Genomic DNA, 62,340 nt, shown 5'->3' with positions numbered 1-62,340 from the left:
AGATTAATAAGGATGGTTTCAGGTCATACTTTTGATCATCACAGAAGGTTTACAATTTCTTTATTTTCTAGAAATTTATTATTTGCATCATTTCCAAGGAAATTAGGCCAAAATATACCAATCCAAACATCCATTTTTTGTTTGTATCATCTGTCCTTCAGTCTTGAATTTAGATTGAACATTTTATTTTTACACTTAATTAGAGAGTATGAATATAAAATGTAAGAGATTATAGCAAACAACTATTTGTATAGGGACAAAAAGTTATTATAATATTAATTTCTCAGTACAATACGCCAAGTATCAACAATTATTGCAAAAAACTGTTTTAAAGGGTCAAAATTAATGTCTCATACATGTACTAATTTCTCAATATGGAGAGGGTTTATGTAAGGCTATACCTGCTTCCCAATCTATTTATGTATTTGTTACATAATAAAATAAGTTCAAATCAAATCTTATTTCTGAATAAAACTCAATACAATGCACCATGTATTGGTTGGTAATAATGTAAGGAATTAAAAATACATTTATCAAGTTTAGGTCTCTTCTTATACCTGAGTAAATAGAGAATTAACGAGATTCTAGTTCCCCAAGGCCAGGACTATTTCCAAAGGCGCAGCTGAGGGAAATAGTCCTGGTCGAGGGAAACTGGAAACTTGTTTTCTCCCTCATTGATCAATGATATACTTTTAACTGTTTTATTTTACCGATGCAAAAGTAAAAAAAAAGAGGATTATGAATGACTGGGAATTTAGTTTCGGAGCTGGGATAAGCTTGGTTGACTAACACACAGGGGTTAATCTAAATTACATATTATACAGATACAAAAATAAAATCTAGAGGATTACGGGTATCCGGGAATCATCATTCAAAGCAGGGCTTACTTTAGTAACGCATAAGGATTAGTCCATTTAAACTGATTTCTAGGAAATAACACATTTTACTTCTAGTATCTAATTTTTATACAGGGAAAAATCAGTAGAGATATGATAATAAACAGTAACAATGTGTTCAGATCACTTCTAGTGCCTGAGTAGAACTCGTAAAATGCTACATTGTAGCTGCAATAAGGTAGCCCTCTCCGATTTTTTTTTAGGGGGGGGGGGTCACTCTCTTACGGATTTCGGCTCAAATTGTCCGTAAACAGCTATTTTATTTCATATTTTAACCTGGACTTCCAAAATGTAGTTATATCAGACATTTAAACATCCAAAGTCAGTTAAAGTGCCCCAAAATTAGTTTTTGATGTCACAAACGATTTTTGAAGACATAACCGCACATCTTTAGTTGTTTGGGGGGTTAAATGTTATGTTAAGTGATGATCGATTTGAAAATATTGATATTACGATGCATTGATCCCGTTTACTTTTCAAAAGTAAAGGATTTCTAACCCTAATTTGATCAAAACAGGATGTCACAAACAAGGGTGGTTGTATTCAGGTTTGAAAAAATAATTTACTTATACCAATAAAGAAGGCTAAATATTGTAATTCTTAACAATAAAGGGATAAACAACACATTTTTACTTAAAATTTCTCTGCGATAGCCGAAACAATTTTTTGCTCTGCGAAATATGAATGTCCCATTCAATGCAAGTGGATTACGTTACGATTTTCTAACAGCTTTAACGGAATTGTAATTGACAGAAAAAGTTATGTTACATGGATAAAATTGATCATCAAGTTATCAAAATAAAAAAAAAGAATAATGATTTACAGGCAAATGATAACATTTGTGTCAAAAAATTCACGAATTTTCAAAACTTTCAATTTGTGCATTTAATTGTGAATTACGTTACGCGATCTTGCGCACAGTTCCTAAATGCTAAGAACTTCAAATATCCTGGCTGAGATACACACTTATGCCCATTATAAATTACCACATAGATATTGCCGTAAACTGTCGTAATCAGTTTCATATTTGAATTAAAGGTTAAGTCCGTGAACTACGTTACAGTGAATTACGTTATGATCAATTTTCTTTTTGTTGTAAAAAAATCCTAACTAGGTTCAAAATTACCATGAATCTTAATTCAATGTCATCGCTTATCATATGGGAACTAGTAGAAAGGAAGTTTACAGGTGGGAACGGTTTTGACTAATGCAATGGTGTTAAAAATTATTTTAAAACTGAAAATTTGACTTTTAAACGAATAAAACTATTCCATCGTTATAGCTGCTATTGGAATTTCACTTTTGAAAATGAAGGATACATGTTCTACTAAGATATTATAAATATAAAACATTGATTCGCTCGGCGTTTAATTCAGACAAGGTCTGTATAATAGTGTAACGTAATCCACAACAGTGTAACGTAATTCACATATTACATAAATACAGTTTTAATCTTAGATAATGACTAGAATAAGTAATGCTGAGCCTCAAAAGAAATTTCGGTGGTGGAAAAAGGCCAAAGAAGGAGATAACTACCTGGTAAAAGAGGTCTAACGTGTAAGAAAAAGTATTATCTACCCATTTCATAATTTGCCTAAAAATCAACCACATCTCAATACAGAAATAAACAGATCTTTTCAATAGTAAAAGGGTCTAAAGAAAGTCCATAATTTGTTCAAAGAACTACATAGAACACACTTAATTAAGAAAATTCTCCTTACTTTTAATTTTTAATTCAATATTGATACTTACAGTCTGGTATGTGAATTACGTTACATTGTTTGTTTTATTTACATATTGATTTTGAAATATAATTAAATGCTTAATCCCACCAGACTTGAGTGAGATGCCATAAATCGTGTAGATATAATGTTTAGATTATCTGTAATAAGTAGTTATTTTGCACTTTCGGAATACACAGCTTTTTATTTCATCTGACATGTATCAAGGTGTGTGAAATATGACTTTATTTGATGTTTTACAATGATAACAATCTAGATATATATAATTATGATGCCTATTGCAAAGATATTGCAATATTAATATTCATTTTCTGTATTCTAATTTGTAACAAAGCAGTTGTTTAACAAATAACAATCATTAGTTTTGATTTTAGTGATGAATGTGAATTACGTTACAAAGAAGACAGTTTGTTTCTGTCTCAAAATAAACGTTTACATTGACTTTCAAAGTGCAAAAACTTGAGAGTCATTTTGTAAAAGGTATACTCATGCAAGTACAAACAAACTCTTTTGTTAATTTGTGTATGCGAGTCTAATCAAAGAAAAAATAAGATGCCATATTCTCAAAATCCATATTCTTTTTTTTCTTAGATTAATTAAATGTAAATATGGAATAATTTTTAACATATTGAAAATTTTTAATTGCACTATGGTTTTTAATTGGATAATTATTTTATCTCTATCAAATACGACTACTTGAAACACCATTTTGAATGCTTTCGTAATAATTATTTTTCATTTTTAATAACATCATAAGAAATAACGTAATTCACTGCAAAAATTACATTGGATATGTTCCATATGTGTGCAGAATATAATACCCCCTTTCAAGAGCTATCATATGTGTTTTCTGATCATTCGAATATTGTTCTATCAGAATTAAAACATTTCCTTTGTATCCCAAGTTGAAAATCCTCAGCCGTTTTTTGATACTTTTTGGGGCACTTTAACTGACTTTGGATGATAAAGCGATCCAAAAATATACAGAACAATTCAAATATCCGTATTTTTCGTGTATGTCACCATCATAACTTATATATCCGCGCCATGTTTACTGACCTTGACAGATTTTATTTTGGAAGAGCCAATGAGATAAATGATCTATAGGTAGCGGATTTCTTTAGAATTACCTTATTTTAAGCTTAAATATCGCTATTTAAAAAAAGTGACAAATGGAATGATTTTATTTATCGATGTTTTGTGTTACTATTCATCACAATTATTTATTTATTTAATTGGTTTTTTATATATATTATTTGTTTTGTTGAGTTCTCATGACGTCACGCGTGAACTGTCATGGCGGCTGTATTGATCGATTTTGAAACACACAGATTTATTTTACATGATTTTCGCGATTAACGAGTATGATATCGACAGTGAATAAAAATTTCGTTTGATTAGAAGTAAGTGGAATGTAAAAACAATTTATTCTGCCTGCAGTCGCCAGTATTTAAGAAAAATATTTTTGCATCATTACAAAGATGCTGTGGAATTATATATTTTAGCCCTCTCCAGAAAATATCAGATAAAAAAAGTTGGAGAGGGCTACATTATTGCAGCAAGTAAAATGAATAAAAATCTCATCAAAAGTTGCTAACAAATTCATCACTAAGTATCTAAGTTCCTCTGAACCCTGTTTTATGAACGTTTTTTTATTATTATTATTTTTTTCTCTCTCTCTCTGTCTCTTGCAGAACCTCTCCGAGGTTAAAAGGAATATCTAGTCCTTAGAGAGGTCAGGTGTAGATATTGATTAAAATCAAGTCTGAATCGAGACACCCCCAAAAATCCAAAATGACAAGTGTCATACCTTTATTTTTTTTTTTAAACAGTAATGAAATATGACATTTTAAATACGTGCAAACTACAACGATTTTTTTTATTCTGATGAGGATATCGAGACACAAAATACACTATCTTGAAACCAAACATCTATATGGTCTTGCATGCACAGATATGTGCAGTGTTTGTTATTGCTCATCATAAAATCATTAACTATACACAAATTCCATACCAAGTGCATTTTTTAAATAAAAGTCTTCCAAACACATTTAAAATTTACGTTTTAAAATAAAAGTCGATCGCTCGGCACACCTCGGCCGATTACATTTGATGTAGTCAAGAGTACAGTAGTCAGCCGAGGTGAGCCGAATGAAAAGTCGATATCTAGGATACATGTATGGGGTGACTCATATCTATTCTTAAAAAAATATAATTTACTTCTTCATATAGCTTAGATTGGATAATACAAAACAGTTTTCGGAAAATCTGCAAAGACCAACGGATAGCCACACTAATAATAACTTATCAACCTGATAAAAAGACTGTGAGAATTAAGTAAGTGCAGTAATTTTGTTATAAACATATCTCAACTGTACATCTGTATCTAACTTTTTTTTCTCATTTACGTTTTATAAATTTGAGAAAACTGGTAACATTTATTAAACCTATTTAAAATACAATTTTCATTTCGTTATATTTCTTTTTCACGCTATCAATACGATCGCAGGAAGATTTTTTATATATAATTGCTTACAGTGTTTTTGTTACTGCTTGACTTTTTTTTTACATATTAATTCTATGATTTCTGTTTCTTTCCAATATTACGATTCTCATTTGTAAAGCGGATATTGACGCTAGAAGTACAAAGTAAACAGTTCAACAAAAACTTTTTAAAAAACAATGTATTAGGATGAAAAGCAAAACAATTTACAACGTTTATAGTGCATTTTTGATTGATTTAAAATTTTTCAGTTTAAACTTTATGGCTAGATTGTAAAGAGTTAGATGAATTTAAAGGTAAACAAAATAAACGGTTCGCTGGTTTTGTTCACATTAGGCTGTCCATTGCAAAGTAATGCATGTAAAACCTGTTTCTGAAATGTTATTTAAAAATTTTAAATACATTCGGATTGTTTTACACACAGGCGATCCTTTATAATTACGCACAGCTCTGTTAACATATACCGCGATTCAAGATTTATGGAACGCCATCACTGCCTTATAGCATACAACTATGCATTTATTATGTCAATTTATCATTACGTGATGTGAACATCTCTTTACTTTTTTCATTTTTTATGATATGATGTGAAAATATCTTGACATCATGTCAATGCTGCATTACATGAAGTAAATACATTCTTTCATTATGTCAGCATGCACTTCATAACTTGGAATAAAATATCCATTATGTGAAGTGATTATGTGTTTACATTGTGTTAAAACTTTATTACGTGAAATGAATGTTTCTTAACATCATTTCATTTCTTTAATATGCGAGGTCAAAATTGCATTACGTCAAGCAAATTGTATTTTATAATTAAACTTATCATAACATGAAGTCAAAATTCCATCCCTTTTTGAGAGTGCATATTTCTATTATATCAAAGCATTATTACGTCATACGGATTTATCTTTATTTTACGTCGGGAACATCATGATTTTAGGTGAACACATCTTACCTTCATGTCAGTGATTTATTACGTGGTGTAAAAAGTGTATGACATTATGTGAACATATCTTTATATTATATCAATACTTTATCACATTATGTCCAAACTCCATTCCGTGATGTGGATATATACTTACGTTATGTCAACTCTTTCTTATGTGATCTTAAAATATCTTTATATTGTGTTAACTCTTTATCATGCTGATTCCAAAAGTTCAGTACCTGATGTAAAAATACATTTACATTATCTCAAAGCTGTATATCTGGTATATAATGAATGTTGACGACCGTGCTTTAATGACTGGTAAGAGAAGGGGGGCTCCTCATTGCTTAGGACGAATTTCAGGCAAATATAATATCAGCACCCCCCCCTTTTTCCCATATACCTAAACTTTAGAAAATGTTATGTTCATGGAAAGCACAGCCCCATCCCCGCTTTTTCTGGCTGACCTCCCCTTTCAAAGAAGATGCTACGTCACTGGAATTAGTAATTTTTTCACCATTCCAGTGCCAGAATTCTATTACAAAAATCTATATATCAGTCTAAATCAGTTGAATATGCCTTAGCAAGCATGCATGGGCACATATCAATGGCGGATATGGGAATGCTGAACAAGGAAGGGGGCGGTGTACGGTTGGAGACCAAGTGGGAAGGGGGGAAGAAGCTCTTAGTCTTTATAGTTTTATAAAAAAAATAGTTTCAACTTAATTCAGCTAATCTTATGCAATGTCTTACAAAGTAAAACCAATAAATTTATTAATCTTATGTATATTTTGGTCACTAATGATGGAAGGACGGGATTCCTGCCCCTAACCCCCAACCCACCATTGCACGTTTGTTATACGGTGTGTTATCACTTTTTAAAATAAAAAGGAGAGGTAGAGACTGATAAAAAAAAAAAAAAAACAAAAACAAAACATATGACAATGTTCTTAATACGATAAAAAGTTTAAATCTTCTATTAAAAAAACAATTAAAAATGAAAAATAAATGCTGCGCGACACATAATATTTGATTTATTTAATAATCAGATTAAAGTAAAGAATATTGAAATTCGACCTGATTTTAATTCACAGTCGCAATGTGAAGGCCTTGCGCTGCACATTTCAAGATTGTCAATCATTTGTTGCTTTACGTTTTCATTTAAATATTCCATTCCCAAATTGCCGAGAATTTCTTCTACGACTGTTTTCTTTCCCGCCATTTGTAGTGCCTGCGGAACGCGGAAAATACGTTATGCTCATTTAAATGCCGAGGATACCCGTGTTCGCATAACGTAATAGTGAATCGACATAATGTAGAAGAGTGCGCACAGTATATATAACATGAGCTTTCCACATCTGATCAATATGAAATAGCCTAGGATACATGTATGCTGACAAGAGGCAGAGCATTTTTGACAAAATGTAAAGACACAATGACATAACGTAATAACGATTTCTCAAAAAGTAAGGGCAAATTCACATCATGAAATTGATTCACGTCGTCATGTAGCATATTGATGACATAATGTAGTAAAAGAATTGACCATATGTGACAATTTTATTGACACCATGTAATCGAAATCTGACATCGTATTATAGCGACGTGATATCAAATTAAGATAAATTCACATCATGTAATAAACTACTTAGACCAAATAGTAGAGATTGCACATAATGTAATATTGAGTTGAAATTATATAAATGTATTTTAACGCCACGTAAAAATTTTTTGACATAATGTCAAAAAAGAGCTGATATAATGCAATGAAATATTGACGCAATATAATTGAAGTGTTACTAAATGTAATTAAAAAGTTAACATAATGTAAAAGAAAGTTGTTGCAATGTAATAGTATTGTGTGTAAATGTCATAAAGAGTTGACCTAATGTAAAGGAAAGTTGAGATAATGCAAATAGCAGTGTTAATAAATGGCACAAAGAGATGACAGAATGTAATGGAAGGTTTAGACAATGCAATAGTAGGGTGGGTTAATGTCATAAAGAGTTGACATAGTGTAATGGAAGGTTGACACAATGCAAAAGTAGTGTGGGTTAATGTTATAAAGAGTTGACATAAGGCAATGGAAGGTTGAAGCAATGCAATTGTTGTTTTGTGACGACATTCCAAAAGATTCATTATATGCATGACAATCTCTGAAGCTGAAATTCAATATTTTTAAAGAAAATTTAAAAAGCAACACCATTTATGTAACAGAAAACTGAACGAAATTGGTAATATTTTTTCCACTGCATTTTCATTTTTAAAATAAAAAAGGGGGATGAACTGTCTGAGTATAAACTTTATTTTGAATAAAGGATCGGAATTTGTATATGTTACTTCAACGTTAATTTAAAGTAGTACCTGACTCCTCGCCCACCTCAGTCGTTACTGTTACAAAAGACCAAAATATGCTAGAGAGTTACATGTACACCACGTACATGTATCAATGCTATGTTTCTTCCCCAACATATGTAAGATAATTGAAGTGAAAAAATGTCATTTATTGAAGTAAATGACGTAAAAGTAGGAAAACATATTTATAATACAAGAAAAGGGGTCAGGAAAAAGGACTTAAATATAAAATATTGCAAATCTTTATCACAATATTGCACAATTTAACCCCCAGCACCATAATGTCATTGTAAATGATATATTATAGAAAAAAGGGGGATCAACCAGCAGACTAATTAAAGCAATATGAGCTGTATCTTTGAGAATTTTATTATTATTTTTTTTAGCTCACCTGAGCCGAAGGCTCAAGTGAGCTTTTCTGATCAAAATTTGTCCGTCGTCTGTCGTCGTTGTTGTCGTTGTTGTCGTCGTTAACTTTTCACATTTTCATCTTCTTCTCAAGAACCGCTGGGCCAATTTCAACCAAACTTGGCACAAAGTATCCTTGGGTGAAGGGGATTCAAGTTTGTTCAAATGAAGGGCCACGCCCTTTTCCAAGGGGAGATAATCATGAATTTGTTAAAAATTGATGGCATTTTTAAAAAATCTTCTTCTCCAGAACCGCTGGGCCAGGAAAGATGAAACTCATGTGGAAGCATCCTCAGGTAGTGTAGATTCAAGTTTGTTCAAATCATGACCCCTGGGGCAAGGGTGGGGCCAAAATGGCCGACTCAAGTTTTACATAGGAATATATAGGAAAAATCTTTAAAAATCTTCTTCTCCAGAACCACTGGGCCAGGAAAGATGAAACTCATGTGGAATCATCCTCAGGTAGTGTAGATTCAAGTTTATTCAAATCATGACCCCCGGGGCAAGTGTTGGGCCAAAATGGCCGACCCAAGTTTTACAAAGGAATATATAAGAAAAATCTTTAAAAATCTTCTTCTCCAGAACCACTGGGCCAGGAAAGATGAAACTCATGTGGAATCATCCTCAGGTAGTGTAAATTCAAGTTTGTTCAAATCATAACCCCAGGGGCAAGGGTGGGGCCAAAATGGCCGACCCAAGTTTTACATAGGAATTTATAGGAAAAATCTTTAAAAATCTTCTTCTCCAGAACCACTGGGCCAGGAAAGATGAAACTCATGTGGAATCATCCTCAGGTAGTGTAGATTCAAATTTGTTCAAATCATGACCCCCTGGGAAAGGGTGGGGCCAAAATGGCCGACTCAAGTTTTACATAGGAATATATAAGAAAAATCTTTAAAAATCTTCTTCTCCAGAACCACTGGGCCAGGAAAGATGAAACTCATGTGGAATCATCCTCAGGTAGTGTAAATTCAAGTTTGTTCAAATCATAACCCCAGAGGCAAGGGTGGGGCCAAAATGGCCGACCCAAGTTTTACATAGGAATATATAAGAAAAATCTTTAAAAATCTTCTTCTCCAGAACCACTGGGCAAGGAAAGATGAAACTCATGTGGAATCATTCTCAGGTAGTGTAGATTCAAGTTTGTTCAAATCATGACCCCCGGGGCTAGGATGGCCGACCCAAGTTTTACCTAGGAATATATAGGGAAACTTTTTATCATCTTCTTTTCAAGTACTTCAAAGCTATGATTAGTGATATTTATATGGAATCATCCTCAGGTTAAGTGTAGATTCAAGTTTGTTTAACTGATGAACGCCTGGAGGGGGGGGGGTAAATTCAAGCCCGATGTGCTCAGGTGAGCGCTGTGGCCCCTGGGCCTCTTGTTTTCTTTTTGTAAAATGTGCTATTATGATCAATTTGTATGTTCTTTAAACTTTTATGATCAATAAGCCCAAAATAAAGTTTGAAAATGTTTCAGAAGAAATATTTCGGTACAACCGAATGCACAGTCTTATATAAGAACATTATTGTACAGGATGACAATAATTCAATTTTGCTTCAATCAAAGCTAATAAAAAAATCCATTGGAAATATGAGCAACAGAAGTTTATGAATAATTTATCTTTCCGTCATTAAATTAGTTAATTACAAATTTTCAATAAAATTTTCCGATGTCAAACATGCAGCTCATATTGCTTTAAGAAATTAAAACCTGGAAAAACAGTGTCATGTATAGTATGCATATTATATATCTTCAGTTGATCCCCTATTAAACATAAAAAATTCTAAACAAACATGAAAAGAAATTGCTACATTGCTGCCTGCTATCAAAAAAATATGGGTAAAAGAACATAAAACACACGGTGGAAGAAGGGGATGGATGGTGGATACGAAAAATTGAGCAGTACAAATGACGTGACTTTCTCTTTTGGTAAAAAGATAAAAAATGGACACGTGATAGCAAAGCGCTCTGCTGATTGGTTGAAAACAATAGGGGAAAGGGGTAAATCAAGTTACATAAGTAAACCCGGATAAAACATTGCATAAGTTTATTACAAAAGAGATATTGTTATACAATAATTTAATAAATAGAAATATACAAGAACATGTCACATAAAGGTCATTATTTACAATAACTTATTTATGTTCCTTAGCTATCCTGCCAGACAACTGAGCTTGTTTTTTTTGGCTAAGGCAGGCAAAAACAAACAACATCATTGAAGTGAAAAATGTCATTTATTGAAGTAAATGACGTAAAAGTAGTAAAACATATTTACTATACAAGAAAGGGGGTCAGGAAAGGGGACTTAAATATAAAGAAATGCATATCTTTATCACAATATTGCACAATCTAACCCCCAGCACCATAATGTCATTGTAAATGATATATAATAGAAAAAGGGGGATCAACCAGCAGACTAATTAAGAAATAAAAACCTGGAAAAACATTGTCATGTATAGTATACATATTATATATCAGTTGACCTCCTATGAAACATAAAAAAATTCTAAACAAACATGAAAATAAATGTACTACATTGCTGCCTGCTATCAAAAAATGTGGGTAAAAGAACATAAAACACAGCCACAATCCAATTGCAAATTGGATACATCCAACCCAAAGGCGTCTTGGCAGGAGACGCAAAAGACAAACCATAAACAATGTTGAATAAATTTTCAAATTGTAAATATCAGACAAGTTTCTATATTTACATATATACACTCAGGTACAATATATAATCATACAACAGTAACTACTAAATGTTATCAAAAAACTGTGAAAGGCTGTCAACTATAAAAATGCTTTTACCGATTGCCATATTTACTGAAATAGACACCTAAAAAGGGAAAATGCAATAAACTTGGACTACCGGTACTAGCCAGGCACAATGGCAGTTCTAGTTCTAAGTATTGGACTTCTTGACTGCAGACGACTTCTACCCCGTCAACAAAAATGTGAAACATAGGCTAAGGTGCATGCAAATTGGGCCCCATTGCTGCAGACCACTTCTGACCAACAAAAGAGAATGTAATTGGGACTTTAAATCTTTATGGGTACAATACGGAACAAACAACTAGATGACTTTTAGTATATGAATAACCTTCTTCATCTTGATTGGGGTAGGTAGATTTTGAATTTGAGTTTGATTTAAAGGAGAAGGAACATTTGACTTTGGGGTGACTGCCCTTGCATTGCATGCAGCTGTGCCTGAATTGACATGGGGACCTTGCGCCACGTTCCCCTTTGTTAAACTGGTAACAGTATTTGACACGAAAGGGCTGATTTAATGCGGTCTTGTTTTGATAACCAGATTTGGGCAATGTTATAGCTTTCAATTTAAGTTCTTGCACCGGAATTTGCCAAGGTGCAACAACAGATTCTCGTAGTTTACGAATTCGAAAATGTTCAACATAAGCCCTGAAGGCATTATCGCCATGTAACTGTTGTATCTCTCTGACCATGTGGCAATTTTTAAACAAATGGGGTGCCTCTTGGGGAAATTTCTCAATGTAGATAGATGCTAATATCAAAAATGCATCTGTCCATTGAGAAATACTGATCGGGAATTTAAAATTTTGGACTCAAGATCTGCTGTACATTTATAATGCCTGATGAAGTTAACACTGAAAAAGGTTCATCTCGTACACTTAACAAAGATCATAAGTCAACAAAATCATTATTTCAAATCTAATATTTTGTTTTTTGTGAAACCGTTAAATTGAGAGGAATCCCATTTGTTAAAGAAATTTTCTTACTCAGTGGGCTTAACTCCTTGTGTGTAGAGCGGTCCCTAAGGAAAATTTGATCCAAAAGAGTTCCCAATGTGGAAGTCGTTGCTGGTCACAGGCATCTGTCTGTCATCTGATGTGTTTTGCGTGGGGGTGTTTTCAGGTTTTTGCTTAGATATGGCCGATGATATATAAATGACCTTCGTGCGCATAGTAAAGAAAGTCTATTTACACGACCGTCGTGCGAATAGCTAATGCAAATTGCTGATATATATACACGACTGTCATGCACATTGGGAAGAGAAAATCTATTTACACGACCGTCGTGCACATAAGTAGAAAAAAAATCTATTTACACGACCGTCGACGTCAGCAGTCGCACATTGCCAGAGATATGCACACGACGAAAGGGATGTCTCGCGCTGATTCTGTTTTGCATTGAGATGGTTCGTGCCAGGACGATTCGCACCAAGTAAAGAAATTCAGCGCGAAGCATCTCACGTTATATTTTAGATAATTAGATAATTGCATTCTAGAAGAACTTGGATTTAATTCTACAAGTGGTAATCCTACTTATACATATACTTCTCTTTCTAAGGAAGAAATTCTTCAGAATCACCTGTCAGTATTGAATACTTTTAATATTCCACAGAGCCAAAATGAATTTGAACTACCTTATATATATTGGATTCCGAAACTTCATAAGAGTCCTTACAAACAAAGATACATTGCAGGTTCCAGTAAATGTTCAACCAAGCCTCTTTCGTTACTTCTCACTAAAATATTGACAGTAGTGAAGGAAAAACTTCAAGAGTACTGTACAACTATATATTCAAGAAGTGGTGTAAATCAGATGTGGATACTTAAAAATTCTAAAGAACTTTTGGACAATTTGAAATCACAAGACTTTACAAAAATCAACAGCATAAAAACTTACGACTTTTCAACTTTATACACAACAATTCCCCACGACAAATTAAAATCCAGGCTTTTTGATATCATTGACAGCTGCTTCTTCAACAAAAATGGAACTCGAAAGTTTACTTACCTCGTCATTGGTCATTTGAAAAATTATTTTGTTAAAACAGATTCTGATTGCACACATAAGTACACTGAAGTTGACATCAAGAAGATGCTTGAGTTTCTGATTGACAATATATATGTGGTTTTTGGAGACCAGGTATTCCAACAATCTATTGGAATTCCCATGGGTACAAATTGCGCTCCTTTATTAGCAGACTTATTTTTATATTCATATGAAGCAGAATTTATGCAAAATCTTTTACGTGAAAAGAAGAAAACACTTGCTGTGGCCTTCAACTCGACATTTAGATATATCGACGACGTATTGTCTATTAATAATGATAATTTCCATTCCTACGTCGACACGATATATCCTGGTGAGCTTGAAATAAAAGATACCACAGAGTCCGACACTTCTGCTTCATACTTGGATATTTTACTTGAAAAAGACACTAATGGTAATCTAACAACCAAGCTATATGATAAACGTGATGACTTTAACTTTTCTATCGTCAACTTCCCTTACTTATGCAGCAATATACCTTCATCACCTGCATACGGAGTATATATATCTCAGTTGATTCGATACGCAAGAGCATGCTCTACGTATGAACAATTTCTTAAACGAGGTAAATTATTGACAAGCAAGTTGATGAAACAAGAATATCAACAGTCTCGTTTAAAGTCATCATTTCGTAAATTCTATGGTCGATACAATGACCTTGTCAGCAAATACAATTTATCATTGAATGAAATGCTGACTGACGTTTTTCATACCAATTGTTAGTCCATTATTTATACACTGAATTGACCACGGATTTTTTCCGTTATATCCTGATTATGACAACGAGCACACGGCGGGTGTGACCGGTCAGCAGGGGATGCTCACTCCTCCATGGCACCTGATCCCACCTCTGATGTTTCGGGGGTCCGTGTTTGCTCTGCTCTTATTTTGTATATTTGTTTAATGGACGTTGAGATTGAATACTGTTCGTTATTTCCATATCCTTCATATATCACATTTTGTTTTTTAAATTTATTTATTAACTTTAAGATAAAATATAATATGCTCATGCCGTATGCATGCTCAAATTCAGGACTTAATCATATGCTCTTCCACGGATTGTAAGGTGTTCGTTTGCTCAACGCATGTGTTCAACATTTCAATGAGGTCATTTCTTTTCACACCCCTTTCTTTTTACGGTACAGCTGCTTTCATGGAAATATTATGATTGATTATGGCTGTAGTAGGCCGTGGTGTCACTTCAGGTTGCTCGATGGTCATTTTTTACCTCTTTGTTGAGTTTTTGGCTGGAGATTAGGTCGCATTGTAGATCTATGCAAGAAAATGAAAGTATAACTACTGCACACTTTATAAAAAAGTTTACATATCCAACCAACCAATGTATTTGATTCAACAATAACAAGTTCACCATGCTATATGTATTCAACATATTTTTAAAATTATAAACATTGAAACCAGGAGAGAGGTTTTTTTTTTGTTTTATATTTTTTTTTTGTTTTTGTTTTTGTTTTTTTATGCATATGGTCCTGTATCTACTAATACAATAGTGCGATACACAAACAAGTGCAACCGTTTGTGCACATTTTTTTTAAACTGAAACAACATACAGCAAGTGCATATAGTCCTGCACATTTTTTTTACAAATCCATTCAACAAATGTTTTTTTTATATATATATATAAAGCACAGGGAAATTCACTTTTATAAGGATACTCATTTCCGCCCCAACCCGGGGTTGAACTCTCGACCTACGGAATCTGTCTCCTAGCAGTACAGGAACAGCGCGTTAGACCGCTCGGCTATCTAGGCAAGTTAAAAAAACTTGCTTTCGACGACGATGGAATTCTCACAACGCTGCCCTACACTACACGGTCATTGAGAATAGAAGTGAGATACAGTTATTTTGACATTAGTTTTTTGAGGATTGTTACCAATACATGTTGTGATGAAATTATTTTTTTTTTATAAAGCACAATTTACAACAACTCTTAAACTAATATAACTGCCCTAAGTGAAGAAATATTAATATAGAAAGCACAGGGAAATTCACTTTTATAAGGATACTCATTTCTGCCCCAACCCGGGGCTGAACTCTCGACCTACGGAATCTATGTATGTATATATATATTCAACAAATTAACGATTTTTTTTTATATTATTCATTCACCTTATACTTATAACCATGCACTCAAACATACAATATTGCACCACCTTTTAATTGTGCAAATCATTGTGATTTGTAAGAAACTACTCAGTACCAACTTAAATTACAACTCATGTGTACATCAAAAACATTACCCTTTACATTAATTTCTGTTTAAGTCTGAGCATATGGTCTCGCAAGTATATAATGAACTTGCATCATGTTTTACCATACTTTACAGATAAAAATTTTACATCATACCTAATCATGCAAATAGTAAAAATACTCAGCAATCATTATGAAATTATTTTGCACGTTATTTTCTCAGCATTCTATTAAAAACAATATTTTCGAAAATCATTGGACCAATGCAACCAGCAATTGTTAACTTTTAGAGCATTATAATGTTTATGGCCATATATACATGCAGTATCTAGATGACTAAAACATGATACTTCAATTATGAGCTAGTCCTATCAAATTTTAATGGACCATACATGACTTAAGTAAAATTAATATACTGGCCTGTCTTAAGCCGGTACTGCAATGCTGTAGAGGTGATACTCCACTGTCACATCATGATGCTCCGAGTGTGTGCTGCGCAAATGTACACCACCCTTGCTCAAAAAGTCCAAGCTTTTCTAAAAAGCCTCTGTGATGCCAAAAGTGTATATTGTCCAGTTTTTTACATTCACTTATCAAAAGTTGTGGATCACACGGCCGTTATTAGATGAGGCCCAAGGTCTACGTCTAAACAATTGACCAATTAAAACAATCTGTACACCTACACCAAGGTGAACATATGAAACTTATGATGAAATGCTTCTTGCTATATTGTTAGGACTGCTTAGCAAAATGTCATTTTCTCCTATCTGCATAACGCAAATATGATAAAGTATGGTAAATTTAAAGTTGGTAATTCCAACTTTAATCCTGGAAATTTCAACTTTGATCTTGGCTTTTTCAACTTTAATCTGGAAATGCTTTAAAAAACGAAACCGTATCAATTCTGAATATGGAACATAATATTTTTAGGTTGGGGAACTACCATGCAACAACCAACTACCAATATTAAATGTCTGCAATTTATTGTATTATGAAGAGGGGGGGGGGGGGGTTCCGTATGCCCCATGCACCCATCTGGATCCTACGACCATGCACAATAAAATTATTCCTTCTAAAATCATCATTTCATAGTAAAATTGTATCTTTCCATTTTAATTAAATGTATAAAAAGTAACACGATTTAAGCTACAAAGTATCTCTGACAATATAATACATCAATCTGAAAAAAGTTGGCTGAGCCAAGATTAAAATTGGAAAAGCCAAGATTAAAGTTGAAATAACCAAGATTAAAGTTTAAATATCCAACTTTAAAGTTGAAATTACCAATTTAAAGTTGGAATTTCTAACTTTAAAGCTGGAATTACCAACTTTAAAGTTGGAATTACCAGCATTAAATATTGGAATTACCAATATTTAAGTTGGAATTCCCAACCTTAAAGTTAGAATTACCAACTTTAAAGTTGGAATTACCAACTTTAAATGTGGAATTTCCAACTTTAAATTTGGAATTTTCAACTTGTTAAAAAATTTTGCATGGCACTAATACGCTTCCTCAAAATATTGACATGATTATTTCCTTTAGTTTTTTGCATGCAGCTCTTTATTTCAAGTGAGTTTCCAAATACGGACATGTCCGTTTGACCTTTTTTCTGTGTTTCTATACTACTGGATTAGTCTATTTGTCATCTAGGTGACACATTCATTTCGCGCCAAATTCACGTGTATGTCTTTCACTCTTTGTTTTGATTGTTTTGAACACATTTTATTGCATAATTTATACAAAGTGATTGGTTACAAGTTCTTGAAACTTAAAAAAAAACTCTTCCTGTAAAATATACAATAATTAATTTCGTGATTGCCAAAATAACAATTAAGGTGTAAAGTTATACATATATTTGATAAATACAAAATATTTTGAGTTAAGACACTCACTAAAGATTCAGAGTTCTTACAATATACAAATCTTTTATCAATATGTTCTTACAATTTGTAAATTTATTATCATTATGTTACTTGTAAATGATTACATGTACAATTACAACAGTGCTTTGGAAAAAAAAATTATGACAAAAATAATAATAAATATGATCACTCATTTTTAGGACGATTCTATCTGAATGGAAATAAAAATTACTCGAATTTTCAGGAACCTAGGTCAATTAAGTTATATATCAGAGGCTGTTCTTTTTATCTTAATCTCGATCGAGCTTTGAAAAACAAAACATATCTGTGATATTGTGAAGTACATGTACAGGGTGATCCAAAATATCTGATACTATTTGAAATGATAATAATTTTGTCAAATATTAAAATGCACTTTATCTTAATATTTCAAATTTTGTATCTATTAAGTTTGGATTATAATATATAGCTGTACAGGTGTTTTGATGTCACGGGGTTGAAATCACTTTTTTGGTTAGCGTCAATTCGTTACAAGGGTTTTCTTGCTAGTTTACCTTATTTAAATTCCGTGTAGGAGGCAGGGAGACTCCAGATTGAAATACCTATAAAAATTAACCATTTCTTAACAAAAGCAAACTGAAAACATTTTTAACTGTTGCTACAATTAAGAATTTCTCTTCATTCTTCTGAAGGTTTAATATTTGCACCAGATGACAGTACTTAGTGGTAACCGCAAACAAATATTTCCTATTTCCGCACCTCTGCAAATTAGAGGTAATTTCCTATTCAATTTTATTCGTTTTAAAAAAAATGAAGATCCTATAACTATATATTTAATGTTATACTATGTCTTTGAGAATGGATAATTATGGTTTGCCTATTTTGATTGTTTATGTATACATGTTAAGAAATATATTCTGCCATTGGACTCGAAATATTCTGTCATTGGCATCGAATGAATTAAGATGTTACAAAACCAAAAGTACATATCATTTGTATGACATCATAAAAACGAAATTTGTTTTTGAAAACACTATTCATGTCAGCCACAACAAAAGTCAAAAAAGATATTTTTAACATTACAGTTAACAGTCTAGGTCACAAGGTCCTTGACTTTGGTGTCATTTGAAAGAACTTGATTAGTATATGCATACGAAATACGAAGTCTCTATCTTTTATAGTTCAAAAGTTTGAAAGAGCTAGTTTTAGCATACAGGTCACAGTCATTGGCCTTGGTGTCGTTTGAAAGAACCTGATAAATCGAGTTTGTATATTATATAATATAATATGCAGTCTCTATCCTCCTTATTTCAAAAGTTATTGCGAGGGAACGGAAAAGCTATTTATCATATATGTCACAGTCAAGGTCACAGGATAATTGGCATAAATTTCATTTGATAGAACTTTATTAGTAAAGTATGCATACAAAATATGAAGACTCTATCTTTCATGGTTCAAACGTTTGGATGAATGTTTAAGTTTGCAGACAAACAGGACAAAAACTATATACGCCCTGGATCAATAGACCCGTGCGCAAAGGAGTATGCATACCAAATATGAAATCTTTTTCTTAGATGGTTAAAACATTATTGTGAAGGTTAAAGTTTGCAAACAAACAGGACAAAAATGATATACCCTCCAGATAGATAAATCTGGGAGCATAAAAGAATTTATCCAATGTTGTAGAAATCTTATGAAAATATAGCATTAGCGACAGGATAAAAAAAAGAAAAATGGGAGTTGATCCATACATGTATGGATCAACTCCTTACTTTACAGACTCTATTTAAGTCCATGTAAACCAAGTTACAAATACCTCAAATATGAAAACAAAATATGATAGGAAAAATCTTTGTAAGGGAGGGAGGAGTGTTCGTTTAATGTTCTATTATCATGTTATTTGAGCTTTTAATCACAAAATGCTCATAAATCTATGTTTGTCAGCAAAAATGTTGGCAATTGAAAAAAATAACAAGATTCCCGTGTTTGTGAAACACTGATGACTCCGTATGACACCTTATGACGCGGGTTAATGGTTTCAACTGCATCTTAACTCCAAAAGTCAGGATCAAAAGTGTTGGTACCTAAAGGAAGGTCTTGTTACAAGTTATACACATGTGAAGTATAAATGCCCTATTTCTATCTGTTCAAAAATAATACCAAGCTTAGAGTTTTTTTTTAAAGAGACTCAAACTCTTTGGACAGGATTAAAAGGTAAATAAGAATATTATCAACAGATGAATAGTCTTGTCACAGTAAATAGGCATGTAAAGGGTAAAAGACCCTAGTTCCAACTGTTTAAAAGGTATGATAAAAGTTAAAAAGTGTTATTTTTTGCACAAGTAGGTCAAAATCTAAGGTCTAGAGGTTAGCTTTAGTGTTACATGTACCCATGGAAAGGCCCTGTCATAGTCAACATACGTGCGGAAAATGAAAGCAATAACCCCACCCATTTTATAGTCATGGGCTAGATTAAAGTTGACAACGAGACAGACAGTCAAACAAACAAACGCTAGAAACAAAAAATATACCCCCAGGATATTACAGTCTGAGGGAATATAAATGGTATAAATTAAAACCATGTAGTCTTTAAGCAAGCAGATTTTTTTTTTCATTTCTATACAGTTGCTTTGAAATCTTTTGAAAAATTTTCCTTCTATCAATTACATTTCACAATGATTCTTACTTAATCTCTTATCTATATTAAAACAGAATTTCGTCGGAGGAATGCACATCAAAGAAACTTTGAAGATACATATTCTTCTGATCTGCATGATATGCGGTTACAGTCAGGTATATTTTTGCTTCTTTTTACTATTTCATTTATAATTTCATTCCAATCAAAAATAAATCAGAGAACATTTTAATATCATTGTTATCTATAACTCTTGACGATACACGTTACTGAAAGTTAGATTTTATTTCGTTACAAGACAAGAAGCTCATTAAAAGAAGGACAAGTGAATAAAAAAACATAACTGCTTAAAAAGTGGTTCGGTTCAAATGATCCAGCAAAGACTGACTTTAATGTAAAATATGTGATCTCATCTAATTTTTAAATGATATTGTCTTCTACCAAATCATCACAGGCAATCAAATTTAATTACGAGGGCCGTTCAAGAAATAATGTTTTTGGTGCTCAGAAAGAAGCAAAAGACGCTTTTCGATGATTAAGTCTTCATGAGTTAACTTATTAATCTCTTTAAAGTAAAATACATATCCGTAACATTTTCTATCCAATTTCTGATTTTTGTTAGAACTCATTTTGGGGTATGACCCTTAGTATGCTGGAAAACGATAAATCCAATGATTTCCCGGACTTGTTTCCTCCTTCTGAATGGTGATTTTGTCAAGTTTGAAACTAGAAACAAGTCAAAAGGTCAAAGATCTGGCGAATATTGATGAAAATTACAAATAAATTTGTCTTTGTGCTGTTGCATACTTGTGCTCTTGTCATACATTCGCCGTTTTTATCAAGTACATTTTAATGTAAAGTTTGTTTTTAAGCAATTCATGTTCCTTGCGGGTATATTAAGGAAAAATATAATTCAGTTCTCGGGAAATTAAGACTTTTAAAAGAAAATTAAGTTTGATAAATTATTAAAAACCGCTGATAACGGTAAACTGTTTTTAACTATTGCATACAGACACATGTAAAATCGTTTTTAACGCAAAGACGTGCTCCAACGCCACAGTATCACGTGACTTTTTCCTTAATAAAAAACCTAACAGAACAACAATACTCCGGAGTTTTATAATTTCTTTTAATTTAATAATATAGTTGAAAAGCATCTATTTTGCCTATTACGTGCTGCTAGAATCCCACTGTCCTTTCAGTAAAACAATTATCACACACATTGGCACGAAACCTTACCCTTTGTTTTCAATTTTATGAACCGATATTTTTTAACAGCACTTTCCAAATTTGTGAGAAGGCAAACTTTCCTTCTGTACAAATATCGTGTTTTGAAATATCCGGCTTATTGTTGTTCTTTTTCATTATTTTTGTCACGAATGACAGAGGAGAGGCCGTCTGGGATACGTATTGAGCTGACTATCTTCGAAAAATAATATAATTTATGAAAATAAAATAGCATACCTGTTTGATTAACTGAACTCCATATGAATTTCACATAATATTTACGATATTTCCTTTTCAACTCCAATTTACGTCGTCTTAACCAAATTCTCTTTACACAACATGATCAATTTCTTAATTAACTTGAAATACACCTATGACCTCATCGGTGATAGATTTTAATCAAAATGATAGATACAGCATAACAGAATAAAAACATTCAATTTTTGTTAATGTTTACACGTATGTATACATTTTCTAGAGTTAAATTACATGTGGAAATACCAATATTACGAAAACTTGTTTTATTAAATTAACGTCATCTCGCTTACTATGTCGTCATAATATAGCAGAGAACTACGTGTAGTCAAGAAAAAGACACTAATGGTAATTTAACAACCAAGCTATATGATAAACGTGATGACTCTAACTTTTCTATCGTCAACTTCCTTTCTTATGCGGCAATACACCTTCATCACCTGCATACGGAGTACATGTATATATATCTCAGTTGATTCAATACGCAAGAGCATGCTCTACGTATGAACAATTTCTTAAACGAGGTAAGTTATTGACAAGCAAGTTGATGAAATAAGAATATCAACAGTCTCGTTTAAAGTCAACATTTCGTAAATTCAATGGTCGATACAATGACCTCTTCAGCAAATACAATTTATCATTGAATCAAATGCTGACTGACGTTTTTCATTCCAATTGTTAGTCCATTATTTATACACTGAATTGACAACGAATTTTTTCCGTTATTTCCTGATCATGACAACGAGCTCACGGCTGGTGTGACCGGTCGGTAGGGGGATGCTCACTCCTACATGGCACCTGATTCCACCTCTGATGTTTCGGAGGTCCGTGTTTGCTCTGCTCTTATTTTGTATATTGTTTAATGGACGTTGAGATTGAATACCGTTCGTTATTTCCATATCCTTCTTCCCAAGGTAAAATATTTTTTATGCTTCCTTATTACCCCTGCGCAATATCTTTTTGAGAATAAAACAAACGTGTATAACTGAATTGCTAATATTTTAAAATAATTGTTAAGAATTTCGTTTTCACTCATTTTTCAAAATATATGGTGACCTTAGAGCATTAAACTTTTGTTTTTACCGTGAAACGCTTCTTAAAGACAGTGTAAACTACTCCGATATGATGCCTATCAAATTTGCTATGAATCTTTAAGTCAATCATACATCATCAAATATTATTTGTCGAAATTGTCGAAATAAGATGATATATACTCACCGTCAATGAAAACGCAACGTTCTACTTTTAGGGTGAACAGTTATATACTATATACATCTTTTACTTTGCCAAATCAGTTATTTAATGGTTGAATTGTTTTCATTCATTACCGACAGTTGATTTTTTAGCCCTCTTAACAGATTACATTTATATAAAACACCCCCCCCCCCCATTTCGACGATTTAATAAAAACATGTAATCCGCCATTTACAACATACATGTACGCAGTCCGATTTTTACCATGCATTAGGTTTATCAATGGATTTATCTGATCGAAATAAATATTCTAGGGATTTTAATTGCCTGTTGTTCAAATACTGCGGTCGAATTTTCTCTAACTTGGCGTAGTGTACTAACTCTTGGACTTCCGGTCAAGAAACTGTTATTTATGCTATTGAAACACACGAGCCTGAATTGTCTTTATATACTGTACATTTGCATCCCTTGCCCTTTTTTTTCTTCATTTTGAGAATTTCCAGCATTAGCAATGAAAATCAGTCATGCTGAGGAAATATAGGCATCACATCCGGTAAAAAAAAAGGATTTGATTTTTCCCGGGATTTTCGTACAATACTTTTGATAAACAGCTATAAAACCTTGAAAACCCAAAATAATGTTAAAAATTTTATACAAAATGCAAAAATTTGATTTCTGTTGAAAAGGGTTAAAAAGCAACTTCGGGTACAGGAAAGAAAGTCATTCAACCGTTAAATAACTGATTTTGCAAGGTAAAAAGTATCCTAACTTTTCAGTGCATAGTTATATCCCGTATATACTTTTCAACCTAAAATTAGAGTGTTGCGTTTTCATTGACGGTGAGTATGATTTTTGTTGGCAAGGACGGTATCCATTTTTGATGCTCATTACATATTTTTTTTATTATTAAAACCCACTTGCTCTTTTGTCCATTAAAATGGCATTGGTTGCTGTAAATGTTACATATTTCAGTGAATATTTCTTTGGGATTTTTAACAAGTTTTACGGCAGCTTTAATGAAGCTTTTATTTTCACTCTAGATCAATGCTTAACCATTCATTTCTTATGCAGTGTCCCGAATAGCCTTTTTTCCAGCTTCTCACGATGAAACTATGTGATGAAAAGAGGTCACATAAACTGTTATATTTGCATATCCACTGCTCCTTCCCACAATCAACATGTAGTCAACAACTGTGTTCATAAGATTACAGACGCAACTGCTTCTGCTATGAGTGCAATTGCTCTATTACACTCGTGTAGAACAAGCTCTAGAACACTTATGAAATGTTTTGAGAACTATACATATGAAATGTTTCGTAAGAGGAAAAAAATATGTTTTTTAATAATATTCTTTAAAAAAAGGAAATTCAGAATATTTAAAATTGCTGATTTATATCTTTAAAAAATCAATTTTTGTCAATGTATTTGATTGTATAATAAAACTTTTTTTTAACATTTTATAGAAATGCCATTGATATCTTTATTTTTTCATATCATGCATATTTGTACAAAGAACGATAACTCTTCACACTTGGGTAAACACATTCAGAAAGAGAAATTTTTTTTAACTAATGTATGTATCTATTTCAAGTTTATTTTCAGCTATTAAAAAGAAATAGAAAAACTAAAAAAAAAATCATAGAATAGCATTCTGGAGTAATAATCATTATTAAAGCATTCTCATTTTTCATCATAGTGTTAAATTATAGATTTTTGTCAGTGGGTTTCCATAACGTTGAACAATGACGTCACAACTGCATCAAAACAAAAATGTGATGACGGCGCTGCTTGTATCCAAATAACTGTGGTTCAGAGGGAAATACTTTATAAATTGTTTGTGATTTATAAAGTAAAAGAACATTGATCAGGTTTACTGATTTTAAAGCCGTTTATGTTTTTTCCTTACTGAAGACAAAAAGCTGCGTCCTGATGTAAGTCAGGATTTCCTCTGATATTCTTGACAACATTAAAGAATGCAAACAATTTATAAGTAATAAACAACGATTATTTAGTGAACATGGTATTATGAATAGCAATAGCTCTGCTGGCATATTTTCCATGAAGCGCTAGCGCGCATCATGGACTATGCCAGCAGAGAAATTGCTATTTATAACCCCATGTTCACTGAATAACGTTGTTTATTTCTTAAATAAATTCATGAAAGATTCATTAATGAGAGAAAGTCAAGCTTAATGTCATATGATATCTGTAATGTATGTTATATAGTTCAGGACATTATTTACAGCCCTCGTACCATTTGTTACATGGAGTTTGTCCTAAATCTACCGAAACGATTAAGTATGTGCCAGGTTGCCCAACAACCGAGGAGGCTTGGAAAGAAAGAGAGGAACAAAAACGGTGTGAGGATGTGGAACAGGACTGTGTTACTAAGGAGAGATTTGTTTATCACTGTGCTGTCAATGAATGGAGGAATGTTACACTAGAAGTCTGTGCACCTTTACGAATTATATTTGGTTTGTTATATTTGGTATACTATTTTATCTGTAAATTTCTTTTTCACGAAAATAGAATTAGAGCTTACACTATTTTAAGTTTATTGTTTAGAAAGTATGATTAATTTGTGAACGGTTTGTCTCACATTACACTTAAATTTCCCCCATTTCAGCATATCTCATTTCACTGAAACATTATTACATGTAATAAGAGAACTGAAGCTTACAGATTTGTATATTTTAACAATCCCCAGCCAGAATGCTATTTGTCAAAGAACAAAATACTTTAAGAAAGCTTTACAATGCTTATGTTTTTTTTTTTTTTGTTTTTTTTTTTTTTGGAATTGCGGTCCCTTTTTTTATAGGACGGGACCTCAAAAGATCAAATGTTACATAGAATTGCATGAATAATACAAAAAAGTATAATGAATAAGAGAGGGACCCATGCGGTAAAGCGTTTAGGCCAATGGGCCTATTTCCCTGTTTGATATTTGACAATCCCTAACAAAGAAATGCTATAGTAAGCTATATTTAACTATAGTTAATCAAAGTTCCAAAGTTTTCACTGCAGTAAATCAAAGTCCCAATGTTTTTACTATAGTAAATCAAAGTTCTAATGTTTTCGCCATAGTGAATCAAAGTTTCAAAGTTAATACGATAGTTATTCAAAGTTTTAAAGTTTTGTAATTACTTTAACAACTTATGTATTTTAATTAATTTTTTTTTAATTATCAAACTGTTTTAAGGGGGATTATATTGGGTTTGTTGGGCTGATTTTTATTGTTCAGCTTAATTTAAATATGAAAAGTGATTTATTAAAATGCAATGTATTTATTTAACATTTGAAAAAGGATGTTGACTGAAGTAAATGAAGCAAATATTTTGATTCTAAACGACTCAATTTTTATCTTCTAGTATTTTTGATATTCTCAATGAAAATATGAAAAAAAATGTTTTATCTGCACAAATTGAAATTAAATAAATTGAAATAAATACTGCTTATTTATAGGTGCAAGAAATTTTTTTACATAAAAACCATTTCTTGTACTTTGTTCTGTTTTGGAAACTTCACCATAGTAAATCAAAGTTCCAAAGATTTTGCTATATCAAATCAAAGTTTTCACCAGAGTTATTCAAAGTTCCAAAGTTATAACTTAGGTACAATAATAGTTAACTATAGTAAACTATGATTAACAATAGTTTACTTTAGTATTTTTGATAGGGATTATTCATACGTAACGACAAGGATTCCATAGATTATTGGCATGAAATGGCATAACGTTGATTTGATCGAAGTGATAAAATGATCATAGAGAGCCAGCTTGACTAAGAGACATGCAAGTTGTTACAGTGTGCAATGTTGTTAAGCCAAGTGGCAAGTGCTGATGACAAATAAATGGTACAATGTACATGTACGTGATAGAACCGGTTGTTGCGTAGTGGCAAGTAGTTTAGTTGTTTGGAAAAAGACGCATCACCTCAAGTATGTATACAGAAATTGAATTCCTTTTTGACCTGTACTTAATTGTAGCACAAATAGGCAGCTGGTAGTAATAAGTACGTTTTCTAAGACTTGTTAGACTTGAGAAAAATCATTTAATCATTCGACTGAAACTCTTTGGCAACCTTGCACAAAAATTTCTATGATGATCGAAGTTGCCTCTGCCAACATGATAAATTCCATAGTAATTTTTATGGCTTCCTCCATAGAGCCCTGTGGCTCTGGGTTATGAGTAAAATCATATATACACTTTAACCATGAAGTTAAATAATAAAATCCTTTATTCGTTAGTTTAAGAATGAATGTTTCACCTATTGCAGAAAAAATACAAAAACTGTTAACTTTAATTTGTACCTTTTCCAAAACTCTGGAAATCCCTCGTAAAATGTATACATGTGTACTGTAGAATTTGAGTCATTTTTACAATTTGAAATATTTCTTTGATTTGTTTTAATGTGAACTTTTTGTTCTTCGGCGTTTTTCAGATTTTAATTCAAAGTTACAGAATTATATTCCTTAAGGGGATGAAACGCTGCATATTCATTCAGAAATACAAAAAAAACTTAAATAACCATTGAAAGTTTACAATTTCTGCGAAATTTTGAAATTCAGATTTCGTATTATTAGCTATTAAAGTTATACATGTACAGCTGTATGCCAAGCCAGGTCCTCTCTGTCTAAATCCATGGCTTTAGACAGAGAGGACCTCCTCAACCCTATGCAACAAAACAAGACGGATTCCAGGATCCTGCCTTTAGTAACGACCCATAATCCCCAGAATACAAACGTTGCACCGATTGTTTACTAACTCAAAGACGTTTTGAAAACCGACGAAATTATGTCTAAAATATTTAAAAATCAGAAATTCATAAACAGTAGGAGGCAGCCGAAGAACCTCAGACGAATTTTCACAAAGTCCTCTTTTAAAGAAACGACAGAATTTCATGTGACCAAGTGCCAGGATCCGCGTTGTGGTACCTGCCCATACATACGACAAGTACAAAGTTTCAACTTTAACGGGAAACAGTTTACTGTTAATAATAACATGTCATGTCAAACTAGAAATGTTATATACGTTATAACATGTTCCGGTTGCGGGGAACTATATATCGTCGAGACGGGAAGTACCTTACGGGAAAGGATCAGAGTACACAAACAACAAATAAACGTACCGCAATATCGCAAACTCAAAGTCAGTGAACACTTAGACGTGTGCGGAAAGAGAACTTTTACTGTCTTTCCATTTTATCAACTGCACAACTCTAACATAATCGATAGACATGATAAAGAAAGACATTTTATAAGAACTTTCAAACCTAAATTAAATAGTTTAATGTAAAAGAATTGTTTCTTTACATGTAAATTATATTACTGAGTCACTTTTATTGCTTTGTAATTGTATGCTTTGTTAATGCATTGTTCTGTGAAAGTACGGGAGAAATATGACGTCAATCAAAGACTTGTTAACGTTAAGTTATTATGTCGTCATAATAGACGTTACCATGAGTATTGTAAAACATCATGAAAAAGAAATGAAAGCGCTTCTGTTTTACTCGTTCTCTGTGTTTTTATTTATTTAAAATAATTTTCATATATATAATAAGGATCCGACAATAAGAACACGCCATGTAGTAAACACTTTGATTCGTGTGGCAAAGGACATTTTTATATATTTCCTTTTTACAAAATAAAAGAGGAAAATGAACAATTACGGAAAGCCAAAGAAAAATATTTTATAAATCTGTTTAAACAAAAATTGAACTGTTAAAAGGAATTTATTTCAAATTATTTTATTGTGTACATTTTATATAAAATGTCTCTATTATTGTACATTTATAATAGGCGCTAGACTTTGATAAGATGAACTGTAAAACTTTATCTGTGCTCCTCACTGAACTGTGATTATTGATTGATTGTATACTGTTTTACGTCCCGCTCCAGAATATTTCACTGATATGGAGAAGTCACCATTGCCGGTGAAGGGCTGCAGATTTAGGCCTATGCTCGGCACTCAGGGCCTTCAGCAGGGAGGGATCTTTATTGTGCCACACCTGCTGCGAAACAGGACCTTGGTTTATACGGTCTCATCCAAAGGACCGCCCAATTTAGTCGCCTTTTATTACGTCACAATCATTATGTTTAACGTTGCCTACATAACGTAACAAGAATGACGTCATAATGTAACAATTACAAATCTACTGATGAGCCCGCATGGGGCGAAAGCGCTTTAGATAAAAGTTTGAGTTTATCATTTGAATTTGGATTTTATATATTTTGACTCTATAATTATATATATATATATATCCATAGCGCTTTTGCCCTTCGACTCTTCAGTGGATTTTGAATAACAATAGCAACATGACATGATAACGTCGTTATTATGACGTCATAGTTAAAGGACAACGTTAAAATTGGCGCAAAAAATGTCTTTAGAAAGCGCCAGAGTAAATAGAATTGGCACTGTAATTGATACATATTTACACAATAATAATCAATAATTAATAAATTCTAAAAAACAATATGAACAGTCATTGATTAAATCAGAACATTTATCTGTTTAGTTTAGGCTTAAATTTATCAATGAAATATTGTTCTTTGGTCCGCCGTAACTGTTCATTTTCCTCGGTAACTTTATAAAACGGAAAGATACTGAAACGTCCTTTACCGCATTATTCAAAATGTTCGCTACACGGAGTATTTCTTACGGAAGGGTCCCTTATCTGCTGTTTGTGCACTCTAACATGGTCGGATATTTTATTCCCTGTTTGACCAATGTAATTTTCTCAGCAACCACAGCAAGTCATGCAATATATGACGTTCTTGGTTTTGCAGTTCATATTATGTTGAACTCTAAAATTCATTCCCGTTTTGAATGTGAATGATTCTCCACCTTGTATAAAATCGCAAGAAATTTTTTTTCAGTTATATTAGTTTCAGAGTCGTTGTAATTTGTGCTTTATAAATAAAATATATTTCATCACAACATGTATTGGTAACAATCCTCTAAAAACTAATGTCCAAATAACTGTAACTCACTCCCATTCTCAATGACCGTGTAGTGTAGGACAGCGTTGTGAGAATTCCATCGGCATCGAAAGCAAGTTTTTTAACTTGCCTTGATAGCCGAGCGGTCTAACACGCTGTTCCTGCACTGCTAGGAGACAGATTCCGTAGGTCGAGAGTTCAACCCCGGGCTGGGGCGGAAGTGAGTATCCTTGTAAAAGTGAATTTCTCTGTGCTTTCTATATATATATATATATATATATATATATATATATATATATATATATATATATATATATCTAAAAATGAAAGAAATTTCACAGTGTCCGGTAATTAATCTTAGAAAAATATTGACAAGGCAACAATGTTAGTAAAACGTAAGCGCTTTCTTCATTATTTCTTCAGACGTTTTACAATTCAAAAAATTTGACGTAATAACGTTACCTGTTGATAACGTCAAAAACAATGCAATGACGTCACAATGCTTATAGAGGAAACAATTATAGAGTCAAAGTAAAATAACATAATTCATATTGTTATAAGTAATTGAGTCATGAGACAGTCTATATCAAACTATTTAGGGATGGTTTAAAAATCTTGATAATATATATATATATATATAAATATATATATATATATATATATATATATATATAGCACAAAGAAATTCACTTTTACATGGATACCCACTTCCGCCCCAGCCCGGGGTTGAACTCTCGACCTTCGGAATCTGTCTCCTAGCAGTGCAGGAACAGCGCGCTAGACCGCTCGGCTATCTAGGCAAGTCAAAAAACTTGCTTTCGATGCCGATGGAATTCTCGCGGCGCTGCCCTACACTACACGGTCATTGAGAATAGAAGTGAGATACAGTTATTTGGACATTAGTTTTAACAGAGGATTGTTACCAATACATGTTGTAATGAAATTAATTATTATTTATAAAGCACATTTTACAACAACTCATAATAACTAACATAACTGTTATGTTAGTTTAAGAGTTGTTGTAAAATGTGCTTTATAAATAATAATTAATTTCATTACAACATGTATTGGTAACAATCCTCTGTTAAAACTAATGTCCAAATAACTGTATCTCACTTCTATTCTCAATGACCTTGTAGTGTAGGGCAGCGCCGCGAGAATTCCATCGGCATCGAAAGCAAGTTTTTTGACTTGCCTAGATAGCCGAGCGGTCTAGCGCGCTGTTCCTGCACTGCTAGGAGACAGATTCCGAAGGTCGAGAGTTCAACCCCGGGCTGGGGCGGAAGTGGGTATCCATGTAAAAGTGAATTTCTTTGTGCTTTCTATATTAATATTTCTTCACTTAGGGCAGTTATGTTAGTTTAAGAGTTGTTGTAAAATGTGCTTTATAAATAATAATTAATTTCATTACAACATGTATTGGTAACAATCCTCTGTTAAAACTAATGTCCAAATAACTGTATCTCACTTCTATTCTCAATGACCGTGTAGTGTAGGGCAGCGCCGCGAGAATTCCATCGGCATCGAAAGCAAGTTTTTTGACTTGCCTAGATAGCCGAGCGGTCTAGCGCGCTGTTCCTGCACTGCTAGGAGACAGATTCCGAAGGTCGAGAGTTCAACCCCGGGCTGGGGCGGAAGTGGGTATCCATGTAAAAGTGAATTTCTTTGTGCTTTCTATATATATATATATATATATATATATATATATATATATATATATATAAGCACTAAAAACCAACAACGCTCTATATCCTAAATGTCGGATCTACCGAGTAGATACAATGTCACGGATGGAAAGAATGGGTGGACTTAACGCCCTATTTTGGATCTTTTTGAGACTACTCTAACAAGTTGAAAATAAAGTGAATCCAAAATATATTACAACCACTAGAAAGAGCGACGTATTTATGATTATTTTAGCTAGAACTTATGTACAAAAGAAATGCCTTGTTGCCATGAATCAAAATTGAAACAAAGATACATAAGTGTCATCTTCCGGAATTTGACATATACCCGGAGTGGATTTTAGGTCGCGCTATCAATATTAAAAGGAGGCAGGGCTATTGATCGGTGTCATTGTTGACACTTCTCTCTCTACATCTCTCTCTCTCTAGAAATTCGAATACGTGTATGGAATATTACAGCGATGTCATTATGATTTTTTTTTCTTTTAAATGTGAGGATACGCAAAATTAAAACAACATTTAATGTGCTAAATCTGAAAAGGGCACCAAACATAGTGATTTACATCTAGGTCAGGTTGAAGAATACAATGTAACTGTTTCCACGAGTACACTCACAGGTGGACATCACGTGATGAATTGTAATATTTAATAGGTCAATCGAAGTCGCAACAATGGAAGCGAGAAGTTTGTTTGGACATATTTTTGTTAAATTAAGTGTCAGTGCACGTTTGTCGGCTCTTCTCCTTTTAATATGACATTATTTTGTTCAATATACAACTACAGTTTTCGTAAGAACAGCCGACAAACATGCGCTGATTATGTATTCAGACGATGAAAAATGCCTGACCCTGATTATCTATTGATATTTAACAAATCTTCAGACACCATGCCTTCGATATTTATTTAGTTTACCTCGAAAAGAGCATTTTAAATTCACATTCGTACCATAAATACACAGTTAAGGTATCGAGTGTTTATATGATGGAAAAAAATTCACATTCTATGGAACTTAAATTTGCAGCATTTTTTCTGGCTAGTTTAGTCCACCCATTTTTTACATAAAGCACTAAAAATGACCAAGGACACGAACAATAAAAATTGTCAAATTTTCGGGACGGCCTGTCCCTTCCTCAGGACAAAGAAAAATGTTAAAAATTTATAAGAACAAAGGAAAAAGAGAAACAAAAACAACTAGAACTACTACTAAACTACTAAACACTAAATTTTACATACTTAATTGCATGTTGAAATGGAAATTTTTAAGAACACTAATAAAGAAAGAATTTCGGACCGCTATGAAATTTGGCCTGTCTATCTTGTATACTTGGGTGAAGTGCAATTTACTTAATTGAACGAATTGATTATGCTAATTAATTACGACAATCAGTAAATCGTACATTGTTTTATTCTCTCAAAATGGCATAACTTTACTTAATAAAGAATAATCAAAGAAAAATAATATAGCAGGGATATTTAAACATATGAATTATGATTAATTATAATTTTTGAAATATTTCAAGACTTATTACCGGGAAAAAATAATTAACAAAGGCGTAAGCAATACATAGTTATGTGGGTTGTTTGAGAGTTGGTGACGCAAATTAACTGTAGAGTTTATACTTAATTGGGAGAATAATCTTGTTTAGTATCATCAGGAATTGGGTCTAGTTTACGTTCATTCTGGTGAAGTCATTCAGTTTGTTAATACCATTAGGGCGGAATGACTTCAATCTGTGCATCCAGAACTTTTCTTTGCTTTTTCTCTGAGCATCTCTCCATCTTGGGTTATGGTCAATCACCACAGTGACTGCTGTCATGTCCTCCCATTTGTGACCCTCGAGGTTGAAATGTTCCCCAACGGGTTCATTGAGTTTTTTGCTCCTAATGGTCGAACGGTGGTTATTGACTCTCCTGCGGAGATCTCCTGTTTCACCAATATACTGTTTCGAGCAAACTTTGCAACTGATGAGATAAATGCAGTTGTCAGTATGACAGGACAATTTCCCTAGTATTTTGTTATACTCATTTTAATATATCGCAGTATTCTTTGAAAATAGCAAAATCAAGGTAAATTTTAAAATCTCATTTTAACATTTGCCTCTGCTATATCACATTTAAGGTCGTTGTGTGGAATACAATGTGCTTGGAAAAAGAATTCAATTCAACAGAGAGCGATGCACTACCTTTTGGAAACCATGTCCAGAACATTACCAGTCTAATGATGTGTATCTTTGTAAGTATTCAGTCACCTTCTGTTTCAGGGATTGGTTGGGTTTCTATTTTGACTAAAATTTTTATGAACTAAATTTTGCAGTACAATGTCCAAAATTTATTTTGCGTGTTCGTTGTTTCCTGTAATCATGCGTGAAAGACAATGGAAGATGTTAATTATCCACATATTGAAATTGAACCAGATCTTAGAAATATGAAAAAAAATATTTTAAGCACATTCTGAGATAGGAGATATGGATATGATATCGTGTGTAAATAATAATACTGCCATATACTGTAACTTTTCGAAGGACAAAGAAAAATCTGGAAACATCACAACAAGCCTTTTTTTTTCATTTTATCAAATTTAGATCCTGAATGCTTCAAGACAATTATGACATACACGTCACATTTGATAAATCATAGGCATGAAAAACATAAAAACGACAGGCAAAGGGAAATAAAAGTTAAGGAAGTACAACTGGTAGAATTTTCTGAAGGAAATATAAATTCAAAGGAAGACACAAACAGAACGAACAATGGAGAAAGAAAGTAAGTTTTCTTTACGTTTGAAAAAGAATACTAACCAAGCAATCTTTTGAAAATAATCAAGTATAGATAACTACTTCCGATGATTTATATGTCTTAAAATCAATCATCAATCAATCTTATTTTTGTCTCTGTGATAATGTAACTTAGCAGATTTAATTTCTTGATAAACTGCCAGAATGTAAAACAGGCAGGTCGAAAGGTCAGGTGATAGGGAGGCCTAATATGCATGTAAATCTCGTGCGCATCTGACTCTGTGTCTGACTCTTAGGATGCCAAATATGCATGAAAATCTCGTGCAGCTGCCTTTGTGTTTGACGTCAGTGGGTGTGGGCTATGGAAATTGGCTAAGAAGCAAAGAAGAATGAAAATCTTCCAGTACTCTTCTTTATGTTTATTAGTCATAAAATTTATAAAATCATATACTTATTCATTTTTAAGCAATATTTTTTTTTTAAAGTTTCATTGGTAGATTATGAAAAGTAAAAATAACGAAAAGTGACTGATCTCTAAACATCAAAAAAACAATAAAACCTTGGAATCATTATTACTACAATATTACTACTGTATAACTTTTCAACCACGACATCAAATCTTTATGAGCCATTATATTTTCTTCAAAGCACGAAAGTTTGATTCCTCAAAAATCTGATTTTACAATATTTAAGAAAAATACACTTTTGCAAAGTATTAAAAAATAAAAACAAAAAAGGAAGGCATGTTCTTATTACATGTAACATCTACTGCGCCAGAAAGTAACAAGGGGTCGTGATATACATGCATTGTAGATACAGGTACTGAAAACCAATTTTTATTCGAGTGCGAGAAATGTTTTGTGAAGTTCGCAAGAACCTCGTCATCACGAATATTTCTCGCCGCGAAATGGTCATTATAGTATATTTGTCTTTTTAAAATATGCAAAAGGGATTGCTGGTGAAAATTTATCGTCACGAACTAGTTGATCACTTAATCGCGAAATAAGGTCGTCGCTAATAAAAGTTGGTTTACAGTATATCTAATTTAGACGTTTTTTTACGAGGGTTTTTTTTTATCTAAAAGAATAATTGAAAAACATTAAAGGTAAACATTTATGTTTTCAGATACACGGATCTGTCATTGTTGTCATTGAACGTCCTAACAGCTCTTCTTCTCACTCGTTGGTGTGAAATGGATAAACTGTGATTTCGTTTGGTTTTTTAATTTTTTTATTTGGAAAACATTATTTGCTGTAAATCGATTTATTTTTACTGTATGCATAATTGTTATTCTATTTAAATTCATCATAATATTTTGTTAGTTATATTACAAATTCTGTAATCTTTCAAACACATATATAATATAATTTGTTGTTAAAAGTCAAACTTAGTAGCTAAATAATTTTTGTAAATTGTACTCAGATTAATAATTGACTTTAGGAATATGGACCATGATGCTCCTCTAAGACATATCATTTAAATATAAAATACATATACATTGTATGACTATTTAAAGCGGCATTCTTATGGACAAATGGAATATTGACAAATGTTGATTTTTTTCTTGTTAATTTTGTTCAATTCCTAAAAGTATTAGGTTTACAGAACCTACAAAATCTAATTTTAAGGAGAAAAATAGAAGTAAAAATAATTTTTGCATACCCCATACCAAAAATATTGCTCAATACTTCATCCACCTCATTGTACGCGTGCGCAGAAAAGTCGAAACACGAAAAAAAAAAGGAAACGGTAAATACAACATTTGTTTTTCTGGTATTTATATCGTGCAATTTTTCCTTGCAGTTTAATTGCCATATCTTAGCTCTATACTCATAATTTTCATAAGACTTTCTCTGCATGCGACGGATACATGCATCTTAATAGAAAGACGTGATTTTGATTCATTGTGTCCTTTTCATTTAAATAAAAAGACGAAAAAATAACATTAAATCCACATTTTATTTTATTGTATCCACCCCTATTTTCTTCTGTAACATTAAAAAACAAACGGACAGTAGTGAATTTAAATTTGCCCGTTTATCAAGAATGGTCTTTCACTTTAAAAACTATTGAATGTTAATACCCGCAAGTGAAGCAGACAAAGAGATCATGACGTTATAAGAGACGTTAACGCTTGCTTTCGTGCGCCGGTGTACACTTATATTCTTTCTTTATTTTTTTCATAATTTTCTTATAAGGTGTGATATCATCATGAAACTTTAAGAATATTAAAAAAAGGGCTTTTGTTATCGATCTAGGAAGTTGTCATTAAAATGTTCTCAGAACTCATGAAGTTATTTTTAAAAGAACTAATTAAACAATAAAGTTAAAATGAAGTTTAAATTATCATTCACTTTATTGTCATCTATTTTAATCCGTCATCGTACGTCCTTTATGATACATTGGTAAGTCGTGTAATTGGTTTGTTGTTAAAAGTCCTCTTCAAGGAATGTCTCTTATGATGCACCACCACATTTTGACCCATCTTGGCACATAGAGCATTAAGCAGTGATTGATCTATTGAATGTCAGCTTCTACTGCAACATGGGACGTTTGTATATACGGTCCTATCCGAATCACAGTCTCCATGTCTCACGGTGCATTTCGAACCTGAAACTTTAGGTCCAACCCCTTAATTAATCCGTGAGTCAAGATCAAAGACTCTAAACACTGCTTGCTCAAGCGTTATTAACGTTTAAATATTTTCTGTTTCTTCAAATTCTAATGAATCCATTTTTACCAGTTTAACACATAACGTATAATTATGCGTGGAAGGAAACAAAAACTGAATTTCATTGTCCCTGCCCCCCGCCAAACAGGGGGCTAAGGGATAGGCTAAACATTATTGTAATGTTTAATATTCCTGTTCTTAGCTTCCTTGTACCAAGCAATAAAATTGAATGTTTGGTTGTAGCAAACAATAATCCCATTCGCTATAAGAAAAACCTAGGAAATTGAATTAGCTTGTAAAGCGTTTAATTGACATGATTATATTGTATTCTTTCAGCTTACTGGCTAACATAGCTAGTTTTGGACCGGGTATTGTATTGATACTTAGATCAATCTCTCACCAGAGGGCGCGCTCCGCTTACACCTCTGTTGTCGTCTAAAAAGTAGTGCTGATTGTCAAATAATTAAATGTCAACAAAAATTGTATAAACATTGATTGTTTTGCATGTTTTGCAAATGATGTTTTATGTTTTAAGCTCTCTTGTAGTAAATATTTTCTAACTTTGTCCCCTTGATTTCAAAATGAAAATTTGTGTAAAAATTCTAAACAAAATAGCGCCGTATATGTTGAAGCTATTTTAAAATATATCCCGATTTTAAAAGAACAAAAGAAGTGCTAAAGATTGATATTTCTAGTTTCATTTTAAATAATTACCAAGTTGGTATGAATCTATAATTCATTTTCGTTTTACAAGATTCTAGTAATTTAGACGATAACAGAGGTGTTGGAGCGGGGCGTAAACAACGCCCTCTGGTGAGAGATTGATATTTAGATACCAAGTGAAACTTAATTTTATACAATTTTGACAATGACGTCGTCTATATACACAGGACACGTGTTCCACAGTTATCCTAAAAGCACATAATTCTCTTGAATGTTTGTGCAATATATACAGTCCGAATGGCATATAATTATATTTATAATGCCCTCCCAGGGTTCTCTATCATTTAAAATGTTACTGTGTTGCAGAGTTTAAGCGAAGCACTAAAATTTCGCTGTAATTTTGCATTCAAATTCGCAACTGAAACTGATTCATTAGAATAACAAAAGAATACATACACACACTTTTTAAAAACAATTCGGTAATTCGTTACACAAATGGTTTGGTCGTACATATTCATAAAAGTAAAAACACATGCTCTGAAAAGCAGAGGAAATTTTGGTCGATATTGTCAAAGTACTCTACATTTTTTACAGTGAATTTGTCGTGAGTATTAGTAAGTTTTCTAGATCATATTACTGAATTACACAAAAAAGAAACTTTAGAACAGTAAATTCCTTTTAAGAGTTCCTTATTTGAACATGTTGAAAATTTTAAGCAATTCATTTACATCAATGAAATGACTTCGGTACGATTTTATGGTTCACTTACAGTACTAAAATAATCCTACAGTAGAGCCGTGGTTATTTAGAAAGGACACGTTTTAATATTTTTAAAAAATAATTCAATCTATTTTAATTCAACTACCAATTAACCGTTACATGGAAGTGTGAAAACAAATTATTTATCTTTGTTTCTTCATGCGTGAAGTCCGGCGGGGGTCTAGAAGATAATTGATTATGCAAGGTGAAACCCTAGTAATTAAGTGCTCCGCTGTTTAGAATTGAAAGAAAGTAGAATTGTATGATTAAAATCTCAGTACGTTAGAGAGAATTTATGTTTAGATTTTCTAATTATCACAGATCTTACTGTGTTGGCAAAATTTTTACTGTGTCGCAAGCATTAAATTTGAATCGTTACTGTGTCGGAGAAAATTTTACTGTGTCGGGAGCAACACAGTAAAACAGCTCATGGAGAACCCTGCCCTTCAAAGAAGGAAAAGGCAGTCTTTTCTCTGTCACTTTTCCTAATGGGAACCAAAACGATAATACAGACTCTTAGATGGTCGCACAATTCAATTAGAGCACATTGTTTTCTTTCATGTCTTTCTAAGCTTAAGATTCCAGTAACTTCCGCTGGCTGTGAGGAATCCTATGTCTCAAGTGGATATGTTTATCGCCCACTGTATCTATTGAATGCTCAACTATATCTGTCCTCCCAATTCATTATCGCTGAAAACAAACACTTTCCTGTATTTCTCTATTACCTTAGTAATATACTTGTTTTCTGCGTCACCTTATTATATAAATCACCCGATACATAGAAATCATTAATATCTTTCTCACCAAACTCGACACTCATTTTTCTCAGTCCCATTCAAGTTCTTGTAATTACACGCATCTTGTTCACTCTCAACAACCGAACTTCCATCAGAGATAAATGAAATACATTCACTATTTATATACACAGAATCTAATCTCTGTTGAGATTCTGCTAGGCTAGATATTTGGACTGACGCCTACAGAATCTCTGGACACTTCTTCATAATTCATGTCTGGAAATTGAGCCTCAACTTTGGCCGACTATAGCAAGAATTATTTACATAGGCAACACTTCCGCTCGCTTCAATTTAGTCATTTTGTTGGTTATTTGACTCTCTGTCACTATTATTTCTACATAACTTACTGTTTAGGCATGTAAATCCAAACATAAAAAAAACATTCACTGAAATCCCATGAGCCATGTTTTGAATGGGGATTTCAGTGACTATTTTTTTTATGTTGGGATTTACATGCCTAAACAGTTAGTCATGTAGAAATAATAGTGACAGAGAGTCAAATAAACAACCGAATGACTAAATTGAAGCGAGCGGAAGTGTTGCCTATGTAAATAATTCTTGCTATAGTCGGCCAAAGTTGGGGCTCAATTTCCAGACATGAATAATGAAGAAGTGTCCAGAGATTCTGTAGACGTCAGTCCAAATATCTAGCCTAGCAGAATCTCAACAGAGATTAACACAGAATCATTTGCAGCATAAATTTAGCATGCACAATCCTTCAAAATGTCCAAGTCTAAAATACATTCATGCGGGAAATCCAGAGCAAATAATGTATTATACACAAAATCAGTTTGTTCACCTATTCTAAACCTAAAGTCACGCTTACCCACAATAACGACACGGATGCCCGTTGCCGATGTGACACTGACTCCCCCAGTCGGCACCATATCACTCTGGCTTGCGAATGCTTCATTCATTATGACACTAGATCCAGTGTCGACCAACATCGAAGGACATTTTACATTCACGTATTCTATACTTTTGGATTAAACTAACAAAAAACAATATTTTCACAAACATTTTTCACATTTAGGACACTTTTTTCACTACTTCCGGAAGAATTATCCTCTTCTATTTTACGTAACCGGCTGTCTCCAGGAGGGTATTTCAAATTCGCTAACCAATTACCTCCACACAAAAGGACGGGCTAAACGGATTCATTATGCATAACCCAAGAAGGATTGCATTTAATCAGAAACCAAAGAAAACAACAGCCAAATCTTCACCAGACAAGCAATTTGCAATTTCATAGCGCTATTTCAATCAATGTCATGTTTATATGGAAGAAATTCGACTTAAAATATACAGCCTTGTTGAAATAAAAAAATGTTTTTTACTTACACTATTTACTGTGTTTGTGTTAATTTATGTATTAACTTAATTGATTTAAATATATACTATGGCAATTCAAATCTTAGATGTAATGTTCAAACGTTCCTTAGTGTTTTGAGTCTTTGGTAATTAGGAAAAATAACTCTTGAAACTGGTCTTTTATATAAAGTATCTTTTAAATTGGAATTTTCATTTCTTTTAAAGATTCTTCATTCAATTTGTCACATGTAATTAATTGATATACATTGTCTCTTCAGAACTCATTTTCTTTATGTTTTATACACAGTCTAAAAAGATAATGACATTAATTGGTTGTTTTTTTTTTTTGAGAGAGAATTATTTTATCTCAATAAAATTAATATTAGGTATTATGAGGTATTTTTACTGTGTGTACTTGTCTTTAAAAATGACCATCATTTGACCCTAAAGGTTCTGAAATTCTGGTAGTCATAAACTTGAAATAAAACATTTCACTATATTAGATTTAAGCTAAAAATTTCCATCAAATGTTTATTAAATCTTGATATTTGACATCTACATTATAAGTGCTACTGTAATGAAATCTTAAATAAACTTTGGAATTAATGAGCCACCTTAAATGATTTTAAAAATAAAAGAATAACGAAGAATTTAATGATTGAAAAACTATCACCCCACGTTGCGGTTACAAAGTAAAAACAATGTATACAGGGATTAAGAAAATTACTTATGAAATGTTTAGACCTGTGAATATATATGAATAAATTATGTATAATATGTATCTTCACAACCTTTCCTTTAATAAAATCAAATGAAATAAATTGATCTACGTGTATTACCAAATTGATATATCTATAAATACCACTGAAACCTCCTTAATTAGCTGTGATACGCAAGGAATTGATTAAGGCTTTGATAAAAGTGTTGATTGCTAATGGTTTAAGAATCTCTGGTTGGTAAGATGCCAAGTGTTTAAATTCAATTCTCAAAAACTGCAAAATTTTCCAAAGAGACACAGAACCAGAACGGGTTTTCGTTAAAGAACCGGACCGTAGTATTTAATACAACCTTTGGCTAATCGATGTCTGAGCAATATATAATCGTGTTAAAATGAATATTGAATCCTTTGAAAGAAGAATTATCTTAAATGCAAATATAGTTTCCACGTGGAAGGGAGAAATTTTGTCTGTCTGGATTAACCCACATACATTGATTAAGTAAAAAAAAAAAACACTCGTAAGAAGAATTTTATGTATTTTTTTCGATTACCTGTAGCATAAAATGGCTAAATATTTTAGGGCATGTTTGTCAAATGCTGTTTATAGCATGTCTTAAATTTAAGAGAAAATCCAGGTGTGCTATAGTTCGTTCCTACTTGTAAGGTAGTCTTCTATGCATGCATATGCAGAGTTACGCGTATAAAAGTCATTCTTACTTATCAATACCCAGTGATTTGTTAGAACCATACAGTGGAGTCGCCAATTCCGGGTCGTCTCCTATTCCGGGTCACTCGCCTGTACATGTATTTAATGCGTAGATTTTAAATTTAAGCGCAAAAAACTTAATGAATACGCTGGTCGTGAAGATCTGGTCTTTCTGTATGTAATTAATTACAAAATTTTGAATATCAACTTTAAGAGAGCATCCGATAATCGAAATTCTGATACGCACGCAATAAAGACTTGGGTGTTTCTGCTGCGGTGACGGGCTACTTTCATTTTTGTTCGCTGCAGAAAGGCTGATATAAAAGTCCACGATAAATAATAAGAGCTCGAAAGTATGGCAAATGCATTTAGTTTTAACTCAAAAATCAATCATAATGATCGCTGCTCAAATAAAATTATAATGATTATTTAATCAAACTGTAGTAGTTTCTCCAATTGCGGGTCACGCAATCTCGTGGCATAAACATGTCGAAATTCTACGTACAAAACCAATCGACAACCATTTATTTACCTTGATTATCAAAGGTACTCTAACTTGAAAATATTTTTCTAAAAATCAAAATTGAGTTAACCCTTCAATTGCATTTTTAAAATAAATGAATTTAATTATATTTAATCCTTATACATTTTTTTTCATTCTGCATACGGCAATTTGTTTTGTTGTAATTGTTTTAAAAATAATTGAAACATATTTCTGTGCTTGTTTTACTTTATTTTCAAGCTGCATGAATTGTTTTATGTTTCGACATCATAAAAATTGTGTTCCGAAACGTTTTATGAATATTACACGACCGTGAAGTCACAGGACCCGGAAATGGAGAAAATGATTCTTAACTGGGGAAGCTAAGCCTTGCTGAAATACCCCTGTTAATATTGTTCTCGTGTAGCTACTTTGAAAACGAAAATGTGTTTGGATGACTCACTATTTGTTCTTTCAATGCATACATTGCATAAAATATAAATTGAACAGATTTGCAAAATATCAACGAAACACTCTGACGTGACCCGGAATTGGCGACTTCACTGTATGTGTGTTTTTTTAAATACCAAGAGTCTAAAATTTAATTCTATCCTTACTCGTGTGTATGCACAGGTTCTTCCAAATTTCCTCTACACATAAACATGTGTACCTGACACAGGCACTTGTTTCTGTAATAAATTTTTACCCATTGTATAATAATAACACAAGGTATCTAACTCCGATTTACAATGAGTACCCCCTCCCTTAGAATCGCGCTCATTTACACTTTCAGAGGAAATGCGCAGGTAAACTGTTTATACATGTACTTATGTCTTCTACGATAATTTATCTACACAACCATATCTGGCATGTTTGTCTTTATTTCCTTTTATCTCCATCACCCCTACTAATGTGTTCGGAACCTTTTATTTTTCGGTGTTCTGCAGATTGTAAAACCCGATGAGTTCAGAGTAGCTCTAACAGTGGCTATGGCAAGAGTTAGCAAGACTTCAGTGAGATAGGGTAAATTATTCACGAAAATGTGGCTAGGAAGTGACTAGCACGAGGAGGTATGGTAACCAGAAACGCTATGTTGCTAGAATCAGCTGATAATGTCTGTAGGAATGTACTTCAATCATTCGACCTCTCTTAAATTCATTCAGACTTAAATTAGTATTCTCTATAACACAATTTTCTGCAGTCATGAATTAAAATTTCTTTTTGGACAATTTTTTTGAATGGGAACCGGGATTATATTTTTTTGGCGTCGGATTAGCAAATGAGGCACCTGCATGATTTTAACTGACCAATCAGCTGATTGAGTATTGCATTATGGGTTACTACAAATACTACAGAAATTTTACGCTTGAAAAAAGGAAAATCTTGTAAATGAAAATCATTTTTAAAAATCTAGTTTGCATGCTCATACCCTGACAAAAAAATACTATAGTAAACTATAGTTAACTATAGTTAACTATATTTAACTATAGTTCCAAAGTTATAACTTTGGAACTTTGATTTACTATGGCGAAAGCTTTGGAACTTTGATTGACTATGGCGAAACCTTTGGAACTTTGATTTACTATGGTGAAAACTTTGGAACTTTGATTTACTACGACGAACACTTTGGAACTTTGATTTACTATGGTGAAAACTTTGGAACTTTGATTTACTATAGTAAAATAAAGTTAACTATAGTTTACTACATGGCATTTTTTTGTAAGGGTATTGACAAACAATCCATTTGTTAAATAAACGGTGGAAGTCTAGGTTTCTGAAAGTCGTACAGCAAAAGCGATTTGCGTCTGTACTAATTACTTTGTTGTACTATCGGTGAATACAATTGCCAGGTGGATTCCCTGGCCGAACAGGTGATCACGAAGGTTAACAAAGTTTTGTCTATTTAAATGCATATTCTTTTTCCTTACCCTTAAAGCGCTGGTGTTCTGAACTAGACACAAACTACATTTTATTAAACATTTTTTTTCAGTTAACAACAAAATAAAAACGCTTCTAACATCTTTCATAGCTTCTTCTCTTTGTATTTTGTTCGTAAGAACATCTTTTTTTAATTTTGCAGTCTATTGACATGATCCTAGATTGACCTGAACTACGTGTTCGAAGTAAAATGTAAACATGTTTTTAGCGTAAACGTTACTATTCATTCAACGATTGGTCAGTTGCTAGTGGTAAGATTCTCTGTGCGCATTTATAACAATAGCCATATAACTGTATAAGGCAAACAAAGAATAGTCAGTGCAGATAATAATTCACATTTTTTTACCAGCGAATTGGTCACTAGTGAGCTCTAATTTTCGCCGAAAAGTATAAGATATATTGTTATTTGAACACCCCCTCCTTTAGCCACCCCTCTTCTGTTGAAAATCATGAAAGTCTTTCATAAAGGTCTTGAAACATTTATTACAGGACATGTCTTCAAAAGAAACAAGCTATAGCAATATCATGTTTTCTACCAATTTTATTTATAAAACCGGTTCTACCCTATAACCTTTGAATAGATCGCCCTTAACCACGTGTCTTGAATTTAAATCACAATAACATAAGTAGGGGTGACGGAGATAAAAGAAAATAAAGAAAAACATGCTAGATATGGTTGTGTAGATAAATTATCGTAAAAGACATAGGTATAAACAGTTTACCCGTGCGTTTCCTCTAAAAGTGTAAACGAGCGCGATTCTAAGGGAGGGGGTACTCATTGTAAATCGGAGTTAGATACCTTGTGTTATTATTATACTATGGGTCAAAAATTTATTACAGAAACAAGTGCATGTGGTACCTGGATAAAGGTTTGTTTACATTTGTTTGCAGTTTAAATAGTGTCAGCTGTTTATACCATGCATATTTCACTAGAGTCTACTAATCAAAATAAGATTGTTACTTTTCTAATTTTATATAACAGAATTTATAATCAGATAATGTCAATGCAGTTCTCACATACTTGTGTATGAATCAGACATGAAACTAATTCACATATGCAGTTGTTGCCTGCGTGGCGCAGTGATTAGAACGTCTGCTCTAGAGTCAGAAAGTAAGGAGTCAATCCTTACATTGCGGGTTCGAAACCTACAGTGGGACGTGGAGACCGGTCTTTGGGATGAGACCGTATAAACCAGAGACATATAATAGAACAGCTAAAGGCCCCGTGTCCCAATAGGTGCTGACACAAAAAAGATTCCAAACTGCTGAAAGACCTTGAGTACCAAGATCGGACAAAATTTGTAGCCCTTCACCGGCAAGTGGTGACGTCTCAATATGAGTGAAAAATTCTCGAGAGGGACATTATAAACAACATACAATCAATCACATATGAAGTTTATGAAAACTTTTGAATATAATTCTATGCGTATTACTATTTTCCCTTTAAAGTATTGTCCATCTGAAACTAGCTAATGAGATAGTAGAAATATTATAAACCTAGAGGGATTGTGAGCAATGAGCTCTAAAATCATACCCACCGCTTCTCATATGAATATAATAAGAGTTTCATTTCTTGCTTTCGGAAAACCCCAAATATGTGGTGGATCAAAAAGTAAAATAGAAGATACACAATTGCAATATGTAATGTAGATTCTGTGAAAGTCATCAAATAATTTCACTCAGTGGTATAGGAGGAATGCTGCGGATAAGATATGGGTACACCAAAGCATAACAGACTGGCGACCATACCGATTACTTAATAAACCCTCCCGCTTTTCAAGCGGGGGTATAATAAATTCCATGCATGCATGCATCAATCTGTATAATGGAAAGATATTGCTTAAAATAATTTACGTTGATAATATGCATTTTTGTTGGTAAGAATACAAGTATTTCATGTACATATTGTTTTATTATTTGAATGTGTTTTATAAATAAAAAGTAATTTTTTTTGTTTGTCTACTGCAGGTTAAAGTGTTGAACAGCCATCTCCAGGTATGACAAAAATAACAAAATTGACCCTATAAGGTAATAAACAAGCATTATTGATCATGCTGATTGGAATAAACAAAGCAAAAATATATAGCATGCCCAATTACTCCAATACATGTATTTACATGTACATGTATATCAATATATAAAAGAATTCTGTGAAAAGTTATATATAGTTAGAGATAGAGAGAGAGATGTTGATAAAAGGGTCAATATCATTGAAAATTATGCATCAGTAATACTTGTTTTTTGTTTAATTCTCAAAAAAATTAATTGCATTCTATTCTATTTTCAGCTGATACTTTAATATTAAAGAATGGGTGAAAACATTATCACATCATGTTGCATAACAGTGTACAAAATGTAAGTTCAATGGCACTTTATAAATTCAGTTGGTTGCATTTGTATGTTTCAGCAAACAAATAAATGAAATGAAAATTATGCCCTTGTCATGATGAGGATTCGATATAATGGAGAAATCCGTCGTGAATTCAGTGAATAAATAATAGACTAACAATTGGTATGAAAAACGTCAGTCAGCGTTTGACTCAATGATAAATTGTATTTCCTGACAAGGTTATTGTAGCGACCATAGAACTAACGAAATGATGACTTTAAATGAGACTGCTAATTCTCTTGTTTTTGCAACTTGCTTGTCAATAATTTACCTCGTTTTAGAAATTGTTCATATAACTATTAAATGCAAGCATTGGTAAAATGGCTATTGAGGGAGAGCCGTTGAATTGTTGATATCTGGATCATCCTTACGACAAATTTTATTTACTTTTATCATACGTAGTGATTATTTGTCCTTGATATTACTTATTAAAATAAAAATAAATATAAAAACACATTTTCTCTATGTAAGGTTTACGTCAATTTTTATCATCAAATTATCACAATTTGAACGCTTTTCTACAAGATTTAACCAAACCGGAAGTGATCTAGATTTTCGACTAGGGCCAATGTTCCGCACCAAAATCAGCTTATATGATTGTTATACATGGTCGTAATCCACATCCGAAATTTCAATCAGCACCTTCAGTTGTATGGAGATGGCATTATACTAGTGTTATGGCACTCCAGTATCATCTCAAATAGTCTGAGTCACTAAAAGAGGGGTACACTTACACGCGTTTTTCAAGCATCTAAATACCTCTCTCCTTCAATTATTTTACTCTGTTGACATAAAGGTTTATACGAGGGGCAACTCATATTATAATTTAATGGCGTAATAATTCCAAAAAATGACGTCAGAATATAGAATGTTTAGCATACTGAAAGGTTTTGTTTTTATCCACATGAGAGGATAGTAAAAGTGCTGCCAAGGCTTATTTAAAAAATAATTTTTTACAGATTTTTTTTACTTGCAGAGAGACACGTGTAGAGTAGGGCTATGGTATTTTGTATCAGTATTTCCATAATTCATTATACGATGGTGTGTTTACTAGCACAGCTTATGTTCGGCTAATCTCTCATTGACATTAATTCAGTTTTTTTTTCATGATATGGCTGGATTTTCGGTCTTTTAGATAGCCCTCAACTATGAAATAAACCATGTTATGTATAAAAGTAAGTACATGTGTATCAAAACATTTTCCAAAAAAAAATGAGTAGGATATGGAGATAACGAAAGTCGCGCATAGCATATTTCTGTAGGTATTTTTTTTCATTTTAAATCAACTTCAGCATCCAAAAACGCAATACTGATTTGACTTTTAAATCTCAAAAATGATAATAAGTTACAAGGACATGTAAAATTTTATTTATTTTTCATGCATTAAAATTTGCGAATATGTGGATGTACTGTTGAGTTACAAAAGCGCCTGTGTAAAGACGAGTAATGACCCCCGTCGAATAATGACCGGGGGTCATTTTTTAACGACAAAAAATGACCCACCCACCCCAGCCGTAGAAAAGAAACAATTTTTTGTAGAAAAAGAGCCCTAGGGGTCATCATTTTATCTGTTAGTCATATAAAAAATTGACCCCCATACAAAAATGACCCCCTTTAAAGTAATACAAAATTTATAACAAGTGAAAGGGAAAAATATGCTGTATATTATACATTGTAAATGTTCTTCCTTCGAGTATTTCATGCATTTGTTTGAATATATCTTTGTTCTTCTTAGCACGTAGGGGCAATTACGGTTAATAAAGTTCCTCATTTTTATCTGCCCAAATATTGATAAATAAGTTTTTAGCAATTAACAATTAATCAATTAATCTTCATTTCTCTGATAAAGGGGAAAACCTAGAAAATCGAAGATAGTACATGGAAATGGATAAAACTCACGCTGGAGATGAAATTCATATATTTATTTTTTTTCTTTACTGACTCCATTGACACGTTGTTTTAGAAAAAAAAATATTTGTTGGGATAGAAATTTGTAGGAGACGAATTAATAATGGTGCGTATAAATAAGTCAGGGGAGGTTTCCACAAGGCTACACTTTTAAATTTACTTTCATTATTTTCAACATGTCTAATTTTGTGCCGTGTATTTATTTTGCGAGAAAAAGTTAGGACAGTATTGGAATAAACGATCAAAGTATGGTACCCTCAACCGCTTTAACCTTGAGTATATGGAAAATGTTAGAGGGTTATGACGTTTAACCTTCTAGTACACCACGTGTTGCATTCTGAACCAAAACCATGATTTTTTGATAATGAGTTAGTTATATGTACAGAAACATTTTACTGAAATATGGTTGTGGTTTGAAATGCAACACACACTTAATTACTAATAACTTTGTGCAAATTTTGCAATCTGCTGAGCTATGGTTACTTCATTCAAACACTCAAAGTGAATCATACACATTAATATTATTGTCCAGTCAATCAAACAGATTACTGGTAATTTCACTCTAGTTCTGAAGGAGAGAGGTATACTTTTTTAACTCTTGTGTCTGTTTAGCTGTCTGTGTGTCTGTCAGTAACAAATTTTCGTCGTATATTTTCGGCAACTACATGTACCCACAGTAGATGATTAGGGCTTTTTTCGTGTTTTTTGCACGTCAAGATAGATTCATCAGAGTCAATCAGAGTGAGGGTTTTACTATTTAGTACTGGCTTTTCTTTTTATACCTGTATTAAAATCATACGATGATATCAATCATGAAAGAAAAATAATTGATTAAATTATAACATGCCTGTGTGTATGTTTGTGGGGAAAACCAAACACTTTGAGTCTAGAGATGGTAGTTTTAATATATAAAGACCAAGGTCAGAATTATCGTTTCACTGTAAATAATATTAATTATTCAATGTATATCAAGGTCAAAGTTTCTTGATTTGGGTATGTTGTCGTTTCACAGATTTAACTTACGTTTTTTTTCTGTTTCCAAAAACTCAATGCCTTTAGTAACCAGCTACTTTCAACTTAATTAACTTAACTTAAAGTGAATTTGAATTTTAGATTGATGATGCAGTTTGTGCCTTGATCTGCCCTTAATCTATTACCAAAATAACCAGTCGTCTTATCATAATATCCGCCACAAACAAATGGGTACAGACATGGAATCAAAGGACATATCTTTAGAATTCAAATTAATGTATATAAAATGAATTTTGATAAAAGAAACATCTCAGATCTTGCATCCAATATCTAAAAGTAATATAAAATAGGTACATATAAATCAAGTTTAATTCCTGTGTACAGTTTACACTTACAGAATCAGTTCTTTTTTATCGCAAAAAAAAATTAGTGTTGCAGTACAATTTATTGATAAGATACCTTTACACTTCCTATGTATCAATCTAAACGAAATACTATTAAATCGATATACTTACTTAAAATGCGTAAGGGTCTTTTTTCTACATTATACTTGTAGGAATGCATATATGTATGGGTCGCAAGCAAAGTTATATTTCAAATGATTTGTCTCAAAATATGATATATCTGAATATTGAAAGCTTTTGTTTTTTATAACTGATGTTTTTCATACCTTTTTTATGTTATTATAGGTAGCAAAGATGTCTAAGAAGAGAGCGCACACAATTTCCATTGACCTCTTTTGGCTACAATTACAGAAGTTCTTTTTCCAATCTTAAATGTTGGTTAAGGTATACTTGAAAGTATTGTGGCAAAGTAACAGTTGAAAAATTGTAGAAAAGCAGATTATTTTAAGCTTATTTTTAGTCCCTTGTTACAGAAAAATAAAGGTAGGGTTTTTTTGTTGCTTTTGTTGATAATCGACTTCCTCCTAAATAAGATAGGGGTTGGGTGGGTATAACTCCTTAGAAAATATGCTGGAAAGCTATGGGCTAGTGAAAAATACACATTTTAATGCAAAAACCATACATGTGGACATAACCTTTTGATTTAGCACACAATATTCATTACATTCCTTAATTCTTGTTTTACTCCACCCTTTTTCTCAGTTCTGGGTACATTTTTCAGAGAATTTAATATGAAAACCAGAACAAATATTTTCATTTTTGTAACGTCTTCTTTATACTGTATCATAATATGAAAAGTTGATTGAAGACCATTTCTTTTTATGTCCCCGTAATCGAAGTTTCGGAGGTTTATAATTTTATCGTGTCCGTCTGTATGTCTGTCTGTCTATTTGGCAGTCTGTTTTTCCGCAAAAACTTTAACCATGCCCATAACTTTTTCATTTACTAGAGCTATGACTTTCATATATATATATTTAATATGTATATTCCTTGTGACAAGACCTTACTTTGGGTACCACCAAATTTGACCTTTTGACCTTTACCTTGGAGTTTGTCCCATTTAACACAAAAATGCCAAATTTTTACATTGGCCATAACTTTTAAACGGTAGACATTAGTACTCTCATACTTCACATATGTATTTTTGGGCATGACCTTTCATTGCATACTACAAACTTTGACCTCTTGTCCTTGGAGATTTCCGTACTTATGAAAAAAAAACTTTAACCTTAAGCTTGGCCATAACTTTAGAACGGTAAGTGCAAGGGTTTTCATATTTCACATATATAAACCTTGTGACATGAAACATTTTTAAGAAACCATCAACTTTGACCCTTTGACCTACCTTTCAAACGATTATCCTTTGCCATTTTTTGAAAATCCTATTTTGTAATTGTATTTCTTGTGAGAAGACCCTACTTTGGGTACCTATATATTTAAATAGCATCTAAGAAAAGTTTAATCTTCGCTATGTTGCCATACAGGAGCATAGCTGTTTCACAAACACATCTTTTTTATATTTAAGAGGAGCTGCGGATAAGAGATGGATACCCCAAAGCGTAACAGACGGACAGACATACTGATCACTATGTACCCTCCCACTTTTCAAGCGGAGGATATAATAAAATATAATACTGCTGATATTTTTCTGTCAGTACGATGATTTCCACCATCGAAAAACAATGTTTACCTAAACCTGTAAGCTCGATAAATCTTTTCCTCCTTTAGATTCTGAAGCATCGCATTGACCTTAAAATACGTATAGCTATATTTGTATAATGTTACGAGGTCAACATATCATCTATTTATTCCCAATTAGCTCAGGTGAGCATTTTGGCCAATATTTGCTTCTTTATCTAATTTTTAATTGCCCCCTAAAAATTTCAGCTTTAATCCACAGGGAGTCATTTTTCTACGGGGGTCATTTTTTTCATGTGGGTTCTGCAAATTTTAAGGGTGGTGACACTTTTCCTACGGGCAAAAGGGTCATTTTTCGACGTTGAATAATGACCGGAGGTCTGTTTTGCCGTAAAATATTCACCGGTGGATCATTTTTCGCTGTCAAAAAAGACCCCCGGTCATTTTTCGATGGGGGTCATTATTTGTCTTTATTAAACCTTCAATTAGAATGAAAGAATCTGATTGGTTGATGAGGAAACATTAAAATTAGCTTTTGACCCATTCTTGTGTCACATGACTATTTATGACTTGATTGTTGCAGGAGCATGAGGTATTGACCGGTCATTAATATTATTGACCGCAGAACCTGACCTGTGCATTAAAAAAATGGCGGAACATATTACCGCTTCGTTATTTCCTCATGTTTACCATGTTTACTTTACTGTTTTTAGATAAAGACTATAACTCATTAACTGCATGTACATTATTCGTTAGAAATGAGATATAGACTATAAGATCGTGTACTACGTCATTTCCCATGTGTGATTTGTCGTCTGTTTACAAAAACGATGGCTGGCAAATCGAGATTTGCAACTTTGACAAGTGAAGAACTACAAGCAATCCTAGAGAACCGCGATAGTTCTAACACAAAACAATGTATAGATTCAGCGAAACGAATTTTCATTACATACTGCACCGAAAAGGGACTGATAGTGGACAGCGTACTGCAAAAAACAAAAGGTGAAATTGCCGAAATTCTGATCAACTTTTACGCTGAACTCATAAGAAAAGATGGTGAATTGTATAGTAGATCTTCCATGATTAGCATCAGGTTTGGTTTGCAGAGATTTTTCCAAAAAATTAACTATGACAGTATTAATGACCCAGATTTTCGTCTATCAAACAAAATGTTCAAGGCAGTTTTGACAAACATCAAACGAACTGGAAAGGGAACCACTCAGCACAAGGAAGTAATCAGCGATGCTGACATGTCAACATCGTATAGTAGCTGTGTCCTAACCGGAAACAGTCCGCAGGGGTTGCAGTATAAAGTTTTTCTTGATGTGATGTTCTTCACATGTAGAAGAGGAAGGGGAAATTTGAGAAGTATGAAGAAAACTGATTTTGTTTTGAGGACAGATGGCCAAGGAAGGAGATACTCTCAAAATGTCGGTCAGTATGAAACCAAAAATCACAGAGGAAGTGATGTTAATGACTATGATGCATCTTCAGCAAGAATATATGAAATACCAAGTAATAATACTTCAATTAAAATCATTTAAAATAAAATTCATGTAAACTTCATTATTAACTAATTTTAGATCATAATCTTCCTGAATTCAACTGATTTACAATTTTTCATAATAATATGTTCATGTAGGTGATGAGAAGTGCCCTGTGTCTAGCCTGGAGAAATACCTTGCAAAGCTGAATCCAAATTGTGAAAGTTTTTGGCAAGAACCGAAGCGCCATATCAAAGAATCAGATGCTGTTTGGTATGATTATTCTCCAGTAGGTCATAATACTTTAAGAAATTTTATGAAAACAATTTCTATGAAAGCTGAACTTTCAACTCGGTATACAAACCACTGAAAATACTGTACGTGCCACGTGTATTAGCGTGGGATAGAAGCTAGAATATCATGTCTGTAAGTGGACATAAGTCGGAAACCTCGATAAAAAGCTATTCAAGATGTGTAAGTGAATCCAAAAAGCAAGAAATGTTTAATGTTTTATCATCTGTGGTTTATCCATCACCAAAGCTAGGGCTAGAAAATCCAGTAGTTCCAACACACTCTAGTACCAATACTTCAGAAACTCAGCTCTTGGATTTAAATAACTGTGAATTTGAGACTGTCAGTACCGAAAAATTGCTTTCTGAAGTCCTGGTTGATGAAAATAGTTCAGATTTGTTTGTTCCAGAAGAAAAAGAGAATGTTAAAGTTGACAAAATGCCTCAAAACTCTTGTGGTCCAGTTTTTAGAAATGTCGGACAAGTGCATATTCACTATTATGTAGGAAAGGAACAACAAAAGTAAAGATAATGTAAAGTTCTTTATTGGACTTTTGTAATCGTTAATGGTTGTAAGATGTGTTTTTTGCATTTCAATTGAACAATCAAATTTGAAGTTATTGTTGCTAATATTGATATTTCAGAATATGCATTATTCTGTTGAAACTGTTGAAATAAAATGTTTCATTTATTTTTCATTATCATTATTGTCGGTATAATAAAACAATTGATCACCCTTTATGAGGTCAGCATGGTGAAATGATGCCCCTTGACCTGACCCACTCGATGACCTGACCTGACATCGGCCGTTGGCCTCGGTCAGGTCAGGTCACCTCGTGGGTCAGGTCTCAGGTCATCATTTCACCATGTTGACTTCATAAAGAGTGATTAATTGTATATTACACCGGCACCAATTTGGATTTTACGAGAAAATATGGGACACACTAAAATTTACTTCTCTTGAGCCTTCATTGACCCCACAAATCTGGTTAAAAGGCATGACGAAATTATGCCATCAACTGTTGTAAAAGGATCGTCCAATTTTCTTTAATTGTCAACTTTGTCTTTTTCTCACAGTTAGGTCTCTTTTACAAAATAGTTTGAGCAAATTTTAATAAAAACATGCTATGATTGACACTCGCTTCAACCAAAAATTGTGTCTATTGTTACGTCATTTATATGGTCAGAGTGCTAAACATGCGGAAATCTGACGTCATTTTAAGATTTATTACGTCTAAAAAATTATACCGTTGCCTCAAGATATTTGTTTTTTTTTATCTTTCCATGATATCAAACTCAATAATATCCGTAAAATGGTAATTATATTTTACTAAACCGTTGCAAGAACTTTTCAAAGGCCCCTCGCACTTCAAATATTTTTCGAAAATACTAGTCAGTTTACATTGTAAATCGCGTTTGAAGATAAATATTGTTGCATTTATTATTAGCTAATATGTAAGAATATAGAGGGGTAATACAAAATATATGGGGTCCTTGAAAAATTCATATTGTATATGTATTTTTTCAAGGAGCCAAAATATTGACTTATTACCTCTCTAAATATCAACATATTTATCATGTCGGAGATTTTGCAGGTATGTTGAGGTTACAACCGTCAAGCAAAACCACCCTTCAGTCAAAATGTTGACATTTTGAGTCGTTTAATAATCCTGATAGATAAAAGTCTCCTCTTTCATATGATATATAACATTTAACATATCGTTGTTCAATGCCCCCCCCCCCCCCAATTCTATATACCTGCCCGAGTGTTAAGTAAATGAAATAGATTGATGGAACCAATCTTTACGGAACCTTTCAGTTCGGAAACACATTATTTCTGCTTTAAAATTATTTAAATTTTCCTTAATGCTTTAAAATGTTCGCCAACCACACTGCTAATCGTGACCCATTCGGAATGGCTTGTATGTACGTCATTTAATAAAACAATAAAGCAATTAAAGGTTGTTAACCTGTATCAATCAATCCATTTTATCCTTTTCTTTTCAATACGACCGCGGAACATTAAAATTGGAAATATACAGCTTACGTCATTTCTATCTGTTACTATCAAAACATTCAGTGATAGACAACGTAATGGGCGGGTACAATTCGACGCGGAAATAAATTGTATTGTCATGTTAGGTCATGACTTGACTCGACAATTTTTAACCCCACCCCCTTCTAGAATCAAATATCTCCTGTAAAATAATCTTTGTTTTTTATGATCTCTTGCGTCCTAAAAATTATAAGGTAAAACTCGTATTTATTTGAACTTCAATCAAATGTATTCGGGAGTTGAAATTAGTTGATTTTGGATCATATATTAACTCTAAGCTTTGAAAACAGTTCAGGTGGATTGAAAAGGAATTTCGATTTGCAATTTCAATCAGATGTTTTCCCCAAGTCTGCGTCGATTTGTGCCCGCCCATTACATTGTTTTGATTGTAACAGATAGAAAGGACGTAGGCTATATATTTCCAATTTTGCCAGTTAATGTTTTGCGGTCTTTACTGGGAAATAAACGACATGACAGGCTCCACTAGTCCACCGCGAGGCTTAAAACCAAATACAAAGCGGTAATCCATTGTCTCCAATTAAGAACGCTGAGGTACCCGGAAGTTAGAAAACGGAAGTGAAAGTTAAAGAGACTTAGAGACCCTATTTTGCACTCGTATATGGAGATACCACCACTTACCGGTGGAGAAAAGGTTTGTCCTATATATTCGGCACTCAGGGCCTTTGCGCAGTGAGGCAGAGAGGGATCTTTTACCTGCCATCACCTACTGCGACACGGGAACTCAATTTATATGGTCTCATTATAAGGTCCGGTCTACACGTCCCGCGTTGGGATAGGAATCCGCGACGAGAGAGAGAGAAAGGGAGTGATTTTTTTTTCACTCATAAATTAAATCAAGACGTTTGTCGACAATACTTTCTGCCTTATGGGTTTATTTTTTAAATGAATTTATTTGTTTTTGAAGCAGTTTGATGAACAGATTGTACTACATCTTTCTATAAATCTCGCACAAATGGCCTGAAGAGCTTTATCATAATAACTTTTCTCTCTGACCAGCCACGTAGCATTGATTTTGCCGGGGGGGGGGGGGGGGGGGGGGGCAGCCAGAGAAAAAGAAAACTCACCCGAAAAATTGACAAGCAAAAAAGAAAAAAAAAAGGAGAAAAGGAAAAGTTGCCCATAGTCGAAAATCCTAATTCAATGCCAACATTTGTCGGTACGAAAGCCCAATGTGTTTTTTTCGCGTTATAACGCGAAACTTTTGCAAATAAACGCAAAACTTTCGGGAATGAACGCGTTACCTTTGCGATGTAACGCGTAACGAAACTTTCGCGTTATAACGCGAAACTTTCGCGAATAAAAGCGAAATTTTCGCGAATAAACGAGTAACTTTTGCGTTATTTTGCAAAAAATATGATGCAAGATAAGTAGAGGTTAATCATCAGAATATTTTAAAAGTGATTGTATAACTTCATTGTCTCCAATATTTTTATATTGGGTTATAGAGAAGTTCGTGGACTAGCCATAAATAAAAACTACAAGTTGCTGTCCTTTAAAAAAGGACTGCAATACGTGGACCATATGCATGTTTTTTTTCTGACTAAAATTCAAGTAATAAAATTTGTAGGTGTAGGGAATATTCATGTAGGTTTATTCACTTTTTCTACAATGATCTGCCTACTTATAACTGATTGTAGTCTCAAAGCAAAATTGTGAAATTTTTATCTCCGATTAGTGTCCTATAGGTTTGTCAATTTAAAAAATCGGGTTATTCTGCTACGTACGTCGTGTATCTCATACTGACTTGGACTTGACATCTGTTCTGGATTTCTACGGAAGAAATTTATCATGAAAAATAGAGATCTGATGGTTTACGAGAAGCACAGCTCTGTAGTACGCAGATTTGTTTGTCGGAGCCCCCCCCCCCCCACACACACACACATATCACACATTAAAAGCCGTTGCTACAGACCTTTATCAAACGATATTTTGCTTGCTGAAACACTAAATTATTTTGCGAGCCTTGATGCACAAAACTAATGACGGCGAAAACTTGCTGTATTATTTAAAAGCTATCTGATTCTCTATTCGTTGAATGACATTTTCATTCAGATAGTTAAGTTACACATATCTATTTATAACTTCTTAAAATGCTGATACCATAGAATCAATGTTTAGTTTGTATATGAATTGTATATATGCAGAATTAAAAGCGCGATTTGCCAATGAATTATGGTATATTTGAATTCGAATAGGGCGAATTATTATACGGGCAAGTTACCTAAGGTGCGAACTTTCTAGCATTAACGCGCATGCGTAGCCTGTCGTTTGCCCAGGGCATCCGGTTTAACTTCGCTTATATATTTACTGCGTGGACCTCAGGGTCCACGCAATGAAGGAGTTTGAACACTTTGAATTGCCAATGTTTTCGTAAGCAATGCAATGACAACGTGGTGCAACCTCAAAATACGATATCGAATTTCCACAGTGAATCCAACAGAGACAAATGAAAATCTGCTATCCAATTTTCACAAATTAGGTTGGACACAATGGACGCATAACTTTCGACCTCATTTTGTCAATTTTCTGAGATCTTGATCTCAATTACATAAAATTAATTCAAATTCTCTAGAGAGGGAATAAAATACAAAAAGGGGTGATTTTTCCAAAAATTAATAATCTTGAAGTTTGCCTTTTGGAAAACTCGCATCAACTTTGAATTGTTTAAACAGCGTTGAGAAAAAAAATTGTGACGGTAAAGATGAACTCAATAGCAAGAAAGCTTAAAATTTTCCTTGTGATAGTCCAAGATCAAAAAATGCCTTTTGCTTATCATTGTGATGAATAAAATTGATGACAAAATCAAAAGAACGTTGCGACTAAAGCAAATGTCGGGTTAAAAAGCAAAAGTTTCGCGTTATATCGCGAAAGTTTCGCAAAATATCGCAAAAGTAACGCGTTTATTCGCGAAATTGTCGCGTTATAACACGAAAGTTTCGTGTTATAACGCGAGAAATTTATTTTTCTTACCTACGAAAATGATCTCATTGGGCTTTCGTATGTCGGTACCAATTCTTTACACTACATTTTCCTCAGCACATAAGGTTGGGGTTGGCGGGGGGGGGGGGGGGGAGGGGGGCAACCAACCTTTCAATGAACATTTATTATAGTATTAGTAAGGTTGGGAAAATAATCGGACAATGTGTTTTTCCTGCTTGATTGTAGACGCTTATTTAGCTGAAATTAAAACAATTAAAACCTTACCTACATGCGTTTTTGTTTCAGCTATGCAGATAAAAATGCAATACCAGGAGTGATTTCGTAACTTAACAATTTTATTTTAATTTATTTAAGTAACCCAATCAAAGTACAAGTTGTTTATACCCACCTTAAACCATGGAGTACTAGGATACAACACAATTTAGAGATTAAATGATTTCATTTTCATAATGATTTCTCATCTTCTCCTTAAACATGCAGGCTGCACTCATCTTTGATTAACTGGTCAAAAAACTCATAATGTTTCATTATTGTTCCAACAGATTAAGAATAAAAAGAATCAATTTGTTTTTAACTCTTTCTAGCAACTCTTTTAAAGAATGAATAATTAAAAGTTCCTGCTTTCCCCTCTAAATATCAAAAACATGCAAATACGATATACACAGATACCGAAAAATGTTTGGAGGAAGTGGTGAATACTGAACGCTTCATGTTACCAGGTAACAATAAATATTTATAATGCAGGTTATTTCCCTTCATTAGCGGTATTCGTACATATTGACATATTATAACACCAATGTAGATTATTTCATACACATAAGCATAAGAAGCGACTCATTTTTATTTTTTTTTCTTTCTTTTCCTTTTTTTTTGGGGGGGGTGGTCTTGACAAGCAATAAGAAAGCAAAACAAAGCCAACTCTTCCATTTGTTATATAGGACTTAGTTTAGTATAAACTGGCCAAATTGTGCAGAGAACCTTGATTTCCAAATTCAATTATATCCTGTTAAATTATATTCCTGTGACCCTCCTCCTCGTTCTTTCAAACTTGTTTTTGATTATTGGTACATAATGCTGTTTAGTACATGCAAGTTTGCAATAAACCTACACACTATTGTATGAAATCTAACGCCTTGGCTTTTCACTTTGATAAGTTTTCTATGTTCTTATCATAAATATAGAAATATCATTAAATTGTGACAAAAATAATGTTGAATAAGAGAAGATCGATGTTGTTTTTGGTTGCTGTCCTAGCCTCAAGATTATTATTATGCAATTTATTCCAATAGGGTATTTGTGTTCCATGTATAGAAGTAAAACGATAATGCTCTTGAAAATGAAACTAAGGACGAAGATCGCAATGAGCATTTGCTACTTCAATGGATCTTCACCCTTACAGTGTAGTTTGCTGCAAATCATTTTTTTGTCATATCTAACAGCAGGCTTTCATAATACACTTACGACTACTTATTATGTAGTGAGAATGAATATTAACTTTATAAAGAAATATTACAACTAAAATGCGTCTTCACAATGTATTTATTTCCAAAATACGACAAACATTTATGGCGTCAACTTTTGCGCTCGTTTTATCGATTACGTCACAATTCACTTAAGGGTGGTTTTCGCTTGACGGTCCAGATATTCTACTTGTCTATATGATACATGTATGACGTCATAGTAAGCTATATGATTTGAGGTTTAGAGATAAGAATTTCTTAAAATCGATATATGAGACTGATTTGAGGTTGTGAAAATATATCAAAATATGCAGAGGCATAATATAAATGGGATTTTGTCGTTTCTGGGGCCCTTTAGTTATCATAGGGTTAGATTCGAAACCCGTGACGCAATAACAGTTGATCATTCAGTAGCAGTGTGAAAGTGAAACGTAACGAGAACTCATGTGAACAAACACAAGAATTCGGAATTTAAAAGCATTTAGAATGAATATCATGTGTGATTCATATCGGAATAAAGCTTATGAATAAGGTATGCTAAGATAATTAAACAATTTTTTCGTAAAATTAAAGCAGGCAGGGTGTTTACTTGCCGATCAGCCTTTCCTCTGTCGTTCGTAACAAATAAGATGCAAAAGTTCAGCACTACGACGCATACTTTCTGTGATAGTACTAGGATTCAAGCAGCACTTTTCGTGGTACAGAAATGTTTTTACATAACTATTATTACAAATTGAAATAAATTATCCCCGGCGTAGTGTTGAACTTTTCACTTTTTCATAAAGGCATATTTTCTAATTATAGACGTCACCTAGTGACGTCGTAGTGAAGTGCTTCCTGTAGTATAAGTCCCACTGAAGTCTTTAGAATGCAGAATTGTAGCAAAAGTTTTATCCTTGACTTTTCCGAATTATTAGTGTTACATAATTATAAAAAAGTGTTAATTCGCCGAATTCTGTTCCATGTGCTACCTAAACAAACCCGCTTTCTTAATAAAGTTCTCACTAAAAAAAATCTGGTTATTATTTATAAGTAATTTGATACATGTCCTAATGTAAGAGTTCTAATGTAAAACTTTTTAAAGAAATCAGTAATAATTGAGCTAAACTTTTCATGGACCTGAATGCTATTTCAGTATTTGTTTAGCATTCATAACCAGACGTACCCGATTCAGTTATACATCCTGTCTCGAAACTGCATTTGTTTTCTTGACAATGACACACAGACTGACATTCCTCTCCATAGTGAGGATACGGGCATCTTTCTTCACAATTAAATCCAAAGGTACCAATCTTGCATACTTGAATAAGGAATAGGAATATTATACATAAATTTACTTGCTATAGAAACCATTAAAATATTGCGTTTTAATTTTGATTTTCAAATTGATTTAATGTGAAAAAACTTTATTAAAAATTTAATTTGTACTTAGAAACACCTTCACAGGAAGCAATTTCAGAATTCCATCGATATCCAATGCAACATTGTGTAGTATTTATTAGGCTGTAAAAAATGAATACGATGCAATGTTTGTTTGGGAGACAGTTAATATTCTGCAATTTGTTTTCCAGCTTAGGGTAAGATTCTTCTCTAGTTACTGAGTAGATGAAATTCAATGTAATTAACAGGTGGGGGAAACGTAAATTCCACTATAATAGTGGTATTTCAATATTATAGTGATATTACGCTATATTTCCCGTCGAGGATACCCTCAATTTCACCCGATATCATGCAAGGCGTTTGAACCGCATGTCATGGTGGATATTACAATGAACAAAAACTGTCATGCTTGCATGTTTTGAATTTTAATAAATTTTCTACCGTTGTGTTTGAAAATGCGAGCACTCTTTTTTTAACGGAAGTTGCATTTTTAACATAGCAACCGATGATTGCGGGGATATATAAGCCTGTTTGAATCTCACTTATTGCCCATTAATGTGCACAAATTAATGTTTGTTACAATTGTCAATTTAAACTGGAAAGGGTTTTTGAGTTAAACAAGAAAAATATTATTTCTGTCTGCATGGTTACGGGTATGGAGGCCCGTTATGGTAAACGGAAAGGCCCATTAAAGCAAGCATGAAAAAAGAGTGTATTGATAAACTCGATATCTTTTCTCTTAACAAAATCAATTTATAACTAGTGCTAATTGTAACGGGGACCGTTACAGATGTTCCCCAAACGCTCCCCAATTCCATTTTGGTGCCATATTCCCTGTAAGATTCATTAAATAAGACAAACTCTGTGCATTTTTGACTTTAACAACCTTTTCCCAGAAGGATACCAATTATTCAAATTTTAGCATTGCAACCAAGAGCATATGAATGCATGTGCAT

The 62,340-nt window shown here is 33.0% G+C and overlaps 1 protein-coding gene across 1 annotated transcript; it reads left to right on the top strand.

The window, feature by feature from the left end:
* The first annotated feature begins 2,357 nt into the window (after positions 1-2,357).
* LOC134242075 (uncharacterized) lies at positions 2,358-35,605 on the top strand. The gene is made up of 5 exons (XM_062724095.1): positions 2,358-2,435; positions 25,285-25,513; positions 33,783-33,896; positions 34,246-34,426; positions 35,524-35,605. The coding sequence occupies exons 1-5, from the start codon at positions 2,358-2,360 to the stop codon at positions 35,603-35,605; spliced, it is 684 nt and encodes a 227-aa protein (XP_062580079.1).
* The last annotated feature ends 26,735 nt before the right edge of the window (positions 35,606-62,340 follow it).

Source organism: Saccostrea cucullata, unplaced genomic scaffold (assembly GCF_032062105.1).
Source record: "Saccostrea cucullata isolate Sc308-1 unplaced genomic scaffold, CSIRO_AGI_Scuc_v1 ctg2652, whole genome shotgun sequence".
Classification (NCBI taxonomy): domain Eukaryota; kingdom Metazoa; phylum Mollusca; class Bivalvia; order Ostreida; family Ostreidae; genus Saccostrea; species Saccostrea cuccullata.
Note: the sequence above shows the minus strand (reverse complement) of the source record. Positions and strands in the feature narration are given on the sequence as shown.

What these genes read in the sequence shown, in the direction of transcription:
- LOC134242075 (XM_062724095.1), top strand. Translation starts at nt 2,358, where the DNA reads ATGACTAGAATAAGTAATGCTGAGCCTCAAAAGAAATTTCGGTGGTGG. An exon ending in GTCTAATGATGTGTATCTTT is followed by an intron (nt 33,897 to 34,245) that starts GTAAGTATTCAG and finishes TATCAAATTTAG; the next exon opens with ATCCTGAATGCTTCAAGACA. An exon ending in ACGAACAATGGAGAAAGAAA is followed by an intron (nt 34,427 to 35,523) that starts GTAAGTTTTCTT and finishes TTATGTTTTCAG; the next exon opens with ATACACGGATCTGTCATTGT.